This window comes from Colossoma macropomum, unplaced genomic scaffold, assembly GCF_904425465.1.
Source record: "Colossoma macropomum unplaced genomic scaffold, Colossoma_macropomum, whole genome shotgun sequence".
Taxonomy (NCBI): Eukaryota; Metazoa; Chordata; class Actinopteri; order Characiformes; family Serrasalmidae; genus Colossoma; species Colossoma macropomum.
The window spans coordinates 44,477,855-44,545,538 of NW_023494792.1; the positions used below are offsets into that span (position 1 = coordinate 44,477,855).

The 67,684-nt window shown below is 37.5% G+C and overlaps 2 protein-coding genes across 3 annotated transcripts; both read left to right on the forward strand.

Moving 5' to 3' along the window:
* The first annotated feature begins 1,474 nt into the window (after window positions 1-1,474).
* On the forward strand, window positions 1,475-6,323 carry LOC118812347 (myosin-3-like). 2 transcript variants are annotated; one of them, XR_005007532.1, is made up of 3 exons: window positions 1,475-1,576; window positions 2,570-4,988; window positions 5,594-6,323. XR_005007532.1 is itself a non-coding variant. In XM_036577298.1 (2 exons), exons 1-2 carry the CDS (start codon window positions 1,537-1,539, stop codon window positions 4,042-4,044), a joined length of 1,515 nt encoding a protein of 504 aa, XP_036433191.1. In that variant the 5' UTR covers window positions 1,475-1,536; the 3' UTR covers window positions 4,045-6,323. The 2 variants fall into 2 exon arrangements, 1 of the variants encoding a protein (XP_036433191.1); XM_036577298.1 differs by having other exon boundaries at window positions 2,570-6,323.
* Window positions 6,324-14,688: 8,365 nt separating this feature from the next.
* lamb1b (laminin, beta 1b) lies at window positions 14,689-60,434 on the forward strand. Its single transcript, XM_036577299.1, has 33 exons — window positions 14,689-14,911; window positions 17,025-17,185; window positions 21,079-21,211; window positions 24,951-25,024; window positions 25,772-25,960; window positions 27,110-27,173; window positions 27,785-27,987; window positions 28,145-28,265; window positions 30,411-30,599; window positions 32,437-32,613; window positions 33,935-34,047; window positions 34,172-34,251; window positions 35,565-35,700; window positions 37,035-37,193; window positions 37,288-37,409; window positions 38,584-38,704; window positions 38,950-39,139; window positions 40,322-40,465; window positions 41,794-42,025; window positions 42,664-42,827; window positions 44,003-44,227; window positions 46,140-46,354; window positions 47,304-47,400; window positions 50,265-50,634; window positions 51,750-51,934; window positions 52,783-53,024; window positions 53,649-53,849; window positions 54,314-54,458; window positions 55,535-55,739; window positions 56,019-56,160; window positions 56,358-56,534; window positions 57,881-58,040; window positions 59,887-60,434. The coding sequence occupies exons 1-33, from the start codon at window positions 14,881-14,883 to the stop codon at window positions 60,021-60,023; spliced, it is 5,304 nt and encodes a 1,767-aa protein (XP_036433192.1). The 5' UTR covers window positions 14,689-14,880; the 3' UTR covers window positions 60,024-60,434.
* Window positions 60,435-67,684: the final 7,250 nt, after the last annotated feature.

Consider the following 67,684-nt stretch of genomic DNA (forward strand, 5'->3'; position numbering starts at 1 on the left):
TAATTTTGGGCCATTTCTTTTGGTCCATTCATCATGAAATTTTGACACATTGTAAAGGGCAAAAGGTATTATAAATTATGTCAAAAACTGAAAAACGATAAAAATGGAGATACAAGGTCTTGTTCTGACAGCAGTGACATGCTCACTTTGTGCAGCACTTCATTGAGACATTATTTCTCCCACAAGTTCGAAGAACACTTACAACTTGTAAACATGTTTTTTCCTTGTTTATATATATATATAATCTCCTGCTCAACCTACAGAATTAGTCTTTCATTAAACACATTTGTTAATAGTGATCTCATCATATAATAGTTAGAAAATACACTTAATGATGGTTACTGTATATTTCATGAAGTGGATATAAATCAATTTACATATATTCAGGGAATAAATAGCCTTTAATACAAAGAACACAGTAGGTCTACTCAAAAGATGATTACATTTACTATTGTTCACAAATCATTCGTGATTGACACAAAATCTGTGAAAATGACAGTAACTACTGATACATGAACTGTTCTTATAGCATTCATGAACCCTCCAGTTACATTACAATAACATGTCATTATCATCAATGTAGGTGTCAGTTTCGGCTGAGCGCCGTAAGGTGGCGCTCTTTAGTTTACCGTTTTGTGTCCGTAGAGTCTGGAGCTGACAGTGTGTTGTGTACTTTCAGAAGGTGAGAGACTCAGTATTCAGCCCCGAGTATTACTGTTTATCAGCTGTCCGTGTTCAGGTGTTTGTGAATGTGTCTAAGGTGTGTTTATAGTTCTGTTCTTCGGGGAACGTTGACGTTATTTTTCAGTATCTTTTAGTGAAACTGTTCCTGAACATTCCTGTAATAGTTCACACAGCGGCTACACTCAGACTCTCATGGACGTGTTTCTTTGAATAAATCTTCCATGAAGATCTTTATTTTATCATCTTAACAGTGATTTTATTTTTCCAGGGACCACAAAGTAGCGATGCGCTGTGTGTTTGTGTTGTGAATCCGCTGCTTCTCTGCTCTGTGCATGGAGAGCTGTTTACACTGCAGGACTAAACCGCGAGTCTAAGAACAAAAAGTTCATCAACACAATAAAAGTCCTCATACCACCACCTTCAGACTACCGCTTAGAGAAGTTTTTAAATGTATATTAGTGCACCTGTTACACTGTCCATCACTACAATGGAGAAAAGAGTTCCTGTAGCGGCAGAAAGTAAAACTAATAACTAGATAAATAATAAAATAATACTTTAATAAAAATCGTGATAATTAAATAATGTGAGTAAGCACAGTAATAGTAATAATAATGAATTTGTATTTTTGAATAAATCCATACAGGGACATTTCAAATATGCCATACGGCTCCTGATATTTAGTGAATATATTTCTCTTATTATTATGAGCCATTGACGCCATCGTCATTATGACGTAATCAAATACCTCACAGTGCCGTCGTCGCTGTTCGTCATTTAGGTTTGGTGTGGACGTTGAGAAGCAGCAGTGCGGCGCTTTGTGTAAAAAAGGAGAGAAAAACAGAAAAGAAAAGAATGGAGGAGGAAAAAGGAACGTTTAGTGAACGTGTGAATGGTGAGAACCCCCTCAAATGATTTACTGTTAACGTACCGTGAGGAAAAAGATGGTGGCTAATGACGAAAGGAAGAATGTAGCTTCAGCTGGTTGGTTGTTAATTGATATTAGTTATAATTTAGGAAAAACAATACAATAAAATATAATAATAATATAGCAGTAATATAATGAAATAATTGGCAATAGAATAGAACAGTAGGTCTAAATTTAAATGATCTTCAGGAGGCTTGTTTTCAGTAATATTAATGTATTATACATTTCCATGTTGAATATTTTCAGTAACGTTTAGGTTTAATGGTGCTTATTCATCAAACGGACACAAATTTCACCAACAGTTTTTTTACTGGTCAAGTTAATTTAGCTGAACGATTAAACTCATGTCTAGTAAGAGTGAATGTAGATTTGAACACTACATTTTAACATCAAAATACTTGACTGTTGGTTAAGTAATCAAATCTGTTATCAGCTTCATCAGCAATACCACTGAGAATCAATATAAATAGAAATGAACAGTGACAGTACTAATTTGTACTTATGCAAATTATTGTATAGAAGTGGATGTATTTTTACACTCTCATATAAACGAATGCTGTGATTATTAACATTAATGTTTAAAGACATATTGAGTTGTGCTTTTGCTTTGTGCTGCTGATACAGTAAATAACTACCACTCAAACTACAAAACATGGTTTATGTCTTACCTAGTGTAGTAGAAGCCTCTCATATTCTGCAGTAATAAGCCAAAGCAGCCAGTGTTTTATGAAAATAATCACACTACACAGTCACGGGTGATTGTTTCCTTTCCACACACTAAAGCTGATTCATCATTTGTGCTGAAATCACTGCTTGTTGTGACGTTGTATGACTGTTTCATGTACCAGACACGATGTAGTTCATTCGTCGTTCAAATCTGCACTCGTTCTTAGACGACTCTGATGAATAGAGAATATCATTCCATACATTCAGACTGACTAATGTAATGCTTTATTGCAGAACTGGAGATCAAAGTGGAAGTAAGTGATCATCTGCTTGAGGAGGAAAGAAAGATCTTCAACAAGACCACAAGAAAGATAGAGAAGGCATGGCAGAACATCGGGATGCAGAAAGCAGAAATTGAAGCACAAAAAGAGGAATTTGAGAAAGAAAAAGAGAAAAATGCATTGATTCAGGCCTACAGAGAGAGACTGGCTGAAAAACAACTCAAAAGGCTGAAAGGGAAAATGGACAGCCAGGAGAACGTGAGAAGGATGGTGGTAGATCAGGAGTGGAGGAATATTGAGGAAGAGAAAAGAAAGATTGAGGAGGCGCGGAACACCATTAAAAGAAATAAAAAGGTGTCTGAGAAAGAGATAAGGAAGCAGAGGAAGAAGGCTGAGAGAGAGGAGAATGAAAGAAAACAGGATACAATGACTAAAGATGATATTCTGGCCCTAGTGAGAGAAGAGATACTCTGGCAGAAAGAGAAAGAGGTGAGAGAGGAGAGAAAGAGAGAGGAGAGGAAGGCTGCAAAGCTGAAAAAGGAGATCATGGAGCAAGTCAGAGCAGAGATAGAGAGAGAAGTGGGCAGAAGACAGGAAGAGAGAGAGAGAGAGGAGAAAAAGAGGAGAAAGAAGCAGAGGAGAGTGGAGATGGAGAAAGCCCGGAGATTGATGGATGAAGAGAGGGAATCAATAATGAGGCAGATAGAAACTGAAAGGATGCAACGATTTAGCCTGAATGATAATATCCTACAGCGGATCACCAAGAGACTCAGGAAGGTCTGTTCTGGGATCTGTTCAAGGATCTGTCCTGGCTTTTCAGAGATCTGTTCAAGGATCTTTGCTGATTCTTCAGAGATCTGTTCAAGGATATGGTCAAGGATCTGCTCCTCAGAGATATTTTCAAGGATCTGCTCCTCAGAGATATTTTCAAGGATCTGCTCTTGCTCTGAAGAGATGTCTTCAAGGATCCGCTCTTGCTCCTCAGAGATATTTTCAAGGATCTGCTCCTCAGAGATATTTTCAAGGCTCTGTTCTTGCTCTTCAGAGATGTTTTCAAGGATCCGCTCTTGCTCTTCAGAGATATTTTCAAGGATCTGCTCCTCAGAGATATTTTCAAGGCTCTGCTCTTGCTCTTCAGAGATGTTTTCAAGGATCCGCTCTTGCTCTTCAGAGATGTTTTCAAGGATCCGCTCTTGCTCTGAAGAGATGTTTTCAAGGATCCACTCTTGCTCTGAAGCAATGTTTTCAGGGATCCACTGTTGCTCTGAAGAGATGTTTTCAGGGATCCGCTCTTCAGAGGTGTTTTCAAGGATCTGCTCTTGCTCTGAAGAGTTGTCTTCAAGGATCTGCTCGTGCACTGAAGAGATGTTTTCAGGGATCCGTTCTTGCTGTGAAGAGATGTCTTCAAGGATCTGCTCTTGCTGGGAAGAGATCTTTTCAAGGATCTGCTCCTGTTTTTATGATCTGGAAGCAAGGTTCTCTTTGTAGAAGAGATCTTCAGGGTTCCCCTGCTGGAGAGTCTATGTATGAGGTAACCTAAAACGAATTTGTCATAAATGTAGTGCTTGTTACAAAATACAAGTAACAGGTGTAACAAATGTTACTACAAAAACTTTTCAGGTAGTATATAGATAAGTACTGTTTTCACAAATACGGCTCCAGGCTTCACTTCGACGTTCGTCTAACAGTTAAACAAATGATGATGGTCGCCTCCAGAATTATCGAGATAAACAATATCACTGAGATTCAAATTGGGTCACAAAAAAGTACCACATGTGAACATTACAGAGTCTTACTCTACAGCTTGAATTTTGTAGATGGTAATATAATCAGAGTATAATCACAGGCTGGACTAGCTTCTTGTTCGGAAATCAAAATATTGCCAACCTTGTATGTCTTTTGGACAAGGTTTTCAATTTTCCTCTTTATTAGAGAGCGGTTTTCTTCTACTTTAGACTCTTTATTTAAATTGCATTTTTCCAGCATGAAAATCTGTCAGATTCTTTCCAAATGCTACTTTTGTAAAGCCTATAATTAAATGCAGTCTTTTCTATTGTAGTCATTTTTAAACTAGCATAGATTAGGATGATTGAACAGAGGGAAGAGTTAAATAAAGTCATAGAAATAAAATCCTGTGAAAGAAAATGAAAGAATGATAATTTGCATAATATGTAAATGATTGCGATATTCAACATCGATTGTTAGAATGCTCTGTATTCTGAATACATATGACAATAAATCTAACCTGATATTCAACATTCAGACAGTCTAATGTAATGTAATGCTTTGTTGCAGTGCTGAAAGAAGAGTTGGAGAGACACAGATGAAGAAGGAGCAGATGAGGGAGGAGCAGAGAGCACCGAGAGGAGAACAAGAAAGCCAAGAGTTTGATGGAGTGAGAGAGGGAAGAGAGCAATGTAGAGGAGAAGGAGGTGAGAAGACGGTTGAGAGAGCAAAGTGAGAGAGAGTGAGGGATCTTTAATGATCCAGATAGAGGCTGATAGGATGCAAAGGCATAACCTGCTGTATTATTGATCACAGAGAAACAGCCTGAATGATAATGATAATAATCCTACAGCAGATCTTGAAGAAACTGAGGAAGATCTGTTCAAGTATCTGTTCGAGGGTCTCTTCTTGGTCTTGTTGTGTTAAAGTCCTGCATAATTGGGGTTTTAACCTTAACTAGTTATCAGGCTACCTTAATAGTTTGAGTTCACTGAACTTTGAATAGTAAATTAACTGAATCTGCTTCATGCTCTGTCAACATATTGTTTGAAGTTCAAAAACAAATTTTATGGTAGCCTGGTAACTAACCACATTTTTTTTAAATGTAAATGTTATATGACTGTATTATTGATAGAGCTAGTACCTCTATTTTAATTCAGATTTCCGTTCCTTTTCCTCCTCAACATTATTTCAGTTAAAGCAAATCAGTCAGGTGTAGCTCAGAAATATGACAACATTTAGAAAATATTTTTAATGAAATGACACAAATGTGTACAATAAATAACCTGCAACTTTATCTTATTTATTGAAGGTCTGCATAAGCCCAGCTGATAAGAAGAGACAAAATGAAGAAATGAGTTCCTCTTTCAGGAAGAACAGCACCAGTGAGAGAAAACAAAGGAAAACAGTTTCAGAAATGTACTTGTGCAAGATTTTGAGCTGAGAAAGAGGAAGAATGAAGAAAAGCCTACATAGGAGAAAGGAATGAAAGAAACTTGAAGACAAGAAGCACCAAAAACAGAAGACCTAAGAATCACACATAGTATTTGAACAACTTAAAGAACCTAAATTAAAACACACACACACACAGACGCACACACACACACACACACTCATACACACTCTCTCACACACACACATACGCACACACACATGCGGCCAAATGCACTTTAAAAATATTTAATAAACATTTAAAAAAGATATTTTGTTATATATATATTATTATGTTTTACTCACATTACATTTACTGAAGCTTTCATGATTGATAGAAAGTCTCTACAAATAACAAAATCTACTGATACATGAACTATTCTTATAGCATTCATGAACTGCCCAGCAACATTACAATAAATGACAGTATTAATAATGTAGGTGGCAGTTTGAGCTTTTTAGTTGCCATTTTTAAAAATGTGGCATCTCTACATTAGGTCTTTTTCCTTTTCATTTAAACCCATTATAAGAAAACAAGCTTAAAGTGGCTTAATGTACGAATGCAACAACGTAGGAACATCAAACCTCTCTCACCTACTGCTGGTCGTAAGTATTATCTACTGCTGAAAGGATGAACCTGTGATCCAAAAAGAAAGTAAACATTTTTCTCTTAAGCTTTTTTCTTCCCAGTTTAAACCCATTATAAGGAAAAAACTCAATCCTGATCCTGGAGATCTGCCTCTCTGCAGAGTTTAGCTCCAAGCTCCAGGTAATTAAGGCTTTCAGGGACATCTGACTGTAGGCTGGGAGAATGTCTAAGTGGTAGATTTCCAGAACCAGGATTGGGCTGAGTTCATTCTTACAGCAGACGGCAATAAAGGAAAATAGGGTGGAACATTATTGGGGATAAAATAAAACACTGAATATGATTAAATGAATTAAATATTTGTGCAAAAAGAATTGAATTAGTATGAAGTAGGAGATCAACCTTCCCTGCTGAAAAAGGACATTAGAAACTATTAGGATTAAAACCTAATGGTTTTTCTTTCTAATGGGAATTGGCTCAATGGTCTTTAATAGAGACCACTAGTTTCCTGTAGAATACCTTTTGGTCCCATTAGGAAAGCATCAAATGCATTTAGAATCAGCCTTTAGTCACCTTCGACCTGAAAGTACACTGGTCATCCTTTACATTGTGATATCAACCCATTAAAAACGCCCTGAAGTATGATAGCAATTATAAATTGTCGAGTAAGCATATCTGTGTTACTGTTTAAGTGTGGTAGATCTTAGGTAAGGACTGTTCAGGTGTGGTGGAACTCAGGTAAGGATGTCTGTGTTACTGTTTAAGTGTGGTAGATCTTAGGTAAGGACTGTTCAGGTGTGGTGGAACTCAGGTAAGGATGTCTGTGTTACTGTTTAAGTGTGAAGCTTTTACTGTTATTTACTGTGTAACTTTGAGCTGCTGTGTAACCTAAGGCAAATTCCTTTTATGTGCAAACGTACTTGGCCAATCAAGCACTGATTCTGATTTTAAATGTATTGATTTTGTTCTTACCTAAGAACAAATCTCAAATGAGAAAACAGTTTTTTTTTTCAAGAAGAAATTTCGTCCAAGAACATTTGGTGAATGAGGCCCATTGTGGCTTAACTCCTAAAGTTTCATTCTGCATGCAGGACAAACCTCCAAGGAAGCAGCCAAGAAGAAAAGGAAGAAGAAATGCAAGTAAGGATATCCATAACTCTCCCCTTAAAAATATTTTAAAAGGCTTATATTAGTAAGAAATAAGAAGTATAATTAAGAATGTGCAGTAATCAACATTATTTTAAAATACTTTTCTTATTTTACTGTTTCAGGAGCTGTTTCTGCTTCTGTCCCCTGTGGAAATGGTTCCAGAATTAGCTTCTTGGACCACCATTTAATGCCCATGTTTCTCTCTTGTTCTGTTTCTTCCCTTTGTAGCTATACTTCATGTGTTTTCCTTCTTTTTTCTATTCTCCCCCTTTAATCATCCCCTGGCACATTTGGTGCTGCTGGATTCTCTGATTTATTATGGATTTAGGTTTAATATAAATTTATTATCATCAGGAATATGTAAGAAAGATCCAACAGTACCTGTGAACCCACTAAAGTCTTAAAATCTAAAATTAGATTATTTCATTGCACCAACCTATTTTTACCTATGTTGGATTTTTTAAGTTTGTCTTTTCAGGGAAGCTTCCTGACCATTGAGAGAAGAATCCAGAAAAATCTGAACCAGTGCCTTGAAATAACAGATACTGACCATCTGGCCCATTACTTTGTCTGCATGTTCATCTTCTGTTTCTCTTCCATCTCTCTTTGCCTTTTCCATACTTTTTTTTATTTTATCTTCTCCAGTTTTTCCTACTTTCCTTTATGCTCAGCCCATCTTCATTCCATATACACTGAATGTACAAAACATTCGTAACATCAGCCTTTTAATCTCACGGTTCAGCCCACGGTTTTCAATGTGAATTTAACTGTCTGATTGTAGCATGTCTTATACTGTCTATGTTAGTCTCCGTTGGTCTCTTTTATGAACGACCTGTTTCTAATGACTAAACAGGCCTTATCTGTGGTCCCAAAGTGGGTCTATAACTGTATGGTGTGTAGTAACTCAGATCTGATCACATGCAGCATGTTTTACAATTAAGCAGGTGGCCCGAATGTTCTGTTCACTCAGTGTAGATTGCAGCCCTCTTTCTTTCCATAACATGCATTCCTTCCTTTATCTGTGCATCTGTTGCAGTCTGAAGGGTCAGTGTGCATGTTTAGAGAATGCTGAGTCCTAAAGGATATAAAACCAATTCATTTATAAGGCTTCATAGTTTTATCTTTTTTGCAATCATCTATAATTTATGAAAGGCTGTATATGGTTTGTGAAGATTTTTTACTGTTTGGCCTTTTTAAAAGTGTAATTGTTATTATTCTTCACATTATTTAGTAGATAACTCATTTAGTATCAGCCTTATATGATACTGATTGTTATTGTGATAAGATCTTTATAAAGTGACCGAATGACATAAAAAAAACCCTGTTAGACTGCACTACCTATTAGACTGTTAGATATCCTATTAGACTGTTAGATATCCTATTAGACTGCACTAGATACACACTGACCATCAAACCCACTAATCATATCTCTTCTGGATGTGTAATATTGTGGTATTTTTCTTTCAGGCATATAGAGTCATATACAAAAGTTTGAATATCCCCAGTCAAATTACATCCTATTACATCAAATTACATTTTAGTGCAGAACTTCTATTTATTTGCTGAGTTTAACAAATTGTAAAAATAACATAAGATATAAAATGTGCCATAACTTTTGCACAGGCCACATTTTTTCCAGTAAATAAAATTTACCAAATAGTACTTGTGTATTGAAATGTGCAGACATGTGCTGTCTGCAGAGGGTATGTAAATATTTTCAATGAGAAAATGAACAACACATTTAATTTGACCAGGGGTGCCTAAACTTCTTATTTCGTGTATATTTCGTGACTTTTGGCCAAAGAACTCTACAGTGACCCAGGAACCTCCCACTGTTGACATTTGTTTCTTTAACTCTTTTCTTTCACCCTATCTAGTACAACTAGTGTTATTTCTAAAATAATCTAAACTACTTGAAAAGAGCAAAATAGGAACTCATTGCTGTTTCCTTACATTGTAGACTAATTAATAGTTTTGTCACTAAATCTGGGAATAAAAGGTGATTTTATTCTGTCAGCTGCTGATAATTTACAGTCGTTGTTGAATCTTTAAATCTCATCAACACTACATAGTAAAATCTGTAAAATCAGTAGATCTCAGACGTAAATATTGATCGTGTACTAACAGCTCAGGATTCCTAACAAACGTCCTATTAATAGACTGAAAAGGCGGATTGTGAAATGAAGCAATGTGAGGGTGTGGTGGTCATAAATAGGAAATAATTAGGGTTCAGTTATAACAAGATACATTAAATGAATGTCAAATCTTATTCTTTCTTCAAATCGCTCTCGTTGTATTTTTCTTTTGCTATCTGGTGTCGACCGGAGGAGGATGGGTTCCCCTTTTGAGTCTTGGTTCCTCTCAAGGCTTCTTCCTTTTACTCTTTGGGAGTTTTTCCGGCTTGGACCCGGATTTCTGTTTAGCAGCTTTTTACAACACCCGTTATAAAAAGTGATGTATAAATAAATCTCAGAATGGATTTAATCCTCAATCAGTAATTTAAACGTTGATGCCTTAAAAACCTATTTTAATCTAAATCCTGAATGTTTTTATTATGAAATTTAACTACAAAGAGAGACAGTGTCAGTTATGAGTGAATACAAATATACAAAACACTTAAAATATACAAAAACACTTAAAATAGGAAGTACTTCCTATTGAACTAGTGTTCATTATTCCTTTATATGTTTTAAATTTAGTTTTTTTTAACCAAGCATACATTCACTTAAATTAATTCTTAAACAAATAATTGTTGTCATGTTTTTCTTAAAAAATGTACTGTTTCTGAAAATGTTCAAATGTTTCTTACATAATCAAATTCTGTCTTAATGTAATGTAATGTAATCTGTTTTTTATTTTAAAGGTTTTTTACATATCAAATAAATGCAACAACTGCATTCAGAAGTCACTTTATGAAACAAGAAGAGCAGATTAAACAGCAAAAATATCCACAATTTGGTTTCTGCCTTAAGAAGTTAACTTTTTTTATGTATTTCATTTAATGAATTAGTGAATTTGCTCTGATAAGAAGTTGGTGCTGTGAGACTTGGGTTGCTTGCAGTTGCTTCAACTTTGTTTCATTGATATTTAATTCATTACAGTCCTTTGACATATGAGGCATATGAAAAAGTATTTAAATTTCGTTCTCACCAGAATTTCTGGTTCTCAGTGTTGAGTTTATGCTTTATGGCTGTAGTCGTGACTAAATGTGATTCAGTACATTAAGTTGCAGGTCTAGTCAGAGAAGAAAGGCTCTTAAACTTTAGCTAACTCTGTGACCACAGTGAGGTGCATTACACTATAATATTTACCGTACTCCTGCCATCATCAAGTGAAAGGAAAATCTGCGATATGTTGCAATACTTATAACACACTCTAAAACAGAAGCCATGGGCCAATTAAAATCTGTCTGCAGGCCACGTTTGGCCCTGGGGCTAGACTTTAGAGTCCCTGCTTTATCTAATCTCCCAATTTTCTCCTCAAGGAGCCTCTCAGAGACATTAAAGACAAAGAATTTGGTTTAAGAATTGTGTTATTAAGAAAAAATTCTACATTGAGAAGTTTCAGTTGTGATTACTGGAGATCATCTACATGACTTCAGTTACAAGTTATATGGATGGATTACAATCGAACACCAGCTGACTTAAATCTTTTGGCAAGAATAGTGTTCATGTAATGCACTTTGCTTTTCTACAGTGATGTGTGAGAGCATTGCCAAGGACACGTTGTTAAGGCTGTGACTGAGACGTTAGCAGTTGTGCTAACAGCAGTAGGCTAACTTCTTTAACACCGTTAGAACCAAAAATTATGAATAGATATTCCTCTGTTCTCAGTGCTGCCTTGACTAACATTTTGGCACATCCTCCACTGAGGAACCATGTAGAAGGTGAGCCATCATCATCTACCACTCCTCTGGTTATTACATGTGTTAGCATTAGCTCATTAGATCATCTGAAAGGACAGTACCTGTTACTCCAGTGCAGGCACGAAAAGATTTCTCCTGGCTATTAGTGAATAAGTCATGTATTCCAATGTATATTTCTAACTAAATTTTCATTTGTGTCAGTGCACTTTTTAGCTTGCTAGCACCAGTGTTTACCCAGGAATGGAAAATACTTGAGTAACAGTATTACATTACTATACTTAAGTATTATTTGAAGATTTGTGCATTACTTGAATATTATTGAAATTAAATAATTGCATATTTATTCACATTTTGTAAAGAGTAAATATACTTTTTACCTTTTATATTTTAATTTAGACCCAAACCTTTTGCCTTTGAGGGCCAAAGTACAGGGTTATGGTGAGCCAGGGGCCAGATTGACAAAATATTAGGTAGGTAGTGTTCAAATCGGGTTTTAAAATATTTTGTTTTGCAACATTTTGTTACATGCACTGTTTTGTGATGAAAAATACTTTAAAAAGGCAATTATGAAGGGAAAATGATAATTGAATTTAACAAGCATAAAAATATGTTTGTTCTTTCATTGATGAGGGAGTGGGTTTAGAGTAACTTTACTGAAGGCCAGATGAAGTGTCCTCATAAACTTTGGCTCACACTTTGGGCAGCCCTGATTTAGATCTTTAGAGTACTCTTTAAATCTCAAAAGCCAGGAGAATTTGTTCTCTTGTTCTCTCGCCAATCAGTCCAGTTCCTGTGCATTTGAGTTTTCTTGTTTTAAATCATTCAAACAAATTATAAGAGAGTTTTCACTATATATTTTCACTTCTAATGCGAGGCTGAATTGGGCCTTTTGTTCGTTTAACAGAATTTTCCGGTCCACCTTGAAACGTCGTAGTAGCAATGTTTCGCCGGTAGAGGGCAATATTTCCCGTTTTTGTCAAACACAACCACTAAAAGGCCCATATTGAACAATTCACAGCAAATCCGTGAACCAGCTGTGTTTTTATTTCATTTTTACTTAACATTTTGCCATGACCCGAACAGGCAATTGTTTATTCAAATGCCAAAACTACAACAGCAAAATAGGCGTTAAATACTTATTCAAAAACAGTTCTAAATATTATCTATATCTATTATCTATAATATCTAATTGTTTTAGGTAGTTTTTTAAAAACTGCCTGTTTGCTTGAACTACACACCAGGCATCTTTTCTTTTTGTGTAACTGCTGCCCCAGAGATTATTGTAGGGGGTCAGAATGCACATTATGTTGCAGTACAGGCTGGAGACTGCAGTGCATCTCAGGGTGAAACAGGCTAATAATAATATAGAATTCAAATTATTCCACAGGCCGAATAGGACTGTGTCACGCTCCTGGCTTGGCCTGTGGGCCTTGTGTTTGACAGACAGGCTCTAGAATCACACATCAGCCTTTGTGCAACCAAAAGCTGATTACAATATGAACGTGCCCTGAAAGCCAAACTCCAGATTGCCAAATCTGTTCGTCCATCCTTTCATACAACTCAGTTGAACTTAGATTATGACAGTGTTATCCTCATTGCTAGAAACTGATGATGAAGTGTATATTTCTTTTAAGGATTTTGCTCAGACGTTGTTTTGTGTTTGTGCTGCACACAGCAGCTAGTACCATACGGAAATCTGATATATGGCAATGGATTTCAAATATATGACATGCACTATATGGACAAAATTATCGGGACACACCTCTTAATCATTAAATTCAGGTGTTTCATTCAGTTTCTTTGCCACAGGTGTATAAAATCAAGCACCTAGCCATGCAGTCTGCCTTTACAAACATTTGTAAAACATTGGGTCATTCTAAAGAGCTCAGAGTTTGAGTATGATGCTGTAATTGGATGCCACCGTTGCAACAAGTCAGTTCACGAAATTGAATCACTCCCAGATATTCCACGATCCACAAAGTGTTTAGGAATGACAGCAGCTCAGCCACAAAGTGGCAGACCATGTAAATTTACAGAGTGTGTGGCTGAGTACGGAGGCACGTAGTGCATAAAAATCGCCAACACTCTGCTGACTCAATAACTGCAGAGTTCCAAACTTCCTCTGGCATTAACATCTGCATAAAAAACTGTGCTGAGAGCTTCATGGCATGGGCTTCCACAGCTGAGCAGCTGCACACATGCCTTACATTGCCAAGCACAATGCCAAGCGTTGGACGGAGTGGTGTAAAGTACAGCCCCACTGGACTCTCGAGCAATGGAAACATATTCTGTGGAATGCTGAATCACACTTCTCTACCTGGCAGTCTGATGGATGAGTCTGGATTTGGTGAATGCCAGGAGAACGTTACCTGCCTGACTGCATTATGCCAACTGTAAAGTTTGGTGGAGGAGGGATAATGCTATGGGGTTGTTTTTCAGGGGTTGGTCTAGACCCCTTAGTTCCAGTGAAGGGAAATCTTAATGCTTCAGCAGACCAAGACGTTTTGGACATTTGTATGCTTCTAACCTTGTAGAAACAGTTTAGGGAAGGCCCTTTTCTGTTCCAGCATGACTCTGCCCCAGTGCACAAAGCAAGGTTCGTAAAGGCATGGCTGGGTGAGTTTGGTGTGGAAGAACTCAACTGGCCCTCACAGAGCCCTGACCTCAACCCCATCAAACACCTTTGGGATGAAGTTGAATAGAGATTGTGAGCCAGGCCCTCTAGCCCAACATCAGTGTCTGACCTCACAAATGCTCTTCTGGATGAATGGGTGAAAATTCCCACAGACACTCTCCAAAATCTTGTAGAAAGCTTCCCAGAAAAGTGGAAGCTATTATAGCTGCAAAGTTTGGACCAACTCCATATTAATTCCTGTGGATTTAGAATAGGATTTTATAAAAGCTCCTGTGTGTATAATGTGTATGTGTCCCAATACTTTTGTCCATATGGTTTATGTTAGCTTACATGGATTTAATTTATATCCAACTTATATTGTCATATTTCCCTACTAGAAAACCCAGCACAGAACAGCATTGCCGGTCACTAGCAAAACCAGCATATGTCGTGTTTTGGATGCTGGTATGCTGGTCAACCAGCATGACCAGGCTGGGGTGACCAGCTAAACTAGCACCAGATCAGCATAAACCAGCATAGACCATCTTAGACCAGCATGAAATGCATGCTGTCAATCAGGCATATTTGTATGATTCATGTTTTAGACATATGACATATCAGACAGACAGCATATATGTGATCCATATATAATGCATATATGTCCAATACTTGATACTTACCCATACTTTTGTATATACATCAGATCTCCGACTGGGGAGTTTAAACACAGTTGTGCTAGTGAACAAGCCCCGCCCACAGCGAGAGGAGCAGCGCTGTTTGTGAGGAGCAGGGCTGGAGCTGTAAGGAAGCTGCGGGTGGGCTATCGTGACTGAAAGCTCCTCTGCGCTGAGTGCCAGTTAAATGGCATATGGACCGCGTACTTCGCCTAATTAATTCATTTATTCATGCACACTGAGGGAGATTTAATAGAGACAGAGTTTAACAGCAACAACGATGTGGATGTTACAGGCTGCCACCATTCTGAGTAAGTCCTCATCTCTACATTCTTTAAAAAATAAACCCTCACAGCCTCAGCAGAGCTGTAAACTTTGACTTTCTCTGCAGCCTCAACTTTAACATTCTGACCAGACACTAACTTTGTTGATCATTTCTCAGTCTTCTGACCGACTGAGCTGTGATGCTGTTTTCACATCTGTAAGTCTGCACGTGAAGGGTGTGAATGTAATGTTTCACATTAGTTATGCATGTCTGATTTTAAAAAGCATTACATACAGATGTTGGCAGTAAACAGCTCCATTTAGTCAGTGCCATGCGTTTAAAGGGTAGTTCCACCGATTTTTCGAAATCTCTGCATAACTAAATGGTTAAGATGTAAACAAAGTCAGTTTAGAGTGGTTTGGTGTGAAATGCTCTGTTCTAGAGAAGCTCACAGAGTCAGAGTAGTTCACAGTGGTGGTGATGGGAACCAGACGCCTGAATAGTTTAATACCTCTAAAAGTTCCTTCCCAGTAAGTTATTACATGAAGTGATCATGAATACACTGCCTGGTGCCAGAGACACTATTTTACTATCATCAACGTTACATATGATATGTGTAGGTTCACTGGTCATTTTGGATGGTAAATAAAATTGTTATATTTACCTTAAGCTAATTACATTAAACTTCTCAACCGCTTGTTCCTATCACCACCACTGTAAAGACTTCTGTGTCAGTGAACTATTTCACATTAAACCACTCCGAATGACTTTGTTTACATCTCAGTGATTGAATTATGTACAATTTTTAAAAAATCTGTGGAATTTCCCTTCATGTACCGCATTTGTATTTTTCTGAGTATTTTCATAAGATAAAGCTTCTGCTCAAGTATTTTGTGAGGAAAGGAATCTAATTTTCCTCCGTTCCATTTTAGGCCTTCACCTTGAGCTCCCAGTTACTTTTTTATGTTTAATTTAATTCTTTTCATCCTGGACTGCTTTACTGTTGCTCACAGGTCTTACTTTGGAGCTTTAGCCTTATATTTGAGACCCAAAGGATCCAAAAAAGAGATGAAAAGAGCCTAACAAACTTCCTATGCTGAGAGCTGATGGATGTACTAAATAGTTCCACTGAAGCTCTATAAGTTAGTACTGGAGGAGGAGTTTTTTCCTGCTACTATTTAACTTGTTTTTTGGTTCTTTTGCTTCTACTTGAGTCATCATTTAATTGTACTAACAATACTTTCACTGGAGGGTGGTTTCAGACTGCTCTACCCACTTCTGGTTATAAGCGCATTACGCCCATGTGATGCTCATTTCAGAAATTGAAAGCAGGTTTTCTGCCTGGCGCCCAAAGTGCTTGTGGAAACCAAAACATGCTCAGAGAGCAACTGCTTGTGCACATTTCACAAGATCATTTGGCTTTTACAGCAGCTCTGATGCAAGTGAAACCGAAAGCCTGGGCAGACCTTCTTTCAGACTTCTGGCTTTGTATGGAATTAGCACGGAGTACATGCTAATTTAAGTCACTTTTTTCATTTTTTTTATTCGTCTTGGTATAGCACATTGATCAAACTGATTACAATCACAAAAAGTCCTGGAATATCTTGATGCGGCAAAAGCCCAATAAAGCTCCATCAGTGCAAGTGTAAACCTGGGCATTTTTACTGTACCTCTCTGCAAGGCATGTATGACTGGCTATCTGTTCAAGTTCTTTCATCCTTATTCTGCTAAGGGCCAATCTGTGTTGTATTTCTTGACTGCTGGATCCTTTGTGGTTAATAATTGATTCAAGCAGGCGAAAGCTGTCCATCTTTCATGTAGATATCTATCTACATATATTTAATGCATATGGGACATATCATTGCTTCATATAGGTACTTACATATTGTGGCTGTTGCACACAAACTTCCATTTTTTTACCTTGTGTTAAAAACTCTTGATATACGGACTACTAGAAAAGGCCCATTACTTGAACAAATTACCATTTTGGATATACAAGGTTTCTGACTGCGACAGTGTATAATATGTTTGGGATATATGTATGACCCCATGTTCTGACAAGACATAAAAAAATGTATATACCTTTGTGTGTTTGTGCCCCTTTATCCTGTTCTCTCAGTTTCCAAAACTACAGCATGTAAATATTTGATGTCTTTTAGCTCTGGGTTTGGGAGTCCTGGCTCAGTATTTTCCTGACCACAGTGATAAATGTACAGAGGGGAGCTGTTACCCAGCCACTGGGGACCTGCTGATCGGCAGAGCTCACAAGCTCACAGCCTCATCCACCTGCGGCCTAAATGGACCAGAGACCTACTGCATCGTAAGTAACATGCAGGAAAAGCACTATATACCTCTAAAAACCAAGTTTATTAGGTGCACCTATTTTGTACCAACACTCATTAGGCATTTTAGCAGAAACACATACTGTGTTTGTGCACTGTTTACAGTTACTGTTGTAGCTTACAGTTATAGTTCATTTGTTGCTGTATAATTTATTAGCCGCCCTCTACCCCATCCATCAATAGAAAAGGACCACCACAAGATCACTGCTTGCCAGATGTTATTTGAATGTGGCGAGAGGGATGCTGGTACAAGTGTGGTATTGGGATATTTAAACACCTCAGCACCGTTGTTAAGTTGAGAATGATCCACCAAACCAAAAATATGCTCATGGAAAGATTGGCTGTTGTCTCTAACTGTACAAGGTGTGCCAAGAACATAGGTGTGTCTAAAAGTGTACACAGTGTTTAAAAACTAGAGACAGCACAATACCACTTTTTTCATTTCTGGTACTCATGCCTTGGATATCAGTTGAAACTGATCTAAATTTAAATTTTAACTTAAGCTTCAAAATGAACTGTTTTTGGGTTGAGTTGGGATGCTGTAAATAAAAGAAATTTGGGTTGAGTTGGGATGCTGTAAATAAAAAAATTATGTAAACATAAAAATAGAATGCAATGATGTTGAAAAATATATGCTTATTGTGAATTTGATGCCCGCAACACATTTCAAAAAAGTTGGGGCAGGAGCAACGAAAGACTAGTAAAGTTAGGTTAATGGGCAACAGGTCAGTAACATGATCGGGCATAAAAAGAGTCTTTCAGATGTATGAGGAGGGGGCTTTGTGAAAGACTGCACAGATAGATAGTGCAACATTTCAAGAATTATAGGGAATTTCATTATTTGCAATACATAATATCATTAAAAGATTTAGAGAATCTGGAGAAATCTCTGTATGCAGACGACAAGTCCGAAAATCAGCACTGACTAGCTGTGATCTTCGAGCTCTCTGGCTGCACTGCATTAAAATCAGATACAGAGAAGCAATTCTGTAGTAGAAATCACTGCATGAGCTCAGGAACACTTTGAAAACCACCATATGTGAACACAGTTCATCACTGCATTCACAAATCAAAAGTTAAAACTCTGCCATGCAAAGAAGGAACCATATATAAACAGGATCTACAAACGCCGCCACCTTCTTTGGGCCCAAGCTCATTTAACTCTGCCATGCAAAAAAGGAACCATATATAAACAGGATCCAGGAAACACTACCACCTTCTCGGGGCCCAAGCTCATTTAAGATGGACTGAGCCGAATTAGAAAAGTGTCCTGTGGTCCGACGAATCAAAATTTAAAATTCTTCATGGAAATCATGGACGCTATGTTCTTCACCAACCAAATATCTGGTCAGTAGTGGCCCTATAGCAGCCTCTTTCCATTGATGAATAGAGTAGAAGGGGGTGATAAATTGTGCAGCAACAGATGGGCTACAGTCAGTTACTGTACTCCTACAGCACATAAACATGGTAGGTGTTTCTGATAAAATGGCTAATGAGTGTAGGTAGAAGGTAGGTGTCAATAAACCAGCAACTCAAGCAACTCAATGTATGCTTTCCTTTGAATCTTCTGTGCTTTTTTCACGATGGAGATGTTTGTCCCGACAAAGACAGTAGCCCCTGTGATCTTGCATGATGTTGGGGGTTGTTTGCAGAAGCCAGTGGACATCGTCCCATCTTCTATTATAATATACTGCACTCCAGCAATCTGTCTTTGATTTCCTTTCTCTAATTTGCTGTGCATGGAAACAGAAAGCATCATTGTGTGTGTGTGTGTGTGGGTGCATGTGAGCATAGACCTCAGTGTCTCTGTCCACTGTAAAATCCGCTTTCTCACCAACAATCACTCCCTTTGTAGAGTGTTTGATGGGAGTTTCTCTGAGGATGGTCTTTCTGTCAGAATATTCCCAGTCCCCTCAGGACTCTGCGTGACTTCTTTAGCACGACTGTGTGGCCCACACAGCCCAGAATGTTCCACTGTGTGTATGTTTGTGTTGAGGAGGCAGAGTAGGCATGGGGAGAAGCTCAGGCTAAGGCTAAGTTATAAATGTCAGTTTGTGATTGGCTTATGATCAGAGAGTAGGTAGAGGGCTCTGATCTTGATGGAATGCACATATACTTTAATTTATTTCTGATATATAAATTCACTTGCTATCTGTATTCTCTCCACTGCATGTGCAGTAATGCTAACAGCTGTTAAATGAACATTTGCAATTGTGGAATAATTAGCACTGCCTGTGAAAAGTAAGTGGACATTTAGCCTTATTTTAAAAATTTCCAACTGGCATTTGATTTTCATTAATGATGCACCAAATCAAAAATTCTCGACCAAACCCGAAATTCAGGACAGATTCAGCTGAAAACCGAAAACCAAAAGAAAGAGTTTTTTATCATGTGCTGTTTTATTTATTCCTTTGAATTAGCGTAACAGTGCCCAGAATGCTGCCATGTTGGGAAGAGAACTGTGAGAATAAGAGAACTAATTAGATTTTAAGCAGCTTCTAATATAATTTTCAATATATAAAGTCTCCTAAAAAACATCTAAGGCTGAATTCCGAAGCGCATCCACTATAATGACAGAAAACACCTAGTTTTCTAATATGCAAAGCATGTGGACTGGATGTGGCTTTGGAACTCATGCCTACCAGTCAGAAGTTTCTCCAGCAGAAAGTGTTATTAGCACTCAGGTTGCTTTAAGTTTCACCATGTAAAGAAGAAACAGCTAGAAACCTCAGCAGGATTTAATGAACGCTCATGTTTGCAGTAACAACTTTCAAAACCAGGGGTAAAAAGTTTATCACCCAGAGATGGAGCTACTCAGTTATATTGAAGTGATTTCTACTGAAGAATTTCAATAAATTAGTTTATGCTGAAATGCACCAAAGTTAAAGACCATATAGAGCACAGCTGCAGTGAACCATTTTGTGTTTTACTGTTTATCTGCTGTAGCTCAGATGCTATGTTAGAATTTAGCCAAAAGCCGAAAGTGCCACTTTAAGCTGTTTTCAGCAGAAAATTTTTGGTGGCTGAAATTTCGATGATTCCTTTATTTTTATTCTTACTTTTTTATTAGATACGGAACAAATACCTGCAAAGATTGTGTTAATATATCCTTATAGCTCATTGCTAATTTCGAGTGTGCACGCTAAGCTTCATGTTCATCAAAATGTCTTCCTAAGCTTTTGCCTAAATAATGAATTGACAGTTTTCTTTTCCAAACTATCATTAAAAGCACATTTTGAAACTCTTTTAGCCCAGAGGTGGTTTAAGCACCTGTATGGCTTGAGTGCTGATGAGTGCACAACAAAGGGGGAAAAATAGAGATGGCATATCAGTTTTTGTGTAATATCAGCAGCAAATCCTGCCTCAGATATCGAAGGGAAAAAAGAATGAATCTGATCAAATCCTGTAACAAATCTATCGTGAAATTGAACACACTCACTGTGTGATGTGATGTTGTTAGCTGTGTGTTTCTTCCTGTGGAGTAGCAGAGTGATTGAGTAGTTTAATCGTGATAGCCTACGTTTATATGCTCATCCTTAATGAAGTGCTTCAATAAAGCTTTGTAGTTTTAAAGCAAAAATATCAGAACAGGATCAGCCTATACTCAAGGTTTCAGTATTGACTTCAGTATCAATATTGAGTTTTGTAGTTATTGCAAAAAAAGGCAGGATATAAACAGCTCTATATATTTAACATGGTAAGTTCTCTTACATCGACAACGAAGGCATGCTCATGTTTCACAACACTGCGAAAATCTTGGTGTTTCCAAACGTGATGGTATGTGAAAGAGTGAGTAACAGGTGCAAAGCCAACACATCTGTTCTACAGACTCTCTGCAGATCCATAAATGCTCTTCTCTATCTGTCTTCAGGCTGGAAAGTGTTTTGTGTGTGACTCTCGAGAGAAGTACAATGAGTACACATACCCCAACAGCCACACCATCGACAACGTGGTCACAACCTTCACTCCCAACAGGCTCAAGACATGGTGGCAGTCCCAGAACGGTGAGAGTGCTCTTGTTGGTGTTTGTATTTGTGGGAGGTGGGGGTTGGAGTGATAGTGTAGTAAAAAATGTTTCCATACCCCAAGTGCAGCAAATAAGCCGAGACATGTTTGGTGGCTGAAGTTTGTTTCTTTAGTTTTACAATACAAGGAGCTATGAAACTAATGTGGCTAACAAGTTTATGGAAGCCTTTACCCCACCAATTACTCATATGGAAATCTGATAAATGGCAAGATATGAATTTCAAATATGTGACATATATCAGCATATATATGGATTTCCCTTATATTATGTTGGATGTCAAACTTATATTAGTTGCGTGGGAATATATATGTGACATATATATCAACTTATTTGAAATTGGCCAGTTTCAAATATGGAACACATACTTCAACCATATATTAACATATACAAACATACATTAGCAACACCATATTAAACCATATATGATAGAAAACATTGTTCATATATGGATGATATGTTTTACTCATATATGCTTTATGTTATATACTTGAGTTTTTGTTGCCCAAACTTACGTACACAAGACTCTGTACATTTGGATATGAATCTAAATAGCTTAGCATACATGAACTACATTTAATTTTGGCATACTTTTTTAAATGAAGTGAGAGTATGCATGCGTCTTCTTTCTTTCACATACTTTCACATGCATCTAACAAAACTCTGAAAGCATGCACACTGTAAACTATGCAGTAAAATCATTAAAATATTAAGTCTGTGATAATATTGTTTCCTGACGTATTAAAATAATTTAATGTTTAAAAGCAAACATTTAATGTGTTAACTAATACAACTATACTGCAACATATTCATGTGTTAGTATGTGTTAGACATATATCGCTGCTGCCAGAACAAAACCTTCTCTTAAATGTATCTCCAAAATGATAATTTTACAAAAGAAGGAAAAAACATACTTTCCTTTTAATGTTCTTTCAAAGCCATTTTCAGCCATTTCTTTTGGCCTAGGAAATTTACACACAGTGTAAAGGGCAACAGGCATTTTCAAATGATGTTAAAAACTGAAAAACACCATCAGCATAATTTTGTTACATAAGCTCATATAGACTTGATTATGTGGTTTCTTACCCTTTATGAAGTACTGTTATCTGTAGAAATAAAAACAGTAGTAAATATCTTGGAGCCTGAATTTTGGTCCATTTTTATAGATCACAGTATGTTGTATAGTGTCAGAAACCACATATGCAAATCTGTTTGAAATTACTTAACCATTCGACATAGTTTGAGGTGTGTGACGATTTAGACCTGCAGTTAGCATCACGCTATTATTGTGGTAGAGTTCCATTACCTGTTAGCTACATCAGCCTCACAGCTCCAGTGCAAAACTAAAGAAGCAAACTTCAGATGCCAAACATGTCTTGTCTGATCTGCGTATGGGGTAGAAGGAAACTGTGTACATTGTAAAAATTGTGTAAAAAGATCTAATTTATTTTTACAGGTGATAAACCTATTCATTCTGAATAGGGCTTTAGACACACTGATATGAAGCACTAGGTACACAACATTACACACTAATGACACTTCGAACAGAGCACACTTCCTGTGGAAATGCACAGTGTCCCCTGGCGAGTGACCCTGGCCAGGGGAGGAGAGAGAAAATTCAGCCAAAAAAAAGAAGGGAGGAAATGGTGGGAACAAGAGAAAGTGAGAGAGTATGAGAAAGGATGACCACTGCAGCTGGGTGTGGGAACTAGCTTTCCTGCTGCTTCCCTAGCGACCACATTTGTGACTGTGCAGATGGGTTGGATTCATGAGCATGGCACTCCGTCACTAATTCTGCAAGTTAGGTCAATTATGAATGGTGTGTTTGGAATTTGGAATCCCCTTATACCAGAGAGAATTCATCTCTGTCATACTAACAGTCTTTTGTATGTCTTCTGGCAAAAGCACTGATTTTAAATCTGCTATGCTGAATGTGTCAGAATGTGTGGACAGAACTGAGAAGCCTTCTACACTCCAGCTATGTTATTCATCACGTCTTCATGAAAAACTCAAAAATCTGTGTAGGAGCTGGATTAGTTTTACCAGAGAGGGTTGTGTGATATAAATGGCTGGTGTACCGTAGTACAGGCCGGGGTTATTAGGGTTAGGGTTATTATAACTAATTTTATTAGTTTAATTTTGCTGCATTTTTCATTCTACTTTTTGATTTCAATTTAGTTTCAGTTAGTCTTAAGTTTTAGTCTTGTTTTTATTTTCTGAAAGTAACTTTGTTTAGTTTTTTTATTAAGTTCAACTTTTAGGTTTATGATAGGGTATTTGATAAGGATAGGATAAAATGGTCACAACAGTGGTCGGCTTGGCTTTCCTTAAAGACAGAACACAGACGGAATCCACGTCTAAACTCTCATTGACGCAATGAAAAAACTAAAACTAATTTTGTTTTCTGAGTAATTCTATTTAGATTTAACTAGTTATGCAGTGAACGTCATTTTCATTTGGTTTTCAGCTTTTGGAAACTGTAATTTTTTTGTTACAGTTAACGAGAGAATTTTTTAGGTCTCATTTTAGTAATAGGTTCAGTTTACTATAAAACCTGGGAGGGTACAGTTACATCAATTTTTTATTGTTTACAAAGATCTGGATAAACAAAGTAACATAAATGAATGGCCAGAACCGCTATCTTTATGTGCTTAACCATTAATGATTAGTGCAGGCCACTTATAAAATAAGACACATCAAATATATTTAGACAAACCTTGATTTTTTTATGTATTATGTAACATTGTGCAGACATTGGCTATTGTTTATAAATAAATAAATCAAATTCCAGAACATATTTTGAAAGAAAAGGGTCATTTTCTTGCCACCACTTAATGTTTCCACTTTTGGCCAGCGCCACAGATTCTGAACAGATGATACGCATCAGTGTTTAATTTTAAATGGGAAGAAAAACACACAGTTCTCTGTTCCTTTGTTTTTTAACACTGTCATCATCAACTTTCCTTTTTTTCAGCAAGCTATATTGTCACTTCACTACTCAGACCAAAAATAGTAAATACAGTAGAAAATCTGTGAAAATATCACAAAATATGTGAAATTATTTGCTTTCTGACCTGATTTCTAGCCCTGTTGTCTCGGTTCCGAGGTGCTGCCTATGACTAAAGTCATTCACATAAATGCATGTAATTGGATTAACTGTAACACAGGCCTGCTACAGAAGCCGTGCTGGTTCATTTTCACATTGTTCACATACTGGATTAAAATCACTCCAATTGTGACTGTTTTACAAGTATTACTGTAAAACTATACACACTGCAGATTCATACTGGATTGAAATCAGAGATTCTCATCAGTATTCACTGAAAGAGCTTTACGCTTCACACTGCAAAAATGGCATCTTGGTATCTTAACCTTATTATAAGATCATTTAACTTATTTACAGACATTTTTTTTGCTTGTTTTAAGTGATATTATTAAGTGAAATTATCTCACTGTATTGCCAGATAACTTGGCTAGTTTCAGGCATATGTCTTACAACAAGCAAAATTATCCAAAATACTATAAGGAGATAATTTGACTTAATGAAACACCTTAAAACAAGTAAGAACTCTAGAAATAAGGCAAATAATCTTATAAGGCTACAGCAGTCTCAAAATAAGAAATATAAGATTCATTGACTAGACTTGAGATCATTTCACTTGCCAAGATACCATTTTTTGCAGCGTAGACACTGAACTCTTTGTTTCTATCTCTTTCAGGAGAGGAGAACGTGACCATTCAGCTGGACTTGGAGGCTGAATTCCACTTCACACATATCATCATGACCTTTAAGGTAACACCCAGCGAATGCACAAACAGACAGTGCACACACCACCCTCTACTTCAGGAATGTAGTGCCTCTTGTGAATGTAGAACATAAATGTAAGTTTGTTTCAGCTTTTTAGGGCAGTTCATGAAGGTCAGTGTCACTTTGCTCAAACTCAATGTGAATGTGTATATGTGTGTTAGGGTGTGTGTGTGGAGGTGTTTGTGTGTGTGGGTGTGGATAGTATTGCTCTATCCCAGCTAAGCGTAGACAACATTGTAAAAATACAACAGCACAATGCTTATATCACATTTTCATCATATGTATCCATATCATGCCGTATATACCAGTGTCATGTTACAACCTCTCTCAAGTTGGTCTCTATTAACCTTTTTTATGATAGGTTGGGCATAGCGTTAGTTCAGGCAGGCCACAAAGTCAAGCTCAGCTGATTGCTAACTATTCGTACAATTGGCTAAATTCGTCAGGGCGCTTTACTAAGCTGCCATTCTCACTGCTTCTTCTGCAAGCCACTTTGTAACTCATATCATTATATGTTCAGAAAAGCATGATAATGATGATATAGCATCCAATTACTTATGCTTAATCTCACCCGTCATAGGGAGATTGGCTGTCAGCCATCAGGAGTTTTGCTGTGAGATGATGCTGCCTTTACCCATGAAATGTACTAGAGGTTATGATCTGAACTGTTCTGCTGTGTTGGACTCATTCCATGTACATAAGGTCTTAATCTGTGATGTGTTTTGCTTAAAGACATTTCGTCCTGCAGCAATGGTGATCGAGCGGTCAGCAGATCATGGCCAGAGCTGGAAGGTGTACCGTTATTTTGCATCCGATTGCTCCGCATCCTTTCCATACATCTCCCAGGGTCCAGTCATCAATGTTGATGATGTCATCTGCGATTCACGCTACTCTGACATGGAGCCTTCAACAGAAGGAGAAGTGTGTAACACACACCAATATACAAATATTTTACAAACCTAACTGACTTATCATCATTCTTTACAGAATGTGGGCTAATATCACATTAAATTTGAATTTTGACCTTCCAGCTTAAAACTCCAGAACTCCAGCCAGTTTTCAGAGTTCTATCCTGTCTTCACACAGTCTCTTCTCACACTACAACCATAAGGCATTATCCGAACTCACAAAAAACACACTTTCAACTTTTTTTTTTGCTACATAAATTTGAACTTTCAGTGTAAAAAGCTATGCTAACATCTGGACGGGGTAAATTGGAAACAACAAATTTGCCGCCATGCAAACATTAGCTTAGTTAACAAAAAAACATAATACATTTATGGGCAGAGCATGGGTGGGTCAGTTAACTATGGGACTTTGACCAAGACTGTCCTCTTTGACCTCTGTCCCAATGACCATGACAGCCCTTTCTCCCTTATAAAAAAATTTAGCTCATAAACATTGAATCCAAATTGTGTGATTATGTTTCAGCAGTTTTCATTCAACAGAGTTACCCGGTATGCTGTGCTGGTGTGGCAGCCTCTTTATATATCTTTACATATTTCATATTTAATAAAAGCGAGCTTGAATTGTTATACAGCAGCTGTCCTTGGAATGAAGGCAACTAAACTAAATCTGACAGCTGACAGAATAATTATTTATTATTTTAACATATTTTTGGTTTATTAAGTATTTTTTATTCATTCCATGTTAATTTTTTAGGTATTCATTGTATAAGTTCCGAAATCATTTTTGGCGAACTGGCTGAATTCAGAAGTCAGTACTGCACACAGACAATATTATATGTTTTATGTACTACATTGTTCCGAATACTGTTCTACCCTATAGTGCCTTAGCATCTCATTGTCTACTTCAGGGGTGTCCGATCTTATCCACAAAGGGCCGGTGTGGGTGCAAGTTTTTGTCCCAGACAAGAAGAGCACACCTTATTTCACTAGTTTAATAACTCAGTCTCAGTCTTTAAACATCAGATGTGCTCCTGCTTTGTTGCAATGAAAACCTGCAACCACACCAGCCCTTTTCGGGTAAGATTGGACACCCCTAGTCTACTTGTATGTCTCTCTAAATCTGTGCATGTGTGTGTGTGTGTGTGTGTGTGTGTGCATACAGGTCATTTTCAGAGCTCTTGACCCTGTGTTTAAGATTCCTGACCCCTATAGCCAGCAAATACAGAGTGAGTAACCATCATTTCACCATGGCAACCCTTTCATCCCAGCATGAATCCGTCACTGTACTCTTAGACACATCAATGGAACTGTGTCAGTATATGTGCATGTGAAGTAGAGAGAGAGTCCATGAACAAAGTGAGAATTTAGTGCTAAGCACAATTCCCCTAATGTCCCCAACCAAGGCCAAAATGTCAAATCAAAAATTGTACAGTATGGTGTTAGATTCTCTCATGTTTATGACTGAAAATGTGTCTTTGTGGTGTGTGTGTTACTTTTATCTTCTCAGTTTATGTCCTTGGTCAGATTAAGCGCAACTCACCATACCATTTTAAAGACAGAATTCTTGTTTTCCTGTAATCTTTCATTGAAGTGAAGTCACTTTTACTCTTCTCTAAAATGTCTTACATCACTGTGCACGAGTGGGTGGGAAAAAAATTAACCAATAATATCACATCTCACCTTTTCCTTTCACCATCACCATTAAGAGAAACTCAACATCTGTGTTTTACTCAGCATCTATATTTTTGGGTTCTTGTTGTGACATCCTTGTCAGTAAAGATGTGTGTGTGTGTGTGTGTGTATTTGTGCATGTATGTTCATTTGTGTGCATTTGAAGATCTGCTGAGAATAACAAACCTCCGTGTGAGCATGCTACAGTTACACACCCTCGGTGATAACCTGCTGGATGGCCGTGAGGATGTCAAACAGAAGTATTACTATGCCATCTACGACATGGTCGTCCGTGGCAGCTGCTTCTGTTATGGCCATGCCTCCGAGTGTGCACCAGTCAGAGGAATCGAGACAAGTGAGGAAGGGATGGTGAGTAACAACCAACATCAAAAAAAAAAAGACCAACATCACAGCCAGCATTCTTACTCTCACCATTGATTGTGTGTCTGTATGTATCTATGATACTGTACGTGTGTGTATTTTTGGGTCTCTTTGTTTCTGTGTGTGTGTGTGTGTGCTCACACAGGTTCACGGCCTCTGTCTGTGCAAGCATCACACTACTGGACTGAACTGTGAGGAGTGTCAGGAGTTGTATCAAGATGTGCCCTGGAGACCGGCAGAAGGCCGAAACACCAACGCGTGCAAGAGTATAAGACACATACACACAACACACGCACAACACACACTCACACATACAAGCACTTACTTACACATGTGCACAGACATACACACACGCTCACAGAGCATGTTGTCTTGAGGACATTTCACCTTCACTGCAAAATACAGAGACCACCCTTCATTTATTTAATTTCCAGTCAAAATGACCAAAACGTTCAAGTTATTCATTTCATAGCATGAGGAAAAAAGCAGAAAGCAAAAAATTACTCAGAAGTCTCAACAGATAAATATAACATCATTTTTTTTCAGTATTTAGTTTGTCTACCTTTTGCCTTTCTTACAGGTTCCATTCTTTTCGGGAGACCTGCTGTCATTTTTTTCAAAGAAACCTGCATATTTTTCAACACCTCCAAAGTTCAAGTGGTTGAATTTTCTGTGTCTTACAACCCAAGTATCACAAACACATTCAGTGATATTGGGGTCCAGACTCTGGACTTCCATCTGCAAAGTTTTTTCTTTTTTGTATTTTTCCTATTCTGAGTAACAGCTTTTTGCTAGCCACACATCCTTTCAGACCCGTAGTGTTGATTTGTCTTCTCACAGTGGAAGGATGGGGAGAAAAATGATTTTTTTTCAGATCTGAAGCAAAAGTGGAGCTTGATTTTGGTGGTCTACCAGGTCTTGCATGGTTGTTTGAGTCCCATTTTCTTCATAACTTTAAATCATTTTTTAAACTTCCATTTTGGAAACTCCTGCTTTTTCATTTCTTTTCCTTTGACTTCCCTTTAAGTGGAATATCTGATATCTGTTGAATACAAATAGAAAATGGAAAGCAACTTGTTCTTAATGACTATTCTGACTGGAAACTAAATAAATAAAGGGTGCTTTCTGACTTTTGCACAGCTCTGTATATAGCATGTACACATAATATATACAGTACCAGTCAAAAGTTTAGCCCTAACCCTAACCCGATCGAAAGCATGTTTTACATCATTTTAAAGACATTTTGATCTAACGGCTTATGCTTAGCTATTCACTTCATAGTGTTGCCATATGGCAATTTTTTTTCTTTTAATATTTGTAAGACAGCAATAACAATATAATAGTCAGGTTTTTCGTTTGAGAAATGGGAAGCTTTATATAGTCATTGTCCAAAGAAAAAGGAGTATCTCTAAACTGACAGCTTTTCAGGAGAAGGCAAAAATGTTCTTTACTTTTAATATTGGTTAGTGTAAAGTGATTTTATTCAAATTTGCAATTTTGGAGCATTAATGTTCAATCATCAAATGTCCAATCATCATGACATTTTCAGGCAATGTAGAGGACAGGTGCTGCACTCAAATTATGTAGAAAAATGAAAATCGAAAAAAATGGAGACCCGTTTTTCTTTGGACAGCGACAATATGTAACATGGTATTCTTTTATGTGATCATGTCTTCCTGTCTGCATTCCTGTCTGATTTTTTCATACTTAACTTTTTACACACACCACATGGTGAGGTCTGGCTTCCAAAAGCCTTTCTAAGTCTGTGTATAATTAAATGTTTATACACAATTAAGTCAGTAAAAAAATCAGTTGCTAGGAGTTTTAAAGAAAATGCTAAAATATAATTGTTGCTCTGTGGCAATAGCATGCCACAAAAGAACTGCAGTATACAATGCTTACAATCACATCCTGCTATTTTTGTCTTTTTTGCCTCTCACCTTGATGTTTTTTCAGCATAGTTATCATTATGTATTTAATTATTTATGCATATATTGCTTTTAGGCACATGGTTGTTTTCATGCCTGAATGAAGAATGTGGTGTTATGGCAGTTCCTTGTCACATGTTGTTGTCACATGGCAACCCTAGCAAAAATTATTTTCAGTTTTTAGCAGCTAACAAGTTGTCAGCATGTCTGTATCATCTTTAGTCCTGTGGAAATGGGGTTATTTTAAAGAATCTAAAATTGAAGTTTAGCTTTTTTTTAATTTTCTTCAGCACTGAATAATTCTTTTGGTGTTATTTCATAGGTCTTCACTATTACTCTTACTATTGAAAAATAGTGGAAATAAAGAAAAACTTTAGCTCTTAGCATTGGCTGTAGGCATGTCCAATTATTGTACATTTATTTAAAGATGTGCTATTGACATGTTTCTCCATTCTTCTTGCTCTGTCACTCTGCCTGTTTTAGGATGTGAGTGTAACCATCACTCTGACAAATGTCACTTTGACATGGCCGTCTATCTGTCGTCTGGGAACATGAGTGGAGGAGTGTGTGATAACTGTCAACACAACACACAGGGCCAGCACTGTGAGAGCTGTAAGCCTTTCTTTTACCAGCACCCCAACAGACATCTCCGAGACCCTCACATCTGTGAACGTAAGTGTGTGTGGAGTGTGGAATATGTCCACAAAGAAATATTGAATAAAAAAAGATATTCAGACAATGTATAATATAACTGAAAGCAGCAGGAAAATTAGTTAGTCAAAGAACAATGAACGATAGGCATCATTCACCAATATCTCCCTACGTTTTTTCTTACATTCGTTCTTGAGAAAGATCCTATGAAAAAGTCTATATCAGATCCATGGTGTGTTCTTAAACTGCTGAATTGTTCTTAGTGAAAACTACGTAAGTGAGTTTTAAGAAGAAATGGTTGGAGAATGAGGCGCAATAATTTGCACCACAATCATGTCCATTCCTACATCAATGCAAAACACATCTGCCAAAAATACACACTGAGACACACATCTAAAATTTCCACACGAGCATTTAGACAAATCAGAACTGTTTTGGAACAATGTAGTCTGATTAGACGAAACAAAAATGGCAGTAATTCAGCTTATCATATTTGGAGAAAAAAGGCTGCATGTATGATCCCAAGACCTCCATATTCACAGTGAAGTACAGAGGTGGGAGCATTATAATATGGGGCTATTTCTCTGCAAACAGTACAGGAGCATTACATGCCATCGATGGAAACTTGAATAGAGAAATGTACTGGGAGATGTAAGAGGACAATTCAGTTTCATCAGCCAACAAACTTAATCTGGGGAGAACATGGATGTACTAACAAGACAACAACCCCAGACATACAGCCAAGTAACTCATGACTGGTACCCAAAAAAAGAATGTGAAGATGCTTACATGACCTTGTTAATGTCCTGACAGTCCCATTGAAAATCTATGGAGGATTCTAAAATTGCAAGTCCAAAAAATGGGTCATAATGAAGCCACAATACTGCAAAAAGCCAGTTACCTCTTATCATAGACATCTCAAAGCTGTAATTTTACAACAGCAAGGGGTCTGAATACTTCTTTCCTATAAAATTAGCTTTTTAAACATTTCTTTGTTTATGTCTCTATGTACTTTTTTGTTCATATTTTTAAGTACAACATCTGTAAACATTATGTGTGTAAGTTTGAAGTGGATATATGCACAGGAGACGTTTTAAAATAGAAAAACAAAAGTGTCTGAATACTTGTTCATCAGCATCAGTGAAAATAAGTTTAATAAACACATCCTCTACAGGGAACTAAATATGGCATTTGTATGCAAAAATCTAGTGTTCTGTGTCTATTTATTTGCTGAGTTTAACATATTGGGAAAAATACAACGTAAAATATAAAGTGTCATAACTTTTTTAAAGTAAATCAACAGTATTTGTGCATGAAAATGTGCAGAAGTAATGGATGTGTTAATAAAACATCTAATTTGACCAGGGGCACTCAAACACTTACATACAACTGTAATTATTTATATAGTTAATTACATAATGAATTCCTTTTACATTCTCTGTAGACAGATCAAAGCCTGGACTTTTATCCTTTCTCCCTTTGTTTTGATGTCAATGACAAAAACATAGCAAAAATATTAAGCGCATTTTTTCTCCTGCAAAACAAGACTTTACACACAACAATAACTTTTCAACAAATTCAAATTGTAATAAAATATCTCCTCTATCTCCAAACACAAAAGGTTGTATGGACTGAAAGTTTAAATTTCTGTTTCGATCAGTTCATTTCAATGTGCTAATCAGAAACAGACATTTATTGTACATGTAATTACGTCACATGTAATTTAATCACATGTAATGACGTTACTTCTTAGAGTTAATGAGATTAGAATTTTTATTTTCTTTAGATTGGTTTCATAATAGTTCATAATCGTGTGATTGTATTTATATCATGCATTTGTGTGTGTGTATGTTTGCAGCATGTGACTGTGACCCACGCGGCTCTTTAAACGGCGGTGTGTGTGACAGTGTGACGGACGTTCTGAGGGGTATGGTTGCTGGACAGTGTCGCTGTAAGCCCAATGTGGAGGGAGAGCGCTGTGATTACTGCAAGCAGGCACACTATGGACTCAGCGAAGACCCACAGGGCTGTCTGTGTGAGGAGAAACATACACGCACACAAACAAACACACATCTATACATAAAGGCACAAATAACCTTAAATTTTTCAAAATTTCTGCATCCTTAAACCATTAAGATTAAACAAAGTCATTCGGAGTGGTTTGATGCAAAATGCAGAATTGTTCACAGTAGTTCTGACAGGAACCAGATGTCTGAAGTGTTTAAGGTTTGAGATGAGCTTTTGGTCTAAAATGTATTTAAATTTACTAAATGTATTTTTAAAATACATTTATGGTGCAAAGGTGCGTGTAGAGTCCAGATCTGGCTTCTATAGCAGTCCTTGTTACAGTTTATCCACATGCATTTATGTAAACAACAGCTTATCAGAACAGAGACTGGCTACAGGGCTACATAAAGCAGCAAATAATTATTTATTTAAAATGTTTTTTTTTCTTTCAAAAACATTTCCCACTGTTTTTTTTAGACATCACAACTCCTGGTTCCTATTATCATCACTGTAAAGAAATCAGAGTTAGTCATTTTCTCTACGATGAACTATTTTACATCAAAACACTATGAATGATTTTGTTTACAGCTGAATGATTGAATCCCACAAAAACATTAAAGAATTGATAGATTTGCCATTGAAATTATGATTCTTTAGTAAATTTATTCAGTTCATTAAGAAACCTCAAATTTCACCACACTCCCTGACAGCACAAGTGCATGAATGGTCATTTAAAATAGTCTTTGTTATTTTTCATTTCAAAGGAATTTAATATTTTTATTTATTTAACCTAATGAAAACAGTTTTTTTTCTGCAAACATATTTTTAAGACATTTAAATTATTTAAAGACTTCTTTCTTTCAAAAAGATTTTCAGTATTTTTTTTTAGACATTGCGACGTCTGGTTTCTATCATCACCACTGTACTCAGGTTTTAGTTGAATAACCCTAAGAGTGTGTAAAGACAAATGTGGTAATTTATAAAAGAATCTTACATAGAAGAAAACTTTGTTTTTGGTCTCTGAATAATTACAAATGTGTCACTTCATATTTGGGATGCCTTCACTATTTTTCTAAAATGTGGAAAAAAAAGTCAAAATAAAGAAAATCCTTCTATGGTGTGTCCAAAAATAACAATAATAAATGGCCAAATACTTTATTGAATGTGATTACAAATTCATTCTAAGACTCCGGCTGAATTGCATCTGATGCATCAGGATACAAAATGTGGATGCAGAGACACAAACTCAATAATGTCGTAAAATAATGCAGCTGTTTTCCATCACTGTTTTATAAGGGCCTTAAACTGGGGAAGACTTCCTGTTTATTTTTGTGTCTGTGTGGCTCCAGCATGCAGCTGTAACCCTCTGGGCACACTCCCTGGAGGAAACCAGTGTGACGCAGCCACTGGAGACTGCTACTGCAAACGTCTCGTCGCCGGCCGATACTGCAACCAGTGTGCTGTGAGAGAACACTTTTTTTGTGTCTGTGCGTGTGTGTGTGTGTGTGTGTGTGTGTGTGTGTGTGTGTGTGTGTGTGTGTGTACTTATGTTTAATAACTACTTTTTCTCTTTTTTTCTCTCTCAGCCTCAGCACTGGGGTCTCAGCAATGATATGGATGGCTGCCGACCATGTGACTGTGATCTGGGCGGGGCTTTGAACAACAAGTAAGAAAGTTTGGGCCATGCAAGAAGCACCTCCTCCTTCCATTCTAACATCCTACAAGTTTCCATCTCTATTATATATCATCCATTTCCCCTGAGGTTTCCATACCCCACTACCACCTCCTCAGCCCTCTCTCAGTCCTACCTCTGTTCATCATGGAGCAGTGGGAATTGGGATCTGAGCTAACATGCCATTCTTAAATGGGGGATTCCATTGTTTTTCCGCTGTGATTAGTCACAATGTTATTCAGAGAGGTTTGATGTGAAATGGTTCATTGTAGAGAAACTTAACACCATGGTGATAATAGGAACCAGGGGTCACAACATCTACACCGCAAATATAGACATTTTATTTACTATCCAAAACCACCAGTAAACCAACACGAGATGTTATATATAATGTTGATGATGTTTTTTGATGTTCTATTTTTCCTTACAGCGCCTTGCAAGAACCTAATCTCAAAACTAGCATAAAATAATGTCTCAGACATCAAGCAGAGTATTTTTAATTATCTCATCTAATAACTTTCTGTGAAGGAGCTTTTAGAGGTGCTGAATTCTTCAGTTGGCTGGTTGCTATTACCACCTCTGTGAACAATTCTGATTCTGTAAGTTTCTCTAGAACAGAGCATTTTGCATCAAACCACTGTTTTTTAACATCTTAAATTATTTGATCATGCAGACATTTGAAAGATCATTGGAATAACAAATTATTCATTTAACAGTGCAACAGATCATTAAATAATAATTTTCTTCCCTGCTCCAAACGTAGTCAGCCCTGACTGATACATTTAGTGTTTAAAGTTTGCTTCTTTAGTTTTGCACTAGATCTATGAAGCTAATATTGCACTGCAAACAAATTCTGATCATTTAAACTGGTTGTCTTAAATTCATTAAATTCATTAATTCATTCATTCACGCACTCATCATAAGTTAACAGAACAATAATTGTATGTTAAATTCTGTTAACTCATTTTATCAAGAATAAAAAAAAAACTTTAATGCAGAAAGTTACTTACATTTTAAGACAAAATCTCCAAATCACTGTTTACAGTGTAGATAACCACATCCTGTACAGTGTCAGAAACTATGTAAGCAGCATTTGAGATTACTTAACAAGTGTAAGGCAAGTGTGGCATGCAGTTTTCACACTGCTTATTGATAGACTATAATTTGGGCGTCACAGTAAACTTCCTGAAAATTTGACCTTTTGTCAAACTATTCCTTTAATTTCATCACCCCATCTTTGTCTAAAACATCATTATCTTTATCATAATTGCCTGCAATTGTGTCTCTCGCTCTTTCTCTCTCTCTAGTTGTTCTCCAGTGACAGGGCAGTGTGTGTGTAGAGAGCACATGTTTGGCAGGCGCTGTGACCAGGTGGAGTCTGGCTATTATTTTGCTGCCCTGGATCACTACATCTACGAGGCTGAGGATGCAGCATTCAAACCGGTCAGTCTCACCACAGAGATTCTGTTTCTTGTTTTTTAATCAACATGTTTTATAAAGCTTTTACATTTACATTAAGGTTACATTTAAAAAAGGAATAATACTTTTTTAATAAAATATACTATTTTTAACAGAATTTTAAAATGCCCATTGCCCTTTACAGTGTGTTAAAGGGCCTTTATCGTACATTTTTATTGTATGTTATTATTTCTCCTGAGGTCCACTTTTTACTGTGTCTTTGAGACTGACATATGTCAATCTGTACTGATTGGCTGTCCTGCATACTGTCTCAAAAAAGGAGTCCAGGCTGAAATACTGTAGGTTAAATAGGTGGAAATATGTTAATATGTTTTTTTCATGACATTATGAAAATTCAGAAATTCAAGATGGACTGCTTTTGCAGTTTAGTTTTCAGATATGGAATATATGACCAATAGAAACGGCCCAGAATTACTTTGAAACCATTTTGGAGACACAGGTTTTGTCCCAACAGCTTTGATTTGTACATTATAAGTTTAAATTATAAAATATAACTACAGTTATAAGTATAAAACCCATAGGAAAGATAAATAAAAGAGAGATCTCTGTAACATTTTGTAATTTCTCTTAGACAACATTGGGCCTCATTCACCAACTGTTTTATTTCTTCTTAAAACTCACTTTTTACATAGATTCTGACATTCATCTGTGTTTTCTTATATGGAATTTGTTCTTAGGTAAGAACAGAATCTACACACTTGCAAGAGCACAAAGGTGCGAATAATTCTGCGGTTTTCAGAGACTTTTTCCTAAGACCTTTCTCAAGAACAAATTTAAGAAAAAACTTACTGGTAGGTACTGGTGAGTGAGGCCCAATGAGATCAGATGGAAAGACAAAGAAGATTTTTTGCTGAATTCTCCTTCTGCTTAGTTATTTCCTCTAAACAAAAGACGCCAGTAATCTTATATGTGTCTCCTCTTGAATTTTAGCAGAGATCCCAAAAAAGTCACACACTATGCTAAAATTTGTCATTATTATCATGTTATCTGCACTGAACCAAAGACAGAAATCATAATATAAACTCTTAATTGTCATCTGTGACTAAGAGGCTTCTCACTTTTGATGCTGTGAGGAAGTATCTCATATCTTCTTTTTTGTGTAATGTTATTTCTTCTAAGGAATTTTAGGAGAACATCTGTGACAAACATAAATTAAACATAGTGAGAATCATCATTAAGTCTCCTGAGCCGTCAGAGATCAACATTTGAGCAATAAAATTTTCTTCTGGCATAAACTGTGCTGTCTGAACTTTAGAACGATGGATGTGTTTTTCCAGTGTGTAATGATTGTCTGACAGGAGGTGAAGGTTGTCCCTAGGCCGCTGCCTGTTGATCGTCAGCCTACCTGGACTGGCACTGGCTTTGCAAACGTGCCTGAAGGAGAAAAAATCAGTTTCACCATTGACAATGTGCCGCAGTCAATGGAATACACCCTGCTGATCCGCTACGAACCACAGGTAACACATACGCACTTGCGTACACTCTGACAAACACACACGCAGGAGTTGCTTCTGAGTGGTGATGTCTTTTTGTGACTATGTGTGTGTGTAGTTGCCAGATGTGTGGGAGCAGGTGATGGTGGATGTAGTGCGCACTGGCTTCCCCTCACCATCTGCACACTGTTCACCTCCTTATGCTGACCAGCAGAGTGTTTCACTGCCCCCAGGATACAGGTAGAGTGTTTGCATTTGTGTGTGCTGATCTACAGCGCGTTATGTAATGTAGTCTAGGTTGTGTATGTCATGATAATTGATATTATTGAATTTCAGAATGTAAATTAAGTTAGATATTTGGCCAGTTATTGTTCTTTCATTCTCTTTCACGTGCCACATGATTTTCTTTAATAGCTTCACTTATTTAAACCAGGGGAGTCCAGTCTTATCAGGAAAGGGCCGGCATGACTGTGGGTTTTCATTCCAGCAAAGCATAGGCTCATCTAATCAATTGTTGAAGACTGAGACTAATGGATTATACAAGTGGAATTGGGGGTGTTCCTGCTTGTCTGGAATGAAAACCTGCAGCCACACCAGCCCTTTGCAGTGGTACAAAAGAGTCAGTATCATATCGGTACTGCCCAAATGTAAAAAAACACTGGGCATCCGTTAAAGATGCGTTTTATCAGTGTTGTCTATGTAGACTCATTCCCCTACTGTGTAGCAGAGCATCACTCAAATGGACAGTGTGTTGATCTTACATGGCTGCGTGTGTGGTATCTTGAACTGTGATGGCACCACTGGCCATCAGTTCAGTACCAAAGGTTCCACTTTTATTGGTATTTCAGTTTGATGTCAGCTGGACTGATGATACCCAAGCAGGTTTTCCTCTATATTTGTAAACACGTACATCTGAAGCCAACAACAATTTAGCAAACTCTTTGCTCTTGAAGATAAGGTCACCAAGCAAGATTACATGACTAATAAGTACAAGATTGTAAACTAGAATGGTATGTTAATGTGTTTTTAGAATTATTACTTTGTAAACGTGATATAAGCTGGTTATATAAGCTAGTATTGACCTAATGCCGTTATATTGCTACACATTGTAATTGCAGTATGCCTTACAATGTATTAGAAACACACGATTCCATCAGCAATGTGTCACAGTTAAAGACTGAACTGCAAAATAATTTAGTTTTGAATACCTTGATTAATCAAAAACACTCAGAGAAACATCTGAAAATGTGTGGTTCTGGATGCTGTTCACAGCACACAGTTAAAAACATTGTGATTGGTTAGAGGGCTCATTGCTGAGATATCAGTATTGCAAAGATCAGTATTAGGATAAAGATTATGCAATGATATATTCTGCCGAGAACATGTGCACGGGTGTGTATGTGTGTCTTTGCAGGTATGTGGTTCTGTCCAGACCACTGTGTTTAGAAAAAGGACAGAACTACACAGTGGAAATGTTACTGGCCCTTTATTCATCAAGTGATCTTCATCATCATCCACACATGTTCATCGACTCTGTGAGTATCCTTGTCTCAAATACACCCACACCAAGGCTGTCATAGTGTATGCGTTAGTAATGGGTTAACATGATAAATTATTAACACCACTAATTTTTTACATTCCAATGAGGCATTTTTGTGGTTTAAAGTGATTTACAAGAGAGGCAGGTATAGTCTGAGCTGACTGGAGTAACAAGATCCAGCTTTGATGATACATACAACCACTCAGCCTTTAATCTTAGCATGACCTGTGTTGTGTGTAGATCGTGCTGCTGCCAGTGGTGAGGGATTTGGAGTTGTTCTCAGGGTCAGCTGACCGACAGGCAGCATGGGAGATGTTTCAAAAGTACCGCTGTCTAGAGCGAAGCCAGAGTGTCCAGAAAACCCCTATGACTGACATCTGCAAAGAATACATCTTCAGTGCATCTGCCCTGCTGCACCAGGGGGCAATGGGTCAGAACACACACCTACACACTCTTCCAGTATACACACATAGACAAATACCTGGATGCATTGTAGTAACATAGGAAACTACAATACAAAAGATCCACCATCTGCTCAGCATCTTGTAAGCTACCTTTGTTCTTGCTATGGTTTGGTAGTTTTCACTGTAGGTTTAATAAATTGGGCGTTTATAGCCTATAAATCACTTCTTGTTAAAAATAATATTGTTACTGTAGACGTCCTTTATTGTTACTGTGGCCTGTTGTTATATTAGGATATTAATAACAATATTAGCCTTTGTTTTTTGTTAGCATTCATGTAACCACAAGGTCAGAGTCTTTTAAGCCCTCATACATGTTTCGGGAGGAAAGGTGTTCTGTACGTGGAATGCTGCAACACAGCTTTATCTGTTTAAAAAGCATAACCACGGTAAAAAATGAAAGAATGTTCTGAACCCACACTACATATTTAGACTGACAGGGACATGGATAACACATTAAAATAAAGCACACTGAAAGAAATCAAAGAAGACAAATATGATTACTTTTTTGCATCTTAAAGCTGCAGACGGCAAACTTTTTGATATTGAAATTACTCAAGCAGTTAGAAAGAAGATAGAAACTATTGGCAATTTATGATACTATCGTCATTTGGCTCAAGCCTACCGCCATCCCATGGGCGTCTGTTCACTTTTTCATGTCTCCCTTTCTCACTCAGTATCTCTCTCTTTCCCTATGTCGTTCATGTATATTGCCAGTGCAATATTTAGAATTATCATAGTAAATATATTTAGTGTTTTAATGAATCACTAGAGAAGGATGTAAACACAGTCATTTTAATGTCTAAAACCCAATCGAAGAAAACAGGGTCAGGGTATAAACACAGTTCAAGGTCAAATACACTGCGATACACAAAAGATGGGACAGGTATCCAAAATCTGAATCTGAATTCAACACAAAGATTTAACACAAGCAGATAAAAATAAGTCCAATTCTGATTAACCAGAATCCAATAAAAAGGAAAAATAAAACGGCTCAAAATGTTGAAAACATTAAAAATGTTAGGAAGACCTCACAATGAGACAAAACAGCCAACATGGTATTCACAATCCATGTAAATGAGAAATATCATAATGCAATCAACCCCCCCCCTCTCTCTCTCTCTCACACACACACACTCAAACACACACAGAGTGTCAGTGTGATCTGAGGGGCTCGCTGAGTTTGGTATGTGACTCCATCGGTGGGCAGTGTCCATGTCGGCCAAATGTGATGGGAAAGAAGTGTGACACCTGTGCTCCCGGCACCTTCCAGCTCGGACCCTCCGGCTGCAGATGTGAGTATATACTGTGCAAATGTCTTAGGCATCTTAGCACATTGTTGAGAATAAACATAAATACAGTTAAAAGAAACAAAAATTTATTTTTTGAAAAAGTAGATAATCTTGTCAGTTAGTTTGATTGATTAGCCAAACCAGGTATTGGAAGTTAACCACAAAAATACAGGGCTGCCATGAGGAAAGGTTTTGAAATGGTTAAATAAACAAAATGACACACATAAAATCACTACTTATTGTACTTATTGTACATGTTAGTTGTATTTATTCTATTATTTATTTGAAGTGGTAATCAAATCTTGAGGCAGGAAACTCTTGTTGGTCACAAAAACACTAAGTATTGAAAATGATATATCTAAACATATCTGTGTGTGTCTAGTTGGTAATATTGAATATCTCATTCAGACTCCTGGTGATCATACGGACAGTGTTTCTCCAGAATATCTTGTCTTCTTTTTGGGTCTTCAGGCATCTTATGCCATCTCATGTTCGTGAATCCTTCCATCTTGTTGCTGGCTGTCCTGTTCCTCTTTTACCTTCAACTGTTCCAAGCATAATTGTCTTTTGCAATGAATTAGTTCTTCTCATAACATGTCCAAAATAAGAGCATCAGTTTTGGTTATTTGGGTTTCGAGTGAGAGGTGAGGCTTGATTTGGTCCAGGATCCATTTGTTTATTTTCTTTGGCGTCCAAGGTAATATAGGTTTTATATAGTGAAGCTGTCACATCCATAAAGAACCACAGAAAAGACCATTGTCTGGACAGTTCTGATCTTCGTTTGTAGTGACACACCATTACATTTGATTACATCTTTTCAAGCTCCTTCATCCTGGTCTTTGGCTGCTGGATAACTTTGTTGATTCAAGTACGCAAACACTGTCCACCATTTCTAGATCTTCACCAACAATGGTAAAGTTAGCAACTTTTTTCTGTTGTCGTAACCTTTTTTTCAGATTGAGCTGAAGACTCATCCTTTCTCTCTATTCTTAAATTATTATAAGGGCATTCACATCTTCCTGATTCCTAAGGTTGTTGATTATTCTTCCACCAGTTCTGAATCCCCGATTGTCTTCCCCCCAGTCCTGCGTCTCTTGCTATACGTTCAGTGGAACATGTATGGTGATAGTATGCAGCCTCGTCTAACTCTTTTGCCAATGTGGAACCAGTCTGTTTGACCATTTTGTGTCATGAAATTGCATTCTACAGCACATTTTTAAACAGTAGTGTATATATAATACCGAAACACTTTATGGGATATTTTTTATTTTTTCAGTCATTCTACTGTACATTACACTGATGTCTGTTTTCTGCCATTTCCTCTCCTGCAGCATGTGAGTGTGACTCGTTGGGCTCGCAGAATGCCTTCTGCCACGCCACCACAGGCCAGTGTACATGTCTACCAGGTGTTTATGGCCCTAACTGTGCCCACTGTCTGCCAAACCACTGGGGCTTCCCTCACTGCCAGCCGTGCTTCTGCAACGGCCACAGCCAACACTGCCACCCGCATACAGGACAGTGCCTGGAGTGTACAGACCACACCACTGGACCCCACTGCGAGAGGTATGGGGACTAACTATAGAGGTATTATAGGATGTGGAGAGAGCTTTTAGCATTAATTTCAGTGGAATTTACTCAGTGATTCATTAAGTACTTGTTTTGGACACCACCATCTTTGCAATAATAATAATTTACATAGTCTCTACGGACTTCCTTCCAGAACCAGAATTTGAGCCAAAGTCATACATTTCATGGCTGACCAAGCTAGAAACACTGTGTGCAAAACCTCATTCTACCCAGCAAAAAATGGTGTCTTGACAGGTGAAATTATCTTAAATATAGTTGATACGTCTAATATTTCTCTTTTTAAGACTGTTGTAAACTTATGATAAGATTATATAACTTGCTTCTAGACGTTACTTGTTTTCAGTGATTTAAGTAAGTCATATTATCTCACTGTATTGCCAGATAATTTGGCTGGTTTCAAGAAATTTTTTTTTACAACAAAAAGCAAAATATAAGCAAAAATTCGTTCATTTAATGTGCCATACTTGCAGTGCAGTGCCTGATTTATTGCTGTACACGTCATATTGCTGTAGAGTCTTTCAGTGCTCTCTTCACCAATACTTTCGTGACTGAAAGAGATGCTTGGCCATTGTAAAGCTCACAACCTAGAACCTTTATCACCATTATTTCTCTAGGTGTGAGAATGGTTACCATGGCAACGCACTGCTAGGCAGCGGGGAGCGCTGTCGGCCCTGTATGTGCCCTGATGGCCCAGGGAGTGGCAGACAGTTTGCTGACACCTGCTACCATAAACCCAACTCACTCCAGCTCGTCTGTGTTTGCAGTCCAGGATATAAAGGTAAAGACACATCTGCCTGCTGTGTGACATGATGCTAACCTTGTAGCCAAGTCATGCACCCATTTTAAAGTGATGCTCTGTGTTTCAATACAAAGCTCTACTGTAGCACCTCTGCCTTAATTGTACAAAGCCAAAACATTTCACCATGTGCTGTAAGATATTTATTGGTTGTGAGAAAATGATTATAATTTGCATAAATTTTGCCCATGAATTACACGCTGGATGGATCACAGACCAGCATGATTATGCTGGTTGACCAGCAGACCAGCATCCAAAACACAACATATGCTGGTTTTGGTGATGATCAACATATTAACTTCCTCTGCTGCTGACCAGCATACAGGCATCCAACCCTAGGCCACGGTTCCTGTTCAGGGGCCAAATAAATGCCTTCAAATTCTAAGCATTACAAATTTATATTATATAATGTATTTGTATATATTATTTACATTATACACATATATTATTTAGTGTGTTTTACATTCCGGCAGCAGACATGGTAAAATTTAATCATGAAGCTAATAATGTCATGACTACCAAATACAGACATGCAGTGAAAAATGGGACAAGTTCAGAAACCAACGCCTTGTACATGGTTACATGGTTCAGAGGCTTGGAATATTTAGTCTAGAAATTTTTTTAAAATTAGTTATTTTTAATGAAAATGAAGGATTATGGTGCATTCATTCAGGGAAACAGGTAATAGTTGTAGAACAGAGGGCACCAATCCTGGTCCAGGAGATCCACCACCCTGGAGAGTTCAGATCTAACACCCCTGAGTCTAATTTTCAGATGGTTTCTGCATATCACATCAACAGTCTCATTGGTCAGCACTCAGATTATTTGCATACAGTTTGTCCAACAAAAGAAAACAGAGACAGCAGGGTGTGTATTAGTGGAAGTCATACGGGTGTGTCATATGTCCTTAACTGTGATACATGATACATTCTGTTTCTTCTTATCCAAACTTGTAAAATGTATTTAAATAAATCAATTTTAAAAATTAGTACTTAACATGATGTCATGGTGTATGTCACCTGTATGCTGCTAGTAATGTCAGCACCCCCAGCGTAAAACACCCACTCATGACCCTGAAGTAATATAGAAGTAAGGAGAGAGAGTCTACATGCACACATACCCAAACAGCTTCACTGCATCTTCATTTCTCTCTAAAGGACCCAGGTGTGAGGAATGCGCTCCTGGTTTCTATGGCAACCCGGAGGTGGTGGGTGGACGGTGCCACCCTTGTCAGTGTAACGGAAACATAGACATGCATGACCCGGGGTCCTGCGACTCCCGCACGGGCGTCTGCCTCAAATGCCTGTTTCACACTGAGGGCCACAGGTGCCAGCACTGCAGCCCTGGTTACCATGGAGATGCCAGCACTCAGAGCTGCCAGAGTAAGTGTGGTTGTTTTTGTTAATCTTCAGGACAAAATGCTCTTGGCTTTGTAGTAAAACCAGAGACAACCAAAACTATCCTACAGCACCAACATGATGCTCCTGACTTTGTGAAGTGTTTTTACAAACACTTAATTTAAAAAAAAAATGGAAAATAACATTTCTTTTTGTTTTCTGGGGTTAAGTTCAGGGTCAGGGGCTCAGAAAACTCTTGTTACATAAAGATACTTACATATATACTACATGAAATCAGATGGCACGAACAATTTGTGATATGTTATATATAATAAGAAAATATACAATGCAAATACTACAGACTAGACACCAAAAGGTATTTTTCAATGTGTTATTCAATATTTTAAGAATTCTATGAATTTTTAAATGAAAAATAATATATTATAATTATTTATTTACCTCATGTTTTGTCAAGTTCTCTTCCTTTTAGTCAATCTCCCCTTATCTTAAATGATGAAATATGATGAAATCTGGATGTTAATTTTAATCTAACTTCATTCTTGATCCTGTTTAACTTTCTCAGTCATTTTAAAACAACTGTGTTCATCATTATGGACACAACTAAAATTTCCTCATTTTTAGTTTCACCTTTCTAGTGTCCTACTATTTATTTAACATATTCAAATCAATTCATACAGTAGTCTCCAACCAGATTGGTTTTATATTATTGAAAACATTGATTCCAAACTATTGAACAGTAGTGTATAATACACATGGGCTCTGATGTATAATCCTTTGTGTGTTTGCTGTGATTCCTTGCATGTGAAGTCCTTTGATTTCCCATGTTCTGCATGTATGTGAGGTATGCATTTTATTATTTATTTAATGTTATTTTAACCCCACAGCTCTCAGGGGTCCTGTGTCTGGGTTTATGATTCAGTCCCAGCTGTGTTGTGCACAGTCTGAGACAAGGGTGGTCCTCAAGGACACAAAAGACTTCTCTGAAGGGAAGAATTGCACATAAGAAGTTATGCATTTTTTGAAAATGAATTAATTTGATTTAAATGTGTAGAACAGTACATCAGCACAGTATTGTCTTTCAGTTTAAAATGAGGGTTATGCTATATTTTACACTGCGTTAAGTTCTAGGTATCTAGCAGGTAAAAGTGATGTAAAAACTTCAAAGTCCTAGACAATTATTTTGGACAGAGTGATGGTAAGTTCCAAGACAGTTTCACTGAATTACTCCGAAATGCTAAAATATTCTAGGCATTAAATGAGCAAGTGTGGGGCACCATCTCTAAAGTGCTGTGTAATTATTTTGACTAAAATTATTATAGGTACCAAGATAGTCAAACTAAATTACACTGAAATGACCAACAGGTTTTAGCTATTAAGCTCATAAAGGACATAGTATAACTATGTAATACCTCATAGTTATTTGGATTACCAAGGTAAATGCAAAGATACACTAAATTTCAGTGTAACTTGGAAACACCTCCAAGTACCAGCCAATTATCTGACTGTACAATGTGCAAAAATAGTTTTCTGAAGGAAATGGTAAGGACTCAGGAAAACCACAGTAAAAGTCCTTATTTCCTTTTTACAGTCTAGATTCAGTTTCATTTATAGGTAATAAACAGGTACATACTATGTAAGACTCTTCATAATATATACGTATATAATGTTTTTACATTATAAGTACCCTGTACTGTTTACTCAAAATACTTGGGTAAAAAATTAGCCATTTCAATGTAATTCAGACTGCCTCGGAACTTACCATCACGTCACCCAAAATAATTACATAGTACTGGGTTTGCACTTCACACTTACCTTAATAAAAGTACACAGAAACTGTAAAAGAAAGTGTTACCAAAATCTGTGTGTTTGTTCAGACAAAAACCCTCTAAACTCTTATTCTATTTGTGTGTGTATGTGTTTGTGTGTGTATGTTTAGAGTGTATGTGCCTGCCATTGGGCACTGCTGCTCACAGCTGTGTGGATGGTGAGTGTGAGTGTGATCGTGTGAGTGGTCAGTGCGCCTGTCTGCCCGGAGTGGAGGGACTCCACTGTGATCACTGCGCCCCCAATACCTGGAACATTAACAGTGGAGATGGCTGCCAGCCATGCCAGTGCCACCCCACACACTCCTACAGCCTCTCCTGTGATCTGGTAAGTAACTCACACCTTACTTTCCACACACACACAAAGGCACATCGAAACCTGGTTAATACACTCACTGTCCACTTTCTTACAGTCCCCATGTTGTACTTCCACTCACTGGCCACTTATAGGTCACTAAAAAGATGTACAGACAGTAACCCATGTGTTGCTATAAAATTTATTAGCTCCCTCTGCTCCATTTATCGTTGGTCAGTTCAGGATATTATTTGTGGTGGATCATTTTCAGCACAGCTGTGTGTGTGATGCTAGTACAGGTGGTGTTGCTGGGGTTTTCACACACATCAGTGTCACTGCTAGGTTGAGAGTGCTCCACCACCCAAAAATATTTGGCCAAGAGTGGCTCTGTGATCAGACACTGACCATGGATGAAGGGCTATAGGATGGCCCAACAAGATGAAGCTACGAGTTAGGGGACTGTAGTAAAGTAGCTGGTGTGTATAAATAGACAGAATAACTGTTCACATACGTGAAGTGCAGGATCTTGAGTGCTGCAGTTGGCTAAGAAGGTTTCTTCGACTCCTAGTGATGCCACAGCTATTCTAGGCTAGAAGTCCCTGAGAGCACAATTGCCTGCACTGTAATTGGGTGGGAGGAATTGTTAAGTTCCTCTTATAACAGTGCCATTTCACTCCATGTCTTGTTAGTTACATTGGCCTTGTAGTTCCAAAGGTAAAGAAATCAATCATTCAGTCAACCATTATTTAAACTTGAAATACATTGAGGTTGACCCACGATTATAATTCAGCATTATACAAAAAACTATTGGTTGAAAAGTAAACATAAAGCGAACATCAGATGCCAAACATGACCACATCTCGGGTAAACACTGAACTGTCACTTTAAATACGCAGCCAGTTTTCAGTCTTAGTAGGAAAACACATACATATTTGCTAGAGACTACTGTACTGAACACTGTGCATGTGTGTGTGTTCTTCAGCTGTCGGGTCAATGCTCCTGTAAGCCTGGTTTTGGTGGCAGGACATGTGAGGAGTGTAGAGAACTGTTCTGGGGTGATCCAGAAGTCAAATGCTATGGTGAGTCTAAAAAAATATTGTGATGCGCAAACCAGCATCAGAATTAATCAAAGGGCAAAAAAAAAAACATATTATATATTTTTGCGCTTTATCAAACACGCCAAAGCTGTTGATGGAGACGAGAAGGTTTCTTTTGTCCTTCCTGCCAGGTGACATAGAAACAAGTAGGACTGGACTGGAGTATGGACTGGAATGAGTAAGAATGAGTGAAAGACATGAACTAGATCATGGAATGACTGCACAAAAATCCTAGGCTGAGTTGACAAAACACAGATACACAAACAAAACAGCAAAACAAAAAGAGCAGAGCGTGACTGTATTGAACAGGTGAAGCTAACATCTCATTACATAACATTATCCAGTCTAAAAACATTTGATGCTTTTTACAAGCATTAATTGATGAATACATTTGTTTAGGTAAAGTTTAAACGTAATGTTGGACAACTGATCATTTTATTATAGCACATTATTATATATTTTTTATATTTTATTTATCTACACTGTTACGGTCATTACACAGTAATCAGTGCTGTCAGGTTTTATTCTGCACTTTGAGAGATCATGGGCTGGTTTGGGTCCATCTTGGACAAAATTTTGTTATTCTTGGGTCAGCTTCAGACTCAAAACATTCTCAAAACTCAGAAAATTCTGTCTGTATTTGGGTTCGGACCTAAATGTCAGGATAGATTAAAAGTCTAGCTGAAACCACTGCTAGGTCCTGATTAAAGTTATGCAGCCTTGCTAATGTGGTTTAAGATACAGTAAGACTTGCTGGGAACTATAAAAATAAACAAAACTTCAACGTGTAGCTTTGGCAGCAATTTTAGACAACGGGCGTTGCATTTAACAGCTCATACTGTGTCCCAAACTACATGGACTTGTCTGTCTGACCTTAATGAAGACCTGGAGGCAGTTTGAGGCAGTTAAGAAAATATCTGGGGATGTATTTACAGAGAAAAATAAAGTAAAGTGGAAGATAAGTGGAAACTGTATAAATTAGATTTTTTGCTGAACCACTCCTTTAAGCTGTTATTTAAGTGCAGCTTTTGTATGCAAAATGCCCCTGAATTTCAGTCAGTAAGGACAAAAGTTGCCCCTTAAAAATAATTATTTTGGTAACCTGGTTACATACACACACATGTCAGTTACCAAGACTGACAGTTAATGCAGAAGTTTTTGTCTGCTTATGTGTGCACTGTGTTTGCTTTTGCACAAAATGTGCCACATAAGACTGAAAGGAAGAGAGTTGACATACATGGGAGAGTTTATTTTAGGCAGTAACTTTCCCACTGCTGCTCTTTCTTCTGATTTGCTTGTTTCTGTCCTTCACACACACATACACACTCAGACCAAAACATTCCGGGATGGAGAGATATACAAGGTTTGGTCATGCTCCAGCTGAAAACCATAGGAATTCAAACTCAGGAGACTCCAGTTCACAAATTCCCACCGTAATTCCTAAAGAATCCCCTAAATGCAGCTGCATCTGAACACACACACCCTCACCCTCACACACACACACGCATCTCTGCTCTCTTACCTCATACATCATATGGTGATAACAGCAGAAGCAAAAGCGGTCTCTCATGCATTCTTGCACACTGACTGTTTTAAAACACACCCATACACCCACACACACTCCCACAAGGCCCCACCGACTCACCCATACACAGAAACACTTTTTTTATTTGATGTTTTGAGCCTTGTGTTCTAGTTTCAGGCACAAATTGGACACATTCTATCCTTGTTTTATGTACAGACTGGAGCACAAGTAGTCCCTTAGATTTTTTTGGTAACATTTACTTGAACCCTGCGTGAAATAAACATGGCATAAACATATCAAGGCAGATGTCATATGCGGTCCAGATGTCCAGTTCTATAACAGTGTAATGTTAACATTACCAGTAATTGTCATGACATGCCTCCCAAACTACCATCCAAACCTTTGTATACGACTGTAAGCTGTCATGACATCGTACATTACTGATAATGGTAACATTGTTGTATTACTGAACAAAATCTGTCATTACAACTCACAGCATATGACATCATGCTGTGTTAATAGCATGGTTATGTCAGTGTTATGTAGCAGGGTTCTAGTAAAGTGTAACCATTTTTTCAGGCCGGGTAGCAGCCCTATCAAACCTACCAGTTTTGTTGTGCAAATGTGGGGCCATTAGATATATGCAGGGCTGGAGTAGTGTTATCGAGCAGAATTGTTTTAAAATATATACTAAATATGCATGGAATACACCACATTTTAGACTTTCTTTACATTCCTTTTTGATTAGGAGTTCAGTTACAGTAATTAAATTTCTATTAGAAGAATGTGTTGTAGAATGTTTACAGTTCATACTGAGCCAAATAATAATTTGCATATATTTCTATAAACTTTAAAAGTGTGTTAACAGTTAGTTTTAATAGTTCCTTAAACCAGCAGTAAATACTGTGTGATCCAAATAGTTTTTAGTTATGAATTTTGATTATGAATTGTGATTTACTTTCTAAATTGCCTTTTAAATGCTGAGCTCATACTGAGTTCATGCATAGTGTTGTCTTCCCTCAGATGTGAAGCAAGAGGGGAGCTTACTTTTCTCCTATTTCTCAATGATGAAAACTTGAACAGTTTTGGTGGTCTACCAAGTCTTACAAGGTTGTTAGGAGTCCTAGTTTCTCTGTATCTATTAATATTTTTTGTACTTCACTTTTGGAAACTTCACTTGTTTTTGACTTTCTTTTTCCTTGTGCAAGTGAAATATCTTAGATGGAATATCTTTCCAGAAATAGCTCCTGAAAAATTCATAACTTTTGATTGTTTATTGCTTGACTTTTTTTAATGGAATGGATTTGTGTGTGTCTTTCAGCGTGTGACTGTGACCCACAAGGCATTGCTACTCCACAGTGTAACAAGATGACAGGCAGGTGTGTGTGTGTGGAGGGTGTGACTGGCCAGCGCTGTGACTCTTGTGGGCGGGGCTATGTAGGAACATTTCCGGACTGCCAGCGATGTCATCAGTGCTTCAGCGATTGGGATGTAACAGTGGGAGAGTTAACCAATCAGACTCAGAGGCTGGCGGACACCGTGGACGACCTCAAAGTGTCCGGCGTGACAGTGGCCTATCAGGACACAATATCCAGTCTAGAAGGTGGAGCCAAGCAGCTCACTCAGATAATAGAGGACAACAAAGCTCAACAAACCCTCACACACTCTCAGAACCTACTGCAGCAAGCCAAGTATGTGTACGCACACACACACACACACACACACACACACACATAGAGAACATGTGCTTCTGTCATAACCACTTTTGATCTTTTCTACAAACTGAATTCCAAAAATGTTGGGACTGTAGGTAAAATGCTTGATGCATCTACCTTGACATGTATTTTCACAAGAACAGTACTTCTTAATACATTGTCTTTTTGTAAATATATGCTAATTCTAAAATTGATGCCTGTAACACATTCCAACAAAGTTGGGAAAAAGGCAGTTTTTAAGACTAGGAACACCATGAAATGTTCAAAAACCTCAAACAGGTGATGCATTTATGCTTGTTCATAAGTTTATAAGGTAAAACGAAATATTGTGTTTTTGTACTGTTTTCAGTTTGAAACAGGTTAAACAGAATATACTAATCACAGCTTTCAGTTTTTATCAGCATTTCACCTACTGTCCCAACTTTTTTGGAACTGGGTTTGTAAGTACATCAAGACACCAAACGTTAAGTAAATGTATTGCCCATTGCCCAACTTGTGCAGCACCCATAGTTAAAGTGATTGGCAAAAAATCAAACTTACACAGTTTTCCCCTTGTGTAATCGATCAAACATTCAGAGTCTGAAGTGTCTTGAGTTTTGCACTGCAGTTTGGGCACCTCCCATCATGTTACTTCTGCAAATTTTAATGCACAATTACTGATTATTTACTGAATTTAAACATACTGGGAAAAAAATAAAATACATAAACTGTGGTCTGCCCATAAATTATGGCACAGTTTATATTTTATGTTTTATTTTTTTTCCAATTTGTGCAACTCAGCAAATATACAGAAATTGTGCACTAAATTAGCAGAAAAATGGAAAATTTAAGTGTGTTCGCCGTGGAGGATGTGTTAACTTATTTTCACTTAGAAAATCAACAAAACATACAATTTGACCAGGGTTGTACAAACCTTTGCATACGACTAACATATTACAATCATTTCTACATTTGTCTGCGATCAAATTGGAAACATTTCAAACAGTGATTGTAAGCTTCTGAACAGCAGTGTACATATGTTATTTTGTTTGTATGCTTAAATTAAATTTCCCACTGAGGATTAATAAACTGTTATCTATAAAAATGAACAGTGAGATGAAGTTGGCTCTGGAGCACTCTCTGAACCGTTCAGAGGCAACTGTGAATCAGGTTTCTGCAGAACATGCCAAAGCTGTGGATGAGCTTAACACATTAACTCAAGAGGCTCAGAGACTGCAAGACAGCACAGAGGAGAAACAGCAGCAGGTGCTGCACATCAAACACTCTGACCTCCGCGGTAAAGTATTATTCAACCTGTTTATTAATCTTCACATATATTATTATTATTATTATTATTATTATTATTATTATTAATAGTATTATTATTAGTAGTAGTAGTATTTGTTGTTGTTGTTGTTGTGTGCTCATTAGGGCTGTCAAATGATTCAAATATTAATCGGGATTAATAACATTACACTACATTTTTTGTGTAGTTAATTGTGGTAAATTTCACTTGTTTTATTTGCTCAAACTTCACCCTAAAAAAGCAGTCTGTTGTTTACAGCTATATGAGTGGACAAGTAAGCTTTATTAGAATGTCATTTTTGCTTTCCATAAATTAATGAAATCAGGTTCATATGAACTGAACATGAAATTCAGGGTGAATGTGAAAATAAAGTGAACGCAATGTCTAATTTTCATTAGCAACACCCAGTAAGAGCAACAGTGGCTGCATGTTCCAATTATTTTGCGATTGTAGCCTTTTGCTAACGAATTACTGATATTGCAGCATCAGCTGTGTATTTTGTTTGTAAATAATACTTACGACACAGTGTAACTTTAGTTTTATCTAGAGAGCCATAAATGGAACTTTCCATTTTAAAGCTGCATTTGAATGAGAGAGCTGCTTTCGCACAGTCCTATACAGAATGCATGAGCAGTTGGATTTCAAGCTGGAACTATAGATGTTTTGAAGGGTCAAACTAGGAAAATGCATTAATGATGTTAGAAAAATTTGCAGCTACATTGACACCAATAGTGGTTATACATATAGTACACCTTATTCATGTTTTTATGTTCAGTATGTTCATGTAATCATTATTACTGTTCATCTGTAATGTTTGTGTTCAATTCACCATTCCTCAGGTGCAGCAGACAGCATTAGAGAATATTATCAGCAGTCAGTGGATGCGGAGAGTCGAGCCACTCAGGCCACCACTGACCCCCTCAGCCCAGTGGAGCAATCCACAGGCCTACGGCAAGCCGCAGAGACCACACTAAATGCCATACAGGCAGAGTTTGAGCTGAAGCAGCGGCTGCAGGGTGAGAGACTGGACAAGCTGAACAAGGAACTGGAGCAGGATGACCTGTCAAAACACAGCTATCAGGTAACTCAGCCAAAAATAATTTACTAGTGGATGTAGGTGTCGTATCAATCTAGGGCATGTGAAACATTGATTCATAACAATCACTGTGTTTCTCTTTTCATTGTCCCTTCTAAAAAGATTATATGACTAAAGTTGTACGTACTCTCGAAACAATAAAGGTGCCAAAATATTTTCTTTGTCATGGATGCTATAAAAGAGCTACTTTTGTCTCCATAAAGAACCTTTTAGTGCACGGTTCTTTAAAGTACCAATTTTGTAAATAATCAAGAACCCTTTTAAAGTTTAAAGAACTTCCACATAATGGAAAGGTTTTATACCCTAAAAAATGATGCTTTAAATTTTCATTTGCCATTTGATGTGGTATTTCATAGTTTTGATGTCCGCATTATTCTAACATCTGGAAAAGGGTAGATGTGTCCAGGCTTTTGACAGGTGATGTATGCTACATGGCCAAAATGTGGACAGCCCGCCTAATTATAGAGTTCAGGTTTTTCAGGATGTCCACATCCTTTCGGCCATATAATTTATATCTTAAACTGCAATGACAGCAGTGACATTGATGAATAGCAATCCTTAACCCCATCTTTGTTGTCTTTCTTTCTCCCTCTCATTCTGTCTCTGAAGGTGTGTGGTGGGGTGTCTGGCCCAGATAGCTGTGGAGACTGTGGAGGTTTGGGGTGTGTAGGTGAAGACGGAGTGCCTCAGTGCGGTGGTGAGAACTGTCAGGGTTTGATCACGAAGAGCAGTGAAATGTGGAGCAAAGCTAAAGACCTGGACCAGGACATCCTGAACTCACTGAAGGAAGTGGAAAAGCTCCACAGGATGGTATGCTTTCACTAGTCCTGCACAATATATAATTTCTTAAATGTTATTGTAATATAAGCTTTTCCGAGAATAACATGGCAGAATATATGCAAAAGAGACATTTACCAAGGAATATCATTCCTTATAAATCTCACATGTTCCTGACAGGTTTCTGTTGGCGTTAAATGAGTTATGTCAACAAACATAAACGATGCAGGCTGATCTCTAAACAAATCTGAATCCAGAATTCACTGATGTGATTATATTGCTATATAAATTGCAGTCACATTACATAGTAATATAATGGCATTATGGTATGTTATGCACATCTTAGACATTGCATAGTAGATACTGAATAATTCATAGCGCTTATTGAATAAGTGTTATGATTAATGGAATAATAAGCATGCAGTTTAATGCTTACTGTTACTAATAACAGAATCTGTCTACACTTCTCTGTTAATGCGTGCCCTTGTGTGATACAGGTGTCTGATGCTCGTGGCCGTGCAGATGAGGCTAAACACAGCGCTCATGATGTCCTACTAAAGGCCAATCAGAGCAAAGCTAGAGTTGAGCAGACCAATCAAGAGCTACGAGAGCTAATTCAGGAAATACGAGACTTTCTTACAAGTAAGCACACACTTTCATGTATATAATACAGGTGTATTTTGTTTTTTTTTTTCGCAAATTTAGTTGTATTATTAATGTTATAAATAAATGCTGCCCAAAATGTGGATTGCAGGCCGAAGTCATGAGAACATTTGATTTGGCCTGGCAGAAAGTTACTCATAAATGACCCCCTCACCCAATGAAAGAGCAAACATATATACCAATATATTAGGGATGTACCATTTTTCTTGGCTGAAAGAGAATGACACCAAATTATTTTAATGGTAATGAAAAAGAGAAACAGTGACAACTATTATTTCCTTGGCTCTCCTGTGTTGGTCAGTGCAAACGTGTTTAAACAGTTTGAGCAGTTGCAGATCAGCAGTGAAAATGTTGTGTGGAACTATTTGTGGGTTTTAATAAGTGACATTAAACCAGCAATTTATAGTATCTGTTCATGCTCAGTATCAAGAAGGGATACCACACCCCAAAACCCTCTCCATTACAGATTGGTTACACATCAGTAACATCCTGCTTGATATGCAGAATACAGCAAAAAACACAGAAGCTAAAAGGAGAGTCCCTGCAAGCACAACAGCGCCATCTGCAGCCTGTTTTTGAAATGCCTTTGGATTTTGTGGCCCATACTGTGGTCTATATTCTGTAATTGTTTTAGTAGATATATTTTATGAAAAATGTTTTTTACTTATCAGCTTTTAGCTTTGATTTTCAACCGAGTGTGTGTTGAATTTCAGTTTTGGTTTCGGTCAAGGATTTTCATTACGATGCATCTCGACCAAATATAACTTATTACACACATTTTTTTAAGTTGTATTTGTAAGTACATACATACATACATACATCATCTAAACCGCTTATCCTTCTGGGTCGCGGTATCTGTAAGTATTTAGAAAAAAATATTGTTTTAAAAACTCAATTATGAAGCCTTCTTATCTTCTTTATTTGTATATTGTTTTGTCTTTTCAATCATCCACAAGCATTACAATTTGGCCCCCAAGACAAAACATTTGATCGGCCCTTTAATAAATCATTAGATCATTAGGTAAATGGACTTGACGATCCGACTGTGTATGTAGATGGAACAAATCTGGAGCGTATTGAGGCTCTGGCTGATGAGGTGTTGAAGCTGAGGATGCCCGTGGAGGCCCATGAGCTAAAGAATATAACCATGGAGATTCGGCAGCATGTGGCAAATCTGACCAGTGTGGACAACATTCTTGCTGAAAGTGCTGACCAAGCCCGAATAGCCGAGAGGTTGCTGCAACAGGCACGCACCATCAGGTGTGCACACAAAACTCAAACACGTAGTATTATAATATAATGTTGTGTTACTTTTCATACATCTAATACAGTATCAGTTTAAAACCAGACACAAGGTATATTTTATTATTATTTTAAGTAATTTAGCTTCCTACAAATGATTGGAAACCTAAGAAGTTGCACAGAATTAGCAAATTAGAAGGATTTTATGCATTTACCTCTAAGCAAATTGATTGTTTTCAAATGTTTGAACATTAGTGTGCATTGTGACTTTTTGTATGTTTTGTGTGTGTGCTGTAGTGAAAAGGCCTCCGAGCTGAAGGAAGAGGCTGATGGGGTGAAGACTGCATTAAGTGAATCTGAGCATGCTCAGACTGCAGCCAATGACAGCCTGAAAGCAGCCAAGAGTGACCTCGACAACACACAACAGCAATTGGCCTCTGTGAGTGGATGTTTCTGTATGTGCTGTACCATGTTGTTTGTGTGTCTTCATGCACAAGGGTAACGAATGCCCTTGTGTTAGTGTTCTTTACTGGCCTCTAGATTGTCCTTTGGTAGACACAGTCATACCTGCAGTTAGAAATGTTCATGGCATGCAAACTATGTGTGTGTATGTGTGTATGTGTGTCTGTATTGCAGGTGGAGTCAGAGACGGCTGCATCAGAGTTTAAGTTAAGTAATGGCACTCAGCGTTTGCTTGATCTGGAGAAGGGTGTCCGTGTGGTCAGAGAGAAAACTCTGGAAACCTCCAACATTGCAGATGTTACTAAGAGACAAACTGACTACATCTCTGAAGACACCGCGCAAACCAAACGGGTAAATGAAACGGCCAGGAGAGTGTTCGCTACCATGAACCATGTAATGTATTTCTGAAGTGGGGCCGGGCATCAGACCCCAACCCCACAAACCGGTAGTAAACCATGACTATTGAAGCAAAAATGGTTCTTGACTGAGCTGAAGTGGTTCTTCTATGAAATTGCTTCTAATTCACAGCCCACTCTTAACCGACCGAGATTTTACGACCAGATCACTTAAAGTGCAAACAAATATAATACAATAATCAATGTAACCTGTCATAAACACTAATAAATAAAGTCTGGCTCAGTTCAAAAGGTTTAGATGCATATTTGTTTAACCTTCAACTGATGGCATAATTTGTTTAGTTTCAAAAAAGAACTTAGACCATACATCATAGAGCAGTAGTTACTTGATTGCTGTTTTTGGACAGGTGAAGCCTGAAGGCCTTATACATTGAACACAATTCAGTAAATTCATTTGATGACACTGATAATATCTTGCACACCAAACGCAAGTTTTTCGAATGGCGAGAATTTGCGCTCTTTTTGATATTTGCGAACTTTCGCCAGTGACATGATTTGTTTGCCTTTTGCTTTCTCATAGAGGTTTTAGCATCTTCAAAAGGAAAGGAAAAATGACTGATCTAGAAAGTAACACCTAACCAATCTTGCTTGTCTAAATCTACCCAGATACCACGAAGAAAATAATTCTGATTGGACATCCAAACTTCTACAATACTTGCAGAATTATTCTAAAAAGTAGACAACAATTTCACATACCTGCATTTTTTTAGTTTCCAGAGATCATTAGGCCTTCTTCTGAGTGTTTCCTACTGCCCAACATGCCCACACATACAAACACACACATCACCACCGTACATCATTTTACAATTTTACAGTACTTGATTCTTTTATTTTTTAGCAGTCACTCACTGTAGCATAGCCTCCAAAATTCACTGTAGCCTAATGTCTAGAATACTATGAACGTTTGTCACTGCTTGTAGAAAGTGGCCTGATATATGTGCATCCAAATTTTGTACAGTGATATGCTAAACTAGTGAAGGTTCTTTGGCCCACATTAAAAAACCCATGGTCCATATTCAATTTAGCTCTGATAAAGAACAGACAGACATTACCACAGAAAGGAAGGAAGGAAGACATGAATGCAAACTATCAAAAGCAAGGAACAAGGACATGTGTCACTGAGGTGAAGAGCTACTTGAGTGCTAAAAGCGTACAAACCCCTAGTAAAGTATAATAAGGTGCTCTGCATCAACAAATTCAAGTAGTATAATAGCACTGATCAGGGGTGTGTGCGTGTGTGTGTATGTGTGTGTATGTGTGTCTGTGTTTTTGTGTTATTAGGCGTTAGAGTTGGAAGTGGAACCTAACTTCAAGTTAGTGAGCGGACTGATAGAGCAGAAGGCAGTGGGTGTATCCATGGCACGTGAGAGGGCAATGCAACTACAGCAGGAGGCAAAGGACCTTCTGGAAGATGCTACAAGCAAATTACAGAAACTAAGAGGTGAACACACACACACACACACACACACACACACACACACATCCATCTACTCAGAGATGGCTGTATTGCCTGCTGAGTTGCAGACATATGTATGTATTTCCAAGTTCACATGCTCCTTAATAAGCCTTGTCCTCCTCTAGTAATGCAAGTTCCCTGGTGTGAATTGTTGACGCTGTTAATAGTTCACACATTAAGCTTAAACTTGCACACACACAGATGTTTGCACATGCGCAGTGTACATATGACTAAACTGGCATAGTCAAAGTTGACGCTTGCTTTTGTAGTACTGTGGCTGAACGTGTTTTGTTTGGGCTGGAGAGGAAGATATTATTCTGTTGAAAGAATTTAGCTAGCTGAGACGGAAAAAAAGATCAGTCCATTAACTTTACTTGGTACTTTTTTTATTCTGAATGACAACTGTTGAGAATCATTTCAGCCTTAGAATTGTTGTCGCATTAAGGTCAGTCATCTGTCTAATAGGTGCTGTTCAACAAATTCAGTAGTACAAAGGAACTGCATGATTTTTTTTTATTCATTAAGAAAACTGCGTCTGTCATTCAAAAGTAAAGGAAAATTGTTTAGCCACTGTGGTTTAAATCACTGCCCAGTCAGTTTAACGTCTCTGTTAATTATTTTCTGCTGTGGATAGCCTAACCACATTTATACAAACTTCTCAGTCATGTCTGTGGTACATGAAGGCTCTTGTGTTTTGCAGTAAGGTTAGCAGACCTGGCCATTTGAGCTATTAAACATACCTGCTAAATGCTGACTAAAACATCAGGTTGCTAGGCTAAACACAGAGACCTTGTACCATGGTACAAACATTTGTAACATTTACAGTGTTACATGTGAGAAATTGACGCCAAGAATCACTGGCAATAAATTAGCCACATGCATCGTTTCTTCACTAATATTTGGATAAGCATTCAGTTGCCTTAATGATGTTGCCAATCCTGTCAGGAGTTCCTCTCCATTTTAGCTCACTTTTCCATTAACTTTGTATGTCTTGTCCAAATAGAACATAACGTTCACACATTCCAGGATGGCAAATGTAAGGTGTCTGTATGTGACTGGCTCAGCAGACATGATGACACACCTCAGTGAACACTCTGACTGACCAGCAAAACCACCGCAGCTGAACACTCTGACTGACCAGCAAAACCAACAAACTTTAATTCCAGTTCTCAGTTTGAAACAGCAGGTAGAATGCTGAAAAGGGCACACACACAAACTCTGCAACTCTGTGGCTGAGTGGGATAGTATGGACAAATTACATTAGTCAAGAGACTGGTGTAATCCGTACCTGACAGTGCTGGCACTTTCATTAAGGCAAGGGGACACATAAATAAGTATAAGAAAAGAAATGATGCATGTGACTTTTTTTCTCCTGTGAGCTTATATGAGATTCACTGTGACTGTGTACTGTGACATTTTGCCATGGCCATTGCTTCTCACCAGATTAATGATCTTGCACACCCCATTTTAACATGAAAATATATAAAATATTGCTACTCTGCAGTTTTTGTTATTGGCATTGACATTTTTAACACTGAACCAAACAATGTAATCAAAAGTCATACACATGGTGGTCTAAAATGAAGAGGTGTGGCTATAAGGCTCTGCCTATGGACTATACTTTTTTGTGTTTCAGTAGTAACATGAAAATGTGCGACAGCATTTTTTAAAATAGTTTTTTATTTAAAAAATAAACTTAAATGTCAAATCAAAATATTTCTTACAATATTTTATTTAAAAATATTTTTACTTTGGGACCACATTTTGAACTAATTCAGTAGAACCCTCTATATACACACTTTCTATCTTTCTGTTTCCCTTTCTTTCTCAGAGCTGGAGAGAGATTTCTCGGTAAACCAGCGGACTCTGGCAGAGCGCGCGGAGGAGCTGAAGCGCTTGGAGAAGGCGGCCGAAGACATCCTGCTTGAACTTAGCCAGAAAGTTACAGGCTACAGCACCTGCCTGTAGCTGCACCATGACAAGCCACTTTCTGCTCAATTTAACCAAGATTCTGGGAGTAAGCCTTCTGTGCTGGGGGACAGAAAGCACATTAGTAATAGTTTCCACACTTCTGTCTTCTGTCAAGCAAATGTTTCCCAGTTCTGGTCTCAAGTCCAGCTGCAGTGAACATTGTAGCATTTTCCCAGTTCTATCACTCCAGACTCAACTCATCAGCTTATTACCAAGCACTTCATTAGTTTAAAGGGGAGTTCCACCGATTTTTCAGAATGTCTGCATAATTCAGTGATTGAGATATAAATAAAGTCATTCAGACTGTTTTGATGTGAAATAGTTAATTTGTAGAGAAACTTACCCTCTCAGATCTCTTTACAGTGGTGGTGATAGGAACCAGGTGTCCCAATGTCTTCAACACAAATATAGCCATTTTATTTACTATCCAAAACCACCAGTGAACCTACATGTGTCTTCTGAGTTTAATGGTGATAAGAGTAAAATAGTAGTAAATCTGAAAAAAAGAGTTTTCTTTGGGGACTGTTTTGCATTATACCCCATTCATGTCTCCCTCCACCATGAATAGATTAAAATAAATTGATTACAATACATTTTAGGCCAAATTCATAACCATTTCATGTAATAATTTTCTGTTAGGGAGCATTAAGAGTCGTTAAACAGTTCAGACATCTTGGTTCTATCTCCACCACTGTGAACAATTCTGACTTGGCAAGATTCTCTAGAATGAAGCATTTAACCCCAAACTGTTCTGAATGACTTTGTTTACATATTAACCATTTAATTATGCAGACATTATGAAAAATCGATGGAGTTCCCCTTTTAACATCTTAAACTGTAGGCTTATTAGCCCACTAACAGGGATGTCTCTTTCAATATCAGTCGTCTAGTAATCTACTGATTTTAAAAAAGCTAAACAGTAACAATGGACTTAAACCTGCACTATGTGAGATCTGGGAATTTGGAGACCTCTCTGGTGAAAATGTGTAATTGCATTCAATGTGCAGAAGAACATTTTGTAACGTCCCTTCCCTGCTTCCCTCCCCCGAGCAGATCAATCTGATGATTGTCAGCACTTTGAAAGAGTATTCAAAGAGAACTCAGTCAGAACTGAGCATCAGTATGTTTGATGATGTTAGTGAATGACCTACTATTGTCATCATAAACATCGAGCCAGACCTTCTTTTTGAGCCCGTGCTTGTGACATTAATATGTAAAGATGTATAATATGGTCCAAGAAAATCCCGAGAAATGCAACTCGATGCAAATTTTCTTCTCCTGACGTAATGCTACTTTATAGTACAAATTGCGGCTTTAAATAAACATAAATAATCTATGAATAGTCTTTAAATGATTAGGAAAAACTAGGAAGCCTTTATAAAGCCCTTAAAAAATTACAATGAAAACAATATGTGGTGAAAAATCCATGTATGAGAAAGCAGTGGGTGAATTTAAAATGTGCATTATGCAAATTACCAATTAATCTCTGCCAGCTCACCAAGAAGGTAAATTTTGATTAAAACATGTTTAATTGAGTAATAGTGACAGCGCTGATCCTGACACTTCAGTATCATTCAGTAACTACAGTTTCTTTTTCTACAAATCCTTGAACTATTATGAAACTAATATATATGTAGTTCTTAGAGTGAAGCAGTGAAGTGTGGGTTCAAATACTCTTCAGCTCCTTGAGACCACCGGTGGTTCCAAAACGCACTTCGTCATATTCTTCATGACTTTCATATTTCATAAGCTACATTCAAAAGGTGGGGGTCATATGAGAGCTGTAACTGTCTTCTTTCCAGTCAAATAGATGGGTAATGTAATTTTAAACCCTTATAATAAAAGATGCTGAACTATCTACTGAAAGTCGACCCATTTTTCCACAAATCTGGACTATAATCTATAAACAGACGGCGTCTCTTCAGTGATATACTCTGTAAAAATTATTTTTATAGAAAAATACAAAGACCGTCCAAGATTTTTGGCTTTCAGCAGTAAATTGTAAGTAAAAATTTACATTTAATTCATGCAGTTACTGAAAAATTTGCCTTATGATTTGGTCATGCAAATTCAGATGGAAAAACCAAAATATCCCCTGGAGAATAAGAGGTTAATGGGTTTGAATGGTTGTGTCAGAACAGGAAAATGACAAACCTTGCTGTGCAGGACTGGGAAACACTTGGGGCCGTATTTATAAAGCATACTTGAATTTCATTCTAAATTTGTAATCAAAGGGGAATTCCACCAGTTTTCCAAAATGTATGTGTAATTAAATAGTTAAAATGTGAACAGTCATTCAGCATGGTTTGATGTGAAATGCTGGATTCTAGAGAAACTTCCTGAGTCTAAATTTTTCAAAGTGGTGGTGACAGGAACCAGACGTCTGAAGACTTTAATGAAACCTCTGAAAGCTACATCATAGACAGTTATTATATGAAATGGTAATGAACCCACTGCCCCCAAAGAAAGCTTTTTTTTGGATTCAACACAACTTTACCATTAACAACTTTACATATGAAAAACAGAAGACAGGTGCAGGTTCACTGGTAGTTTTGATAAATAAAATGGCTATATTTGTGTTGTAGACATTGTGACCCCCGCATCACCACTATAAAGAAATCTGAGTCAGGAAGTTTCTCTACAATAAACCATTTCACATCAAACCACTCTGAATGATTTTGTTCACAACTCAACAAATGAATAATTCAGAAATTTTGAAAAATCGATTCCTTTAAGGTAAAACTTCAGCATTTGCACATGACTGATTTATAAAATCACAGTGCTCACAGGACACACACAGTAATGCCTGACAGGGTGGGAACTCACACTCATCATCATTTCCAGGTATGTCAAATTCACATATCACATTTTAAGATTAAATCTGTGCTTATGCATGTTTTATGAATGAGGCCCTTGGTATATTGGAGTTTTCAGTTGAGTCTTGAACAGAGACTAAATCCTACCACACTGAATTTACTCCTACATACATGATACACCCAAACCACTAACTGCCCCACATTTAACTTGTTAATCTAGACTGTATTAAAATGTTGTATAATGAAAATAACAGCTATACCAAAGAGAGACTATGTGCCATTTTTAAATGATGCTATACGACCAAAGATTAATAAAGTGTCACTTTTGTATTTGAAGTTTTGGCTCTTCTACATGTTTCTGTCAAAATATTCTTATTTAAACCACAGCGTTATTAGACATCAGACTGAAATGGACTAAAAATGCAGAATGCAGTATGAGAATCAAGAACATGTGTTTTATTGAGAAAAATTATGAATTGTTTTGGATTCTAAATAACTTTTAAAACTGCTTTTCTTAACTTAGCTTTTAATTTTCTTATGTGTTCAAATAATCAAAGTGTAATCTGAAAGCAGCCAGTTTGCCTGAATGAGATGCTCCTACCTGACGGCAAATAGTCAGTGTGTTTTTAATATCTTTATCGTAACATTAGAGATATTTGGTATAAAAAGGAAAAATGGCTCAAAAACAAAGTTTCTATTTATAGCACAGTTAGTAGATTTGTTGGTATGATTTGAAGTCTTATTTTTGTTCTCCTTGCAGGTTCTGGTTTGAATTTGATCTGACCTGATAAAAAATAAGTGGACCTCTCAGTGGTCTGTCAGATAATAAGTGGTCACACTGAAATATGTATGGGCCATCCTGGGTCACATCTTTGACCATGTGAGGGAAAGCCATCACTGCCTGCCCTCTGGTGGTTAGGGGTTGCAAGTGCAAAAACAAAGAAAAGACACATCTACAGTCGTACACAAAAGTGTGGGCGCCAAATTTCATGTTTTGTTGAAGTTAAAATAAGAACACATCCTCTACAAAGAAACACTTCTGTACATTTTTATGCACAATTGTTTTCCAATATGTTAAGCTCAGCAAATATATAAAAGTTATGAAGCACTGAAATTTGCAGGAAAATTCTGTATTTAAGTTTCTTCCCTGTAGAGGATGTGTCAACTTACTTTCACCTTAACTGGACCAGGGCTACTAAAACCTGAACACAGAATGAATGGAAGACAGATTCTGAAGTTAAAGCAATCATTAGTAAACAGTAGACTGTTAATGGTTTTACCCTCTGATAAATAAATAGGCTGTTTAGTTTATGAAAGCACTTTTTAATGAAGAAGGTTTATTTGGTATGAAATGATACGCCTACAGACTACTAAAAGTAACAGTGATACAGATTTTCTTTAGTCTGACAGGAGAAGGGAGCCTGAGCACTTGCCCCAAGTTCTCAAATACAAATTTTGGGGAAAAAATACCATTATTCACTACTAGTTGATTACATTGCCAGGACTTATCAGCAGGTCCAGCCTTCTGTTCCTCACTCCTGCATCTTAAGAATAACTCTTAATCTTAATAAATCTTATCTCGTACATTGTTTCTGTGCAGTTGCTGAATATTATGCTTTAGGATTTAATAAGCCTGTGAATTTAAGGAGCTAATAAACATATTGTGTTAAGTTCGTGGTGCAAGTTTGTAAAAAGAACGTCAAACATGCTGTATTAGAAGCCCTAAACTGAGCCTCAGTCAGTCAACGGTACTGTGAGCAGTGACTGGCCACCTTTGTGTTTTTGTAAGAAGATAGAAAATACAAACTGAAGGAATACAAATGTGTGTAGTGTGGAGTGTATAAAGTGGCAATTGTCAGGAGCAGATTAGCACACCTGCAGCTGCCTTCCTAGCAGGGCTGGACAGGGAGCTACTCTGGTCCAAAGTGAGCTCTACTCAGTGCATCTACAGCCTCTCCACAACCCAGCTTTCTACACACCACTGTCTGCAGCATCTTTCATATCCCAGTAATCACCACACCCTGTTCCTCACTGTCCTGTATGAAGAACCTCCACTCTTCCGGCACTGCAACTGCCACTATCCATTAAACCTCACACTGTCTGTACAACAGAAGGCAGAACAGAGAGAAATATTTCTACACAGAAACACACTGAATAAGAGAGAAGGAATATATATTTAACATCATGTGTAGCACATCAGCACAAGAACATGTAAGACTAATTAATGAAGATGCACCTCTTACCAGTACACAGCAGCCCCACATGACTTTTAAGGGAGCAGCTGTGTTTGAATGAAGATAATGCTGGACAGAATTCAATCTGAGGTTCATTGCCTCTGCACTGAAGCTCCTCTGACCACACCTGACCTGCTGCTGCTCCCAGCACCTCAGCAGGTCCCCTATAGAAAGCAGATTTTTGCTTTTTTCTACACTTAAGTCTCCTTTATTTAATTCCATAAACTGTAAAGGGTCTGTATGTGCTCCCACACTTCAATTCCTCACAGTCATATTACTTATTACATATTACATATGTATGTATGTAAATGTACGTATTACATACTTATTACATATTAGTTTACTGAATAATTTATAGTAGTTTGTAGAAGCAGTAGTTTAAAGGGGTTAACCTTGGATTAATGTATATGCCATCATGGAAATGTATGCAATAGTGATTCAATATGATTTATGTGCTTCTTAATATAGCAAAGAAAAAATGCTGGATACTTTTTCCTCCAGACCTCATTGCTTTCCCTGCTAGAAACCAGCACAGACCAGCACAGCAAAACCAGCATATGTTTATGTTATGTTTTGAATGCTGATATGCTGGTCAACTATACTGGGTGACAGCTAAACCAGCTCCAGACCAGCACAGACCAGCTTAGACCAGCCAAGAAATCACACAGGTCTAAGCTGGTTTTGTTTTTTTCTTTATATATACATATATATATATATATATATATATATATATATATATATATATATATATAATAAGTCCTATTTAGTAGTTAATCATCTGGTAAAACCCTGATTTCCTCCCTCTTCTCTCACTGATGCAGATGAGTTCTCATTGCTGGTTATATTCCAGTTGACAGACACAAGGGGGCAGCAGAGTGCTCCACAAATCCACACACACACCACACACTAACTTACATCAATTACGTAAAGCCATACTTCAGCAAAAATATTTTTCTGAATGTTTTTCATAAAATTTCAACCTTTTAAACGGCTGCTGCTATTGTTTTAGCTACGCATTGTAGTTTTGTCCTTGTTAGATAACAGCAAGTCATTACATCAGCAATGTCTATTTGAAATGAGTTAAGGAATTTCACTGATTTTTCAAATTTTTTTGCACTGTAGAGAAATTACAGAATAGATTTTCGAAACATCAAACTCCTCTTCAGCCACTCAGTGTGGTTTGAGGCAAGCGTGTAATGATTAGACACGCAGTTTGCATTATGCTAATCAGTATGCTAAACCGGCTCTGATACGGCTTCCATTAGCCAGCTAAGCTGTTAGCTAACAAGTTACCTTAGCCTCGTAGCTTCAGTGCAAAACTAAAGAAGCAAACATTAGACATCCAACATGTCCTGACTGATTCGCCTAATTTGGGATCAGGGGAACATCAGTTTTTTCTTCACACTGTTCTCTTAATGTGTTGGCCCTGTATGAGTGCAGGGCTACACCTTCTTCAGTACTGTAAAATACTTCAGTTTAAAATCTTTATGACTGACAAGAAGACAGCAAAACATAAAGTAAAACGTGATTTAAAGACATAGTACTGTGAAGAACATGACGTTCTGTTAGACAGTCAGTGTCCAGAGAACCACTGGGGCAGAGAACCAGAAGGGGGAAGTAAAAACTCTACATCCTCGCAGAGAGGCTGGAGAGAACCGACAGGCTGTTTGTTCCTGTTACATTAAGGGCGAGCTTGTGTTAGAGCGACAGTGTATCTCTATGACAGACAGCAACGGTCTAAATCCAGTCAAGTTCACGTGCTTCCATTACTGTTCTGGCTACTATTTAGTCCAGTGGTCACCAGCAGACGCGACGATACAATTTCCAATTACAATAAACACTCGGCAGCAGAACAAATAATAAAAATGTTTGATGTAGGATGTAAACATCATTACAAAGGTTTAAAATGTACCGTTCAGTCCTCAGTCCTTACGGCTCATCTACGGAAAAGAAGCCACCGAAGCAGCTCATTATGGATTCACTGTTTTTGAAATTTACATATTTCCACCTATCAGCCTGCAGTAGTTTAGCCCCGCCCATTCACACTAACGTTGAGTGTTTAAGTCTGGACTACTTTTTGAATAAAGTGCGACACAGACCAGCCAATCAGAACAGAAGTCATTTACATACATCAGTCTTAAAGGCACAGCAGCAACAGAACAGCCTGTTTAATTCTAGGAGATGAAGGGAAGATGAAAAATGGCCACATAGAAATGAATTATGACTGTTAATGGTACATAAACCCACCATCGTAAGTGGGCTTTAGGGGGGAAAAAAATACCAAAAATGTAGGATAGGGGCCTTTTAAATGCCATTGTAACATAAGCCTTCGCCATATGTACGCATGTATATATATGTATACATGTTGTTAATTGAAATTAGCTCCATTTGAGTAATAGCTTGGAAATAGTTTATATGGGCACAACTCCTTTTTGGTTGTCAATTTTTTATCACAAACAAAACGTCATAACATGAGTTTTTCTCCAAAATAATTCAGTCCAACACACCCAACCAAGCCAGCCTTCTGAAGTCAGAGACCAGCTTGATCTGGTGGGTCAGTTTTGGGTTGGAGGGAGGCACTTGTGACCACTGATTTAGTTCCTTGCTA

What these genes read in the sequence shown, in the direction of transcription:
- lamb1b (XM_036577299.1), top strand. Translation starts at nt 14,881, where the DNA reads ATGTGGATGTTACAGGCTGCCACCATTCTGA. An exon ending in CTATAGCCAGCAAATACAGA is followed by an intron (nt 27,174 to 27,784) that starts GTGAGTAACCAT and finishes GTGCATTTGAAG; the next exon opens with ATCTGCTGAGAATAACAAAC. An exon ending in TCACTGCCCCCAGGATACAG is followed by an intron (nt 37,410 to 38,583) that starts GTAGAGTGTTTG and finishes GTGTCTTTGCAG; the next exon opens with GTATGTGGTTCTGTCCAGAC.
- LOC118812347 (XM_036577298.1), top strand. Translation starts at nt 1,537, where the DNA reads ATGGAGGAGGAAAAAGGAACGTTTAGTGAACGTGTGAATG. An exon ending in GTTTAGTGAACGTGTGAATG is followed by an intron (nt 1,577 to 2,569) that starts GTGAGAACCCCC and finishes GCTTTATTGCAG; the next exon opens with AACTGGAGATCAAAGTGGAA.